This window comes from Chlorocebus sabaeus, chromosome 20 (assembly GCF_047675955.1).
Source record: "Chlorocebus sabaeus isolate Y175 chromosome 20, mChlSab1.0.hap1, whole genome shotgun sequence".
In the NCBI taxonomy this organism is placed as follows: Eukaryota; Metazoa; Chordata; class Mammalia; order Primates; family Cercopithecidae; genus Chlorocebus; species Chlorocebus sabaeus.
The window spans coordinates 117,056,462-117,117,409 of NC_132923.1; the positions used below are offsets into that span (position 1 = coordinate 117,056,462).

At 44.3% G+C, this 60,948-nt stretch overlaps 2 protein-coding genes across 4 annotated transcripts; one reads left to right on the forward strand and one right to left on the reverse strand.

The window, feature by feature from the left end:
• The first annotated feature begins 19,036 nt into the window (after positions 1 to 19,036).
• On the forward strand, positions 19,037 to 23,087 carry PLA2G2E (phospholipase A2 group IIE). The gene is made up of 4 exons (XM_038004279.2): positions 19,037 to 19,133; positions 19,888 to 20,026; positions 20,229 to 20,335; positions 22,185 to 23,087. Exons 1-4 carry the CDS (start codon positions 19,094 to 19,096, stop codon positions 22,325 to 22,327), a joined length of 429 nt encoding a protein of 142 aa, XP_037860207.1. The 5' UTR covers positions 19,037 to 19,093; the 3' UTR covers positions 22,328 to 23,087.
• A 6,219-nt stretch (positions 23,088 to 29,306) lies between these two features.
• On the reverse strand, positions 29,307 to 59,256 carry OTUD3 (OTU deubiquitinase 3). Of its 3 annotated transcripts, none has more exons than XM_007980235.3 (8): positions 58,902 to 59,256; positions 51,134 to 51,282; positions 47,208 to 47,320; positions 44,026 to 44,148; positions 37,793 to 37,924; positions 37,205 to 37,301; positions 35,599 to 35,783; positions 29,307 to 34,661 (listed from the first exon to the last, which is right to left on the reverse strand). In XM_007980235.3, the coding sequence occupies exons 1-8, from the start codon at positions 59,120 to 59,122 to the stop codon at positions 34,485 to 34,487; spliced, it is 1,197 nt and encodes a 398-aa protein (XP_007978426.3). In that variant the 5' UTR covers positions 59,123 to 59,256; the 3' UTR covers positions 29,307 to 34,484. The 3 variants fall into 3 exon arrangements, with proteins under 3 accessions (XP_007978426.3, XP_007978427.3, XP_007978428.3); XM_007980236.3 differs by having other exon boundaries at positions 31,660 to 34,661; positions 37,817 to 37,924; XM_007980237.3 differs by lacking the exon at positions 44,026 to 44,148 and having other exon boundaries at positions 31,660 to 34,661.
• Positions 59,257 to 60,948: the final 1,692 nt, after the last annotated feature.

The following is a 60,948-nucleotide window of genomic DNA, read 5'->3' on the forward strand; positions in this document are numbered from 1 at the left end:
CTGGCTGGTGCTTATATCGCTACTGTTGGCAAAATAAAACTCAGAATAAAGGGGACAAATCCAATATGTGGAGGAAAGCAGAAGTAAGTGGAAAATCACAGAGAAACCGAACCTGAGTCCCGATCAAATCTAACCTGAAGGCTGATCTACCTATGGACTCTTCAGTTACTTGTGCCAAAATTCCCTGTAATGGTCAAGCCATTTTTTTCTGTTCCTTACAACCAGTGGAATGCAAGATCTGAGAAAGCAAGTGAACTGCCTATCTTCCTTGCCCTGTGCCTAGAATAGCACCTCACATAGTAAGTGCCCAATAATACTTACTGAAAGAATGAATAAGCTGAAACATCATGGGCTCTAGGAACTTATTATATCTAAAAGCAGGGACATGAATCTCTATAAAATCTCTATGAAATATTGTTCCTGCCCTCAAGATGCTCCCAGGGTAATCATCAATGTGTGTGTGTAAGTCAGGGATTGGCAAACTATGGCCCATGAGCCAAATCTAGCCTGTTTTTATTGTAAATAAAGTTTTATTGGTACATGGTCCTGCCCTTTTGATTGCCTATTGCCTATGGCTGCTCTTGAGCTACAAGGACAGAGTTGAGTAGTGCAACAGACCGTATGGCCCACAAAGGCTTAGAATATATATTCTCTGGCCATTTACAGAAGAAGTTTGCCAATGCCTGGTATAAGTCATTTTGAAGCTATCCCAGAGAATGGTGCTTTTCCCATCAGTCTGTGATAAATTGTTTAACGGCCACAAATGCCTCCCATCCCAGCAGGTAAGCTTCTTTGTAATGTGACTTTGTTACTCCCCATCTTCAGAGGTGGCATCTATTTCTCAGGCCCCTTGCATCTGGACTGGCATTGTAACTTGCTTTGATCAAATGGATATGGCAAAAGCACTACTGCAGGTGGGTCCCCAGGCCTGGGCTTCCAGAGATTAAGCAGCTTCTGCCTTTGCCCTCTTAGAAGCCCATCAAGCCACATGAAGGAGTGGCACACCCCTCATCCTAGTGGAGGAAGGGCATTGAGGTGCCCCAGCTGACAGCCAGCACCAGCTACCAGACATGGGAGTGGGGTCATCTTGGACCTTCCAGCCAAGCTGGCCATCCAGCGGATGACAGCCGTCTGAGCAAGCCCAGGGGACGCCAACAAAGGAACCATACAACTGACCCCAAGAATTGTGAGAAATACAACTGACCCCAAGAATTGCTGTTGTTGGCTGGGTGTGGTGGCTCACGCCTGTAATCCCAGCACTTAGGGAGGCTGAGGCAGGCAGATCATTTGAGGTCAGGAGTTTGAGACCAGCCTGGCCAACATGATGAAACCCCGTCTCTACTAAAAATACAAAAAAAAAAAAAAAAAAAAATTAGCCCGGACATGGTGGCTCACACCTGTAATCACAGCTACTTGGGAGGGTGAGGCAGGAGAATCCCTTGAACCCGGGAGGCAGAGGTTGCAGTGAGCTGAGACCATGCCACTGCACTCCAGTCTGGGTGACAGAGTGAGACTCTGTCTCAAAAAAAAAAAAAAAAAAAATGCTCTTGCTTTAAAAAGCCACTGTGTTTGGGGGTGGCTTGTCACTAGCAACAGATTACTGGAACCCAGCCTCTTTCCCATCTGTCATCCCCCACTAAAGATCCCACCAGAGCCAAGGCTATGGCACGATTTAGAACTGCATGGGCGCCTGCAGTTTCTCTCCGATGAGGAAACAGAGGCCCTGGGGGTGCCTCCCAAGGCTAGGGACAGAGTCAGAAGCCTCATCTCTTGCTACCTCGTATGAGATTCTTTCCTGTGTCTCAGACTCCTTAGATTCTGAAGGAGTGGTCCCCTCACTGGCGCTCCATTGTTCCCTGGACAAAGACCAACCAGGCCCAGCTGTGCCACTTAACAAAGATGTTGGTGACCTTCTAAAAGATGACAACAACCCCACACCATGGACTCCCATTCTTTACTTTCCATCACAGACAGGGGAGCCCAGCTGTGTGATGACAGCTGTGCGAAGTTTCTTCCTACTAGAGGGACAAGGCTCCCAGGCCTTTGGGTGCCCACAGAGGCTCCCTGCTGCGGTGAGCAATACCAGGATGAAAATAGCAAAGGGTCTGTCAGAAAAGTGTCCCATTCTCCTGGGGGACTCCCTGGTCCTTGCCACTACCTGCAGGCTCTAGGCCACTTGAAACAGCTCAAGCAAAAGCCTTTCTGTCGCGGGAATGGGAGGTCAAGGTCCCAGGGTCAGCTTCCCAGCAAATCATGCCCTTCCAGGCCCACCCACCACCAGCCCCAGGTCCTTAGCTTCCTTTCAGCCTTTCCTGGGTGCCATCTCCCTCAGACCACAGGGCCTTTGCACAGGCTGTTCCTCCATTTAAACTCTCTCTACTTCTTTCTCTAACCAGGGAACTTTTTGAGATCCCTGGTCAATCATTTCTTCCACAGAGAAGCCTTCACTGACTCCCTGCCCAGAAGAGACAGCCCCATAAAACACTCTCATAGCCCCATGGAACTTTTTTTTTTTTTTGAGATGGAGTCTCACTCTGTCACCCAGGCTGGAATCCAGTGGTGCAATCTCGGCTAACTGCAACCTCTGCCTCCTAGGTTTAAGCGATTCTTCTGCCTCAGCCTCCCAAGTAGCTGGGACTACAGGCCCGCACCACCACACCCAGCTAATTTTTGTATTTTCAGTAGAGATGCGGTTTCACCATATTGGCCAGGCTGGTCTCAAACTCCTGACCTCGTTATCTACCCACCTCAGCCTCCCAAAGTGCTGGAATTACAGGCGCGAGGCACTACACCCAGCCCACCCCATGGAACTTTCTATCAAGCTACTTATCTCTATTTGTAAGTGTCCATTCAGTATGTAATGAGTAATATCTATCTCCCCAGTGGACTGTAAGCTCCATGAGGGCAGGAACCACACCTAGTTTTGCTCTCTGATGGATGCCAACCACATAGTAGGTCCTCAATATAGTTTATTGACTGAAGAAGCAATTAATTCTTCCAGGAATAAGGTTATCCCATTTTGCTTAGAAATCCTTAAAGGTATGAGGAAAGCAACACAAGTCTGTGACAAGTGATGAGATGTAGCAGATAAGGGCCCTCAGCACAGTGCTACCATGTAGGGCATTAACAAATGAGACTCATTTGTTCTGCCATTTTTATTGTTAGGATAATGATGATGATGGTGGTGGTGATGATGATGATGATGGTGGTGATGTTAGTGGTAATGATTGTGATGGTGATGACAGTGATAATAATGGTGAGTATGATAATGGTAATTTGATGATGATTATGATGATGATAATGGTGATGGTGATAATGATGATAATGGTGATGGTGATGATCATGGTGATGATGATGATGATGATGATGGTGATGGTGATAATGATGATGTTGATGGTGATGATGGTGATGTTGATGGTGATAATTATGGTGATGGTGACTATAATGATGGTGATGATAATGATGATGGTCATGAGGATAGTGATATCGATGGTGATGATGATGATGATGATGGTGATTGTATTAGTCTATTCTCGCATTGTTATAAAGGAATACCTAAAACTGAGTAATTTATAAAGAAAAGAGGTTCTGTAGGCTGTACAAGAAGTATAATGGCTTCTGCTTCTCAGGAGGCCTCAGGAAACTTACAATTGTTGGTAAAAGGGCTTGTGGGGTGCCTGTATAAACTGGCCATAAAAATATAGGACAATAAGTTGTGGAAAGCCACAAGAGGCCTCCGAGGAGGAAAGCCTCCTAATTGCCGTCATGTTCCCATGCTCAGAGCGAGATTTGCAACTGGTCCCCTGGCTCCCACTCTTAACCTGTCTTTTTTCATTCCTTTGTCACCACCACACTTTGCATACCCTATGGGTGGTGTTGAGGCTGGTCCCCAACATTCTGGCGCCCAACGTGGGGCCTGAAAGAATCTGGTGAAGGAACACTCGAGTGTGTGAAATGGAGGAGTGAAGGACAAACGATTCCCAAGGACGAAAAATTTTTAAGCTCTGCAAGTAAGCGGGGCACTCGGAGAAAGCTAGGGACACAAATGGGACAAACTGAAAGTAAGTATGCCATGTATTTGAGCTTGCTACAGCAGCTCTTGAAGTGTGGTAGAGTAAAAGTTGATACAGAAAATCTTATGGATTTGTTTCATGCTGTGGAACAATTTTGCCCTTGGTTCCTGGAACAGGGAACTTTGGAATTAAAAGACTGGGAAAGTTGGAAAGGACCTTAAAAGAGAACATAGAAAGGAAAAGGAAATCCTTTGCCTGTTTAGTCAGTTTGGTCACTGGTGCAGGCAGCACTGGAGCCTTTTCAGACAGATGATGAGGCCGAGTCAGAGGAGATGAGAGAGGAGTTTAATGATCAGGACTCTGAACCACCTCTACGAAGTACTAACAAAAAAGAGAGTCTGGAGGTGATTTCTGCCAATCCCCCCAGTCTCCCTAAACCTACTCAGAAAATTGTTCAGCCCAAGCTCCTTCAGAGGAATGTCTGGAACGGCCACCTCCTCCTCAGCTGAGTGAGTGCAGGGAGAGGGAGCCCAAGACTCGGCTCACTGCGCCCATTATTGCCCTACCTGCATTCATTACGGAGAGGGGGCAATTTGGCTCATCCTGCAGTTCACTATGGAGAAAGGGTCATACAGGCTTCCATTTGTCAGGCACGAGAAAGTGGGGACTTGGAGACTTGGCAGTTTCCGGTGACTATGATACCACCTCAGCAGGCTGGGGGGCATGCTCAGGCTCACTGGAAACCTTTTCCTTTTAAAATATTAAAAGATCTAAAACAAGCAATAGGGCAGTATGGACCTAACTCACCTTATGTTCAGACTTTATTACAGACTGTGGCTTATGACAGATGTCTGTGCCCCTATGATTGGGAGACATTAGCTCAGCCCACTTTATCCCCTTCTCAATGTTTACAATTTAAGGTTCGGTGGACAGATGAGGCCACTAATCGGGTGCATAGAAATGCTAGATCTCAGCTTCCTGTTAACATTACCTCTGATCCATTGCTTAGAACAGTACAAGCCTGGGATATAATAGAACAACAGATAATGATGAATGATGAAGCCATTGCATAAATCAGATCAGTGTGTATGAGGGCCTGGGAGAAGATTCAGGATCCCGGTGTTACATATCCCTCCTTTAATTCAGTCAGACAGGGCCCTGAGGAACCTTATCTGGACTTCATTGCCCACCTGCATGATGCAGCTCAAAAGGTTATCTTGGATGCACACGCCCAAGAGACAATTGTCCAACTATTGGCCTTTGAGAATGCTAATTCTGAGTGCCAGCCAGCCATTAGACCTGTTAAAGGAAAAGCATCAAAAGACAAGGTATTAAGTGACTATATTAAAGCCTGTGATGGCATTGGAGGACATGTATATAAAGCTAATCTCCTAGCCCAGGCAATGGCAGGTTTAAAAGTTTAGAAATAACACAAAAGTTCTCAGGGTCCTGTTAAAATTGTAGACAAATGGGACATACTAAAAAACAATGTAAGAAGGGTCAAAACAATGTAAGAAGGGTCAAAAACACGTCATAACTTTTCCTCTGCCCAAAGAGCTGAATTACAGGCAGTGATTACAGTATTAAAAGATTTTAATCAGCCAGTTAATATTCTTTCAGATTCAGCTTATGTTGTGCAAGCTACTCAGCATATTGAAACTGCCTTCCTTAAATATATTATTGATGAACAGCTTTATCAATTGTTCAACTCTTTACAAACAACTGTGCATACTCAGGATTTTCCTTTCTATTTAACTCATACCTGAGCACATACCAATCTTCCAGGACGCTTGACTGAGGCTAAATGAGCAAGCTGACTTGTTGCTTTCCCCCATACTTACTGATACCCAAAGTTTCCACTCATTAACACACCTTAGCGCAGCAGGACTTAAAAACAAATATCAAATTACATGGAAACAGGTCAAGGACATTGCACAACATTGTCCTCAGTGCCAGGTACTGCAACTACTGCATCAAGAAACTGGTGTAAACCCTTGAGGGTTGACACCTAACATGATCTGACAAATGGATGTCACCCATGTTCCTGCATTTGGCAAACTTTCTATGTCCATGTGACCATAGATACATATTCTCATTTTATATGGGCTACTTGCCAAACCAGTGAGACTGCAGCACATATAAAAAGACACTTGCTTTCCCGTTTTGCTGTCGTAGAAATTCCACAAATATTAAAAACAAACAATGGACCAAGCTACTGTAGTAAATCTTTCCAAACATTTTTAAAACAGTAGAGCACTGAACACAGTACAGGTATCCCCTGTAATTCTCAAGGGCAAGCGATTGCTTAGCAAGCCAATCAAACTTAAAAATTCAATTACATAAACAGAAAATAGAGGGAGATGAGGAATATTCCACCCCTTATATGCAATTACAATTGGCTCTTGTTACCTTACATTTTTTGAACATCTCCTGGAATCAGGTTACTGCAGCAACTGAATAACATTTAACAGGACAGAAGGTAAATGTTCATGAGGGAAAACCTGTGTGGTGGAAGGACTTTAAAACAAAGACCTAGGAAAAAGGGAGAGTTATAACATGGGGAAGAGGGTTTGCTTTTATTTCCCCAAGAGAAAAACAGCTTGCAGTTTAGGTACCTACAAGACATCTTAAACTTTACCATGAGCAAAATTCCAACGAAGAGAAAAGGACTTTGGAACCAAGATCTCCACCTCCCGGCACACCTGATGGCTTGAATGAACATTTCAGCTGGCCAGATGAAGACCAACAAGGAGGGAGGTTCCAAGATGGCTGAACAGGAACAGCTCTAGTCTGCAGCTCCCAGTGTGAGCAACGCAGAAGATGGGTGATTTCTGCATTTCCAACTGAGGTACCAGGACTCGCTGGGACTTGTCAGACAGGGGGTGCAGCTCACGGAGCAGGACAGGGCATTGCCTCACCCAGAAAGTGCAAGGGGTCTGGGAATTCCCTTTCCTAGCAAAGAGAAGCCGTGACAGACTGTACCTGGAAAATCAGGATGCTCCCACCGTAATACTGCGCTTTTCCAATGGCCTTAGAAAATGGCACACCAGGATATTATATCCCGCACCTGGCTCAGAGGGTCCCACGTCCACGGAGCCTTGCTCACTGCTAGCACAGCAGTCTGAGGTTGAACTGCAAGGTGGCAGAGAGGCTGGGGGAGGGGTGTCCACCATTGCTGAGGCCTTGAGTAGGTAAACAAAGCGGCTGGCAACCTTGAACCTTGAGTGGAGCCCACCACAGTGCAAGGAAGACTGCCTGCCTCTGTAGACTCCACTTCTGGGGGCAGGATATAGTTGAATAAAAGGCAGCAGAAACTTCTGCAGACTTAAACGTCCCTGTCTGACAGCTTTGAAGAGAATAGTGGTTCTCCCAGCATGGAGTTTAAGATCTAAGAATGGACACACTGCATCCTCAAGTGGGTCCCTGACCCCTGAGTAGCCTAACTTGGAGACACCTCCCAGTAGGGGCCAACTGACACCTCATACAGCCGGGTGCCCCTCTGAGATGAAGCTTCCAGAGGAATGATCAGGCAGTAACATCTGCCATTCTACAATATTTCCTGTTCTGCAGCCTTTGCTGGTGATACCCAGACAAACAGGGTCTGGAGTAGACCTCTAGCAAACTCCAACAGACCTGCAGGTGAGGGTCCTGACTGTTAGAAGGAAAACTAGCAAACAGAAAGGACATCCACACCAAAACCCCATCTGTATATAACCATCATCAAAGACAAAATGTAGATAAGACCACAAAGATGGGGAGAAACCAGAGCAGAAAAGTTGAAAATTCTAAAAATCAGAGCGCCTCTTCTCCTCCAAAGGAACACAGCTCCTCGCCAGCAATGGAACAAAGCTGGACAGAGAATAACTTTGACAAGTTGAGAGAAGAAGGCTTCAGATGATCAGCAATAACAAACTTCTCTGAGCTAAAGGAGGATGTTTGAACCCACTGCAAAGAAGCTAAAAACCTTGAAAAAAGATTAGATGAATGGCTAACTAGAATAAACAGTCTAGAGAAGTCCTTAAATGACCTGATGGAGCTGAAAACCACGGCACAAGAACTACATTATGCATGCACAAGCTTCAGTAGCCAATTTGATCAAGTGGAAGAAAGGGTATCAGTGATTGAAGATAAAATGAATGAAATGAAGTGAGAAGAGAAGTTTAGAGAAAAAAAGAGTAAAAAGAAATGAACAAAGCCTCCAAGAAATATGGGACTATGTAAAAGATGAAATCTACGTCTGTTTGGTGTACCTGAAAGTGACGGGGAGAATGGAACCAAGTTGGAAAACACTCCTTAGCATATTATCCAGGAGAACATCCCCAACCTAGCAAGGCAGGCCAACATTCAAATTCAGGAAATAAAGAGAACATCACTAAGACACTCCTCAAGAAAAGCAACTTCAAGACACATAATTGTCAGATTCACCAAAGTTGAAACGAAGGAAAAAATGTTAAGGGCAGCCAGAGAGAAAGGTCAGGTTACCCACAAACAGAAGCCCATCAGACTGACAGCGGATATCTCGGCAGAAACTCTACAAGCCAGAAGAGAGTGGTGGCCAATATTCAACGTCCTTAAAGAAAAGAATTTTCAACCCAGAATTTCATATCCAGCCAAACTAAGCTTCATAAGTGAATGAGAAATAAAATCCTTTACAGACAAACAAATGCGGAGAGACTTTGTCACCACCAGGCCTGCCTTACAAGAGCTCCTGAAGGAAGCAATAAACATGGAAAGGAACAACCGGTACCAGTCACTGCAAAAACATGCCAGATTGTAAAGACCACCAATGCTAGGAAGAAACTGCATCAACTAAGAAGCAAAATAACCAGCTAACATCATAATGACAGGATCAAATTCACACATAACAATGTTAACCTTAAATGTAAATGGGCTAAATGCTCCAGTTAAAAGACACATACTAGCAAATTGGATAGAGTCAAGACCCATCTGTGTGCTGTATTCAGGAGACCCATCTCATGTGCAGAGACACACATAGGCTCAAAATAAAGGGATGGAGCAAGATCTACCAAGCAAATGGAAAGCAAAAAAAGCAAGGATTGCAATCCTAGTCTCTGATAAAACAGACTTTAAACCAACAAAGATCAAAAGAGACAAAGAAGGCCATTACATAATGGTAAATGGATCAATTCAACAAGAAGAGTTAACTATCCTAAATATATATGCACCCAATACAGGAGCACCCAGATTCATAAAGCAAGTCCTTAGAGACCTACAAAGAGACTTAGACTCCCACACAATAATAATGGGAGAATTTAACACCCCACTATCAACATTAGACAGATCAATGAGACAGAAAGTTAACAAGGATATCCAGGAATTGAACTCTGCTCTGTACCAGGTGGACCTAATAGACATCTACAGAACTCTCCACCACAAGTCAACAGAATATACATTCTTCTCAGCACCACATCACACTTATTCCAAAACTGACCACATAGTTGGAAGTAAAGCACTCTGCAGCAAATGTAAAAGAACAGAAATTATAGCAAACTGTCTCTCAGATCACAGTGCAATCAAACCAGAACTCAGGATTAAGAAACTCACTCAAAACCGCTCAACTACATGGAAACTGAACAACCTGCTCCTGAATGACTACTGGGTACATAAAGAAATGAAGGCAGAAATAAAGATGTTCTCTGAAACCAATGAGAACAAAGACACAACATACCAGAATCTCTGGGACACATTTAAAGCAGTGTGTAGAAGGAAATTTATAGCACTAAATGCCCATAAGAGAAAGCAGGAAAGATCTAAAATTGACATCCTAACATCACAATTAAAAGAACTAGAGAAGCAAGAGCAAACACATTGAAAAACTAGCAGAAGGCAAGAAATAACTAAGATTAAAGCAGACCTGAAGGAGATAGAGACACAAAAACCCTTCAAAAAATCAATGAATCCAGGAGCTGGTTTTTTGAAAAGATCAACAAAACTGATAGACCACTAGCAGTACTAATAAAGAAGAAAAGAGAGAAGAATCAGATAGATGCAATAAAAAATGGTAAAGGGGATATCACCACCAATCCCACAGAAATACAAACTACCATCAGAGAATACTATAAACACCTCTATGCAAATAAACTAGAAAATCTAGAAGAAACGGATAAATTCCTGGACACATACACCCCCCAGGACTAAACCAGGAGGAAGTTGAATCCCTGAATAGACCAATAACAGGTTCTGAAATTGAGGCAATAATTAACAGCCTACCAACCAAAAAAACTCCAGGACCAGACGGATTCACAGCCGAATTCTACCAGAGGTACAAAGAGGAGCTGGTACCATTCCTTCTGAAACTATTCCAATCAATAGAAAAAAAGGGAATCCTCCCTCATTCATTTTATGAGACCAACATCATCCTGATACCAAAGCCTGGCAGAGACACAACAAAAAAAAGATAATTTTAGACCAATATCCCTGATGAACATCGATGCAAAAATCCTCAATAAAATATTGGCAAACCAAATCCAGCAGCACATCAAAAAGCTTATCCACCATGATCAAGTTGGCTTCATCCCTGGGATGCAAGGCTGGTTCAACATATGCAAATCAATAAATGTAATCCAGCATATAAACAGAACCAAAGGCAAAAACCACATGATTATCTCAATAGATGCAGAAAAGACCTTCAACAAAATTCAGCAGCCCTTCATGCTAAAAACTCTCAATAAACTAGGTATTGATGGAACGTATCTCAAAATAATAAGAGATATTTATGACAAACCCACACCCAATAGCATACTGAATGGGCAAAAACTGTAAGCATTCCTTTTGAAAACTGGCACAAGACAGGGATGCCCTCTCTCACCACTCCTATTCAACACAGTGTTGGAAGTTCTGGCCAGGGCAATCAGGCAAGAGAAAGAAATAAAGCATATTCAATTAGGAAAAGAGGAAGTCAAATTGTCCTAGTTTGCAGATGACATGATTGTATATTTAGAAAACCCCATTGTCTCAGCCCAAAATCTCCTTAAGCTGATAAGCAACTTCAGCAAAGTCTCAGGATACAAAATCAATGCGTGAAAATCACAAGCATTCCTATACACCAATAACAGACAAACAGAGAGCCAAATAATGAGTGAACTCCCAATCACAATTACTACAAAGAGAATAAAATACCTAGGAATCCAACTTACAAGAGATGTGAAGAATCTCTTCAAGGAGAACTACAAACCACTGCTCAACAAAATAAAAGAGGACACAAACAAATGGAAGAACATTCCCTGCTCAAGGATAGGAAGAATCAATATTGTGAAAATGACCATACTGCCCAAGGTAATTTATAGATTCAATGCCATCCCCATCAAACTACTAATGACTTTCTTCACAGAATTGGAAAAAACTACTTTAAAATTCATATGGAACCAAAAAAGAGCCCGCATTGCCAAGACAATCCTAAGCAAAAAGAACAAAGCTGGAAGCATCACGCTACCTGACTTCAAACTATACTACAAGTCTACAGTAATCAAAACAGCATGGTACTGGTACCAAAACAGAGATATAGACCAATGGAACAGAATAGAGCCCTTGGAAATAATACCACACATCTACAACCATCTGCTCTTTGACAAACCTGATAAAAACAAGAAACGGGGAAAGGATTCCTTATTTAATAAATGGTGCTGGGAAAACTGGCTAGCCATATGTAGAAAGCTGAAACTGGATCCCTTCCTTACACCTTATACAAAAATTAATTCAAGATGGATTAAAGACTTAAATGTTAGACCTAAAACCATAAAAACCCTAGAAGAAAACCTAGGCAATACCATTCAGGCCACAGGCATGGGCAAGGACTTCATGACTAACACACCAAAAGCAAAGGCAACAAAAGCCAAAATTGACAAATAGGATCTAATTAAACTAAAGAGCTTCTGCACAGCAAAAGAAACTACCATCAGAATAAACAGGCAACCTACAGAATGGGAGAAAATTTTTACAATCTACCCATCTGTCAAAGGGCTAATATTCAGAATCTAGAAAGAATTTAAACAAATTTACAAGAAAAAATGAAACAACCCCATCAAAAAGTGGACAAAGGATATGAACAGACACTTCTCAAAAGAAGACATTTATGCAGCCAACACATGAAAAAATGCTCAACATCACTGGCCATCAGAGAAATGCAAATCAAAACCACAATGAGATACCATCTCCCACCAGTTAGAATGGTGATCATTAAAAAGTCAGGAAACAACAGGTGCTGCACAGGATGTGGAGAAATAGGAAAGCTTTTACACTGTTGGTGGGACTGTAAACTAGTTCAACCATTGTGGAAGACAGTGTGGTGATTCCTCAAGGATCTAGAACTAGAAATACCATTTGACCCAGCAATTCCATTACTGGGCATATACCCAAAGGATTATAAATCATGCTGCTATAAACACGCATGCACACGTATGTTTATAGAGGCACAATGAACAAAGACTTGGCAAAGACTTGGAACCAACCCAATTGTCCATCAATGACAGACTGGATTAAGAAAATGTGGCACATATACACCATGGAATACTATACAGCCATAAAAAGGATGAGTTCATGTCCTTTGTAGGGACATGGATGAAGCTAGAAACCATCATTCTGAGCAAACTATCACAAGGACAGAACCAACACTGCATGTTCTCACTCATAGGTGAGAATTGAACAATGAGAACACTTGGACACAGGGTGGGGAACATCACACACCAGGGCCTGTCATGGGGTGGGGGGAGTGGGGAGGGATAGCATTAGGAGATATACCTAATGTAAATGACGAGTTGATGGGTGCAGCACACCAACATGGCACATGTATACATATGTAACAAACCTGCACGTTGTGCACATGTACCCTAGAACTTAAAGTATAATAATAATTTTTTTAAAAAAAGGAAAAAAAAAGACCAACAAAACCCATCAAGCAAGCCCACCGATTTGAGGACAGATCAAGAGGCTGACCCAGCTTGCAGAAAAAAACCTAAAGGCACAAAAAAACCAAACCTCAAGTAACCTGATAGTGGTTATAACTGTGGTAATTACTATGGCAGTAAGTCTCCCTGTGGGTACAGCAGACCAAAATTATACCTATTAGGCATATGTCCCATTTCCATCTTTAATTAGGCCTGTCACATAGTTGGAACCCCCAGTTAAGGTTTATGTTAATGATAGTGTTTAGATGCCTGAGTCTACAGATATTCGTGGGCCCTGTCACCCAGACGAGGAAGGAATGTTAATAAATGTGTCCACAGGTTATCACTTCCCCCCTCTTTGCATAGGGACGGCTATCGGTTGCTTAAAAGGCTACTGACAACATTGGCTAGTTAAAATTCCAGGTCATAATCAAAGATCAGTATCCTATCATTTATTTTGTGGATGGAGCCTGGATCATTCACAAAGTTGGGTTCAATTAAAACAGTTCAAGCCCAGAAAAGAGAAGTGTCAACAACCACAACAATGTTCAAAGAATTTAGAAATATTGATTTGGAAAAATTACATCTCTGATCACGCTGTGGTACTACAAAATATTTCCTATGGAATCGTCATTGATGGGTCCCCTAAGGGGACCTTTGCAGTTAATTGTACCAATCAGAATAATAGATGCCAGACAGGACTGAAACAGAAACTATACTGTCAAAAACATGACACTATTTACACTAAAAAACGTGCCCCGTTTCCCATAATTTGGACTGATTTTGGTACGGCTGGCCCACATCCGAAAATGATTAATGCAATAATAGACCCTGAACATCCCAAAGTATGGACATTAATGATGGCCCAATCTCATATTCAGGTTTAGGAAGAAAACTAATATATCCAAAAAAGTGAGAGACTTGTATCAGTTTTCTTCCAACCAAACGGTGCCCATTCAAAGTTGTGTCAAGCCTCCTTTTATGTTGATGGTCAGAAGTATTGATATTCGACCTAATTCTCAAACTATTACTTGTCAAAACTGTTGCCTTTTCACCTGTATTGATTCCATGTTTGGTGTAAAAACATCTGTGTTGCTAGAGAAGGAGTTTGGATACCAGTTTCCCTCAATAGACTTTAAGAAGCCTCTCCTTCCATTCATATCATCACAGAAATGTTAAAAGGAGTGTTTACCAGAACAAAAAAATTTATTTTTACCCTTACAGCAGTCATTATAGGCCTTACTGCAGTCACAGCTACTGCTGCGGCTGCTAGAAATGCTTTACACTCCTCTGTTCAAACTGCAAAATATGTAAATAATTGACAAAAGAATTCCTCAAAATTGTAGAATTCTCAGACCTGGATAGACCAACAATTGACAAATCAAACAAATGATCTTAGACTGTTATTTAGATAGGAGATCGTATAACGAGCTTAGAGCATCATTTGCAAATGCAATGTAATTGGAATACTTCTGATTTCTGCATAACTCCCCCTTTATATAATGCTACTAAACATCATTAGAAAAAAAGTTAGACATCATCTGGAAGGAAAGAATAAAAATTTAACATTAAATATAGCCAAATTTAAGGAACAGGTTTTTAAAGCATCTCAGGCTCATTTAACTCTCCTGCCTATGACTAACACTCTCGCTGGAGCTGCTGATGGACTTTCAAAGGTAAATCCTCTTAAATGAATTAAGACCATTGGAGGATCAACAATTGCAAATTGTGCTTTAATGTGTATCTGTTTACACTGTTTGCTTTTAGTCTACAGATGTGAAAGATGCCTCTGGAAAAAAAAAAAAAGACACTACGAACAAGCCATAATAGCAATGGCGGATTTAAAAAAGAAAAAAGGGGGGTATGTTGGGAAAAGGGCTTCTGGGGTACCTGTATAAACTGGCCATAAAAATATAGGACAATAAGTTGTGGAAAGCCACGAGAGGCCTCTGAGGAGGAAAGCCTCCTAATTGCCGTCATGTTCCCATGCTCAGAGCGAGACCCACTCTCTTATTTGTAAACACTGTGTTCAAGGAGAAAGACACTCCTTTGAAGCACTGGAAAGCAGACAGACATGCAGGCTCCTAGTTAAGCCCACTCCCACTAGCTACTCTCCGATGAGTTAAAGATATACTGTTTGAGCATAAAGGAGATTCATTTAAACTACTATTGCTATAAATTACGCCTACGACGCACTGTCATCCTTTCACTGTTCCGCCCTGAACATCTGCTTCTTAGATCTAAGTGATTGTACTCAATAAATACTGTGGATACCAGAGCTCTGAGCCTTTTGCAGCCTCCGTTTTGCAACTGGTCCCCTGGCTCCCACCTTTATGAACTCTTAACCTGTCTTTTCTCATTTCTTTTTGCCACCAGACTTCAGGTACCCTACAGGTGGTATTGAGGCTGGTCGCCAACACACAATCATGGTGGAAGGTGAAGGGAAGCAGTCACGTCTTACCTGGCTGAAGCAGGAGGAATAGAGGGAGGGGGAAGATGCTACACACTTTTAAACAACCAGATCTCATGAGAACTCTGTCAGGAAAACAGCACTAGGGGAATGGTACTAAACCATTAGAAACCGACCCCATGATCCAATCACCTCCCATCAGGCACCACCTCTAGCACTGGAGATTACATTTCAATGTGATATTTGGGTAGGGACACAGATAAAAACCATATTAATGATATTCATGGTGATGGTGATGATGGTGATGGCGATGGCGATGGTGATGATGATGGTAAAATATTGATGGTGATGATGGTGATGGTGACGATGATGGTAATATTGATGGTGATGATGGTGATGGTGACGATGATGGTAATATTGATGGTGATGATGGTGATGGTGACGATGATGGTAATATTGATGGTGATGATGGTGATGGTGATGGCGATGGTGATGATGGTAATATTGATGGTGATGATGGTGATGGTGACGATGATGGTAATGGCGATGGTGATGATGGTAATATTGATGGTGATGATGGTGATGGTGACGATGATGGTAATATTGATGGTGATGATGGTGATGGTGACGATGATGGTAATATTGATGGTGATGATGGTGATGGTGATGGCGATGGTGATGATGATGGTAATTTTGATGGTGATGATGGTGATGGTGATGGTGATGATGATGGTAATATTGATGGTGGTGATGGTGATGGCGATGGTGATGATGATGGTAATATTGATGGTGATGATGGTGATGGTGATGGCGATGGTGATGATGATGGTAATATTGATGGTGATGATGGTGATGGTGACGATGATGGTAATATTGATGGTGATGATGATGATACTGATAGTGATTATGATGATGATGATGATGGTGACTTCTAAGCTAAAAGGGACAAGTTTATATCAAGAGAAAAAAGATATCACTGAGAGGCTGGGCCCTGTTCCCTCCACTCACCTCTACCCTAACAACCCTCCATCGTGAAAGTTAAAACCTGTCAAGTAGGGACAGTAATCCCATCAAAGTGCTTGGAGCCCTGGCCAGGTCACATGCTATACCCCAGTGGGAGTAAGTGCCTTGAGCTCCTGGGACAGCATCTGCTTCCTCCATGGCCAGGGAACGGAGAAAAGGAGGGACCCAATATTTATGGCTCCTGGGCAACGCCTCCTGCAAAGGCTTTACATATTTCATTTCATTTCCTTTTCTTCTGGTCTACAACCTTGAGAGGACAGTCTATTTTATGGAAGATGAAGCTGGGCTCAGAGAAGTGATGGGACTGGCCAAGATCACATAGCCCCTAAGTGCAGGGGTCATCACTCAAGCCCTGGTCTTGCTGATGCTTTCTACCGCATTGTGCCAATGACCATAAAATCAATTACCTTTCCCCAAATGTCTGAACTGCCCTCCAAGTCCAAGTCCTACCAACACTCCAGCTTCAAACCTCAACTGAGAGCACCTCCACCTGGAAGCCTGCCTGGCTTTTTCTGCTTGGCTCTGGCCCTATAGTCTTTACTTTTCTGCTACAAGTATAGACCTGCAGGAACTTGGAGGAGCCCTGTCCTAGCTGGGCCAGATTCAAAATGGGTCACAAAAGGGATCGTCTCCGAAACCTGGCCCTTCCTGGGAAACACGCCTTATGCCACCACAGGAATGGCTGTGGGCCAAACCTCCCAGGGAATCGACGCTAATTTTCAGTTGTTTAGAAGGTAACTCCTCAGTGATTCACTGTTTGGGCTCTTGTAACCCAGGCCAGGAGAGCCAGGGGCTGCTAGGAGATCAAAAGGAAACGGTGAACAAAGGTCTCCCTTTTCAGGAGACCATGACTCACAGCTGGTAGGTGATCCTGGGCAGGTGGACTCACCTCTCTGACCCTCTCCCCCGAAGTCTTCTCTGAAGCAGGGTGAGAAGAGCCCAGCAGGAAAAGAGTCCCAGGAGGAGGTATTAGCAGGAAACGAATGGGAGGGGCAGGAGACAAGAGTTTCCTGGGCTTTACTCTTATTGATTGATTGACTGATTTTTCTGAGACTGAGTCTCGCCCTATCGCCCAGGCTAGAGTGCAGTGGCGTGATCTCAGCTCACTGCAACCTCCTCCTCCCAGCTTCAAGCAATTCTCCTGCTTCAGCCTCCTAAGTAGCTGGGATTACAGGTGACTGCCACCACACCTGGCTAATTTTTGTATTTTCAGTAGAGATGGGTTTTCACCATGTTAGCCAGGCTGGTCTCGAACTCCTGACCTCAAGTGGTCCACCTGCCCTGGCCTCCTAAAGTGCTATGATAACAGGCGTGAACCACCGTGCCCGGCCGACAAAAGGTTTTTAACACAAGAGTATTAACACTCAGCCCTCCTCTCCTTACTCCAAGGTGAAACTTCCCCGGGCCTCTACCCTCCGGCTGGTTGGGGTCAGGGAATTTGTGTCGGGATTCCTCCCAGCCTGTAGGGCGAGACCCAGACTCACTGGGTTTAGTCTCGTCTCCTGGAAGGGAGGCTGGCACCAGGCCCTAGACCAGCTCCTGGCTTCAGGTTAGGCCCAGGGCTGCAGCACGCCGGTTGTCATGGGCCCTGGGCACACTGGCTTTTGTGGGCTCTTCCTCCATATAAAAAAAATAAAATTAAATTAAATGTTATGACTGTTGGTTTGAAGACAAATATAATCCAGGTGTGATGGTACTTGTTTTTCTCCTACTTTGATAAGAAATTAACACATTCTGTTGGGGCCACTAAAAGGAGCATGGGTGCTAGGAACCGCCTCCACTTTGTGCTGGATGAATTGGCCCAGGTGAAGCCCTTTGGGTTGCCTGGGTTTAAATTCTAGCTCATCACTTACACATGTGCATCAGTTTCCTCCTCTGTAAGATGAGGATGACTGCAGCGCCCACATGATGGGGCTGTGGTCCTGCTTGAAAGGGGCTCGGCACAGTGCCAGGTGCATAGCAAGTACTCGGTGAGGGCTGGCTGCCTGGTTGCGTGTGAGTTTTCCATCCTCCTGTGCGGGAGGCAAGAGGGACACCTTCTATCCCCATAATACAGGCAGGAAAACCGAGGTTCCAAGCAAGGGAAAGGATCTGCCCAAGGCCGCCTAGTATGCAATGGAAGCAGGACTCCAAGGCCACAGACCCAGCGACTGCCAGGCCCTGAATGGTGACGGAGGTGCACAGTCAGTGATCCCAGTCACAGACCAGGCAGGAGGGTCGGGGAGGGGAAGCGCCAGGCCAGGCCGGGGGTCTCCTGCCTCCGGTTCTGCCTGGGTGGAAACTTGGAAAGAGGACAGACTTGGCCCTGGGCACCTCCGGGCTGTGAGAACTGAAGATTTTCAGTCTCTCTGCGTCTCGGTCAAATGGGGATGAGGAAAAGATATCAAGAATGACAAGCACCTGGCACAGCCGGCACCTTGCAGCTTGGTCAATGGATGATTTCTTGGAAAGGGTGGGCTATGGGAAGGGTGTGAGTATAAAGAGCCACGAGATTGCCCACCATACCCTACACTGCCTGGAAGCAGAGCCCACAGGCCCCAACTGGCCCCTCCCCGGGGACTTGGCCAAAGTGTCAGACCTGGAAGAATCGTTGCATCACTGGGCACTCACGGGTTAATGACAGGGAGTGGATAGGACCTGGGTATTTAACTAATTAGGAGGCGCCCTGAGATCAGAGGTGCCCCCGTTGCTTTCTTCTGCTGCCTTTTGTGCTCCTTGTGCACCTCCCTTCTCCATAACCTGGGATGAAACCTCCCCACGTGCTGGTGTTCCTTTGCCTCCTGGGTAAGTGATCTTTGTGACCTTCAGCCTTCTTCTGCCCCATCTGGCAACCCCAAGCTCCCTAGATGCCCCTGAGCCTGGCCCTACTGAGGGCATGGTAGATGCCAAACAGTGGAGGCTGCCCCCTTCCTGCCACCAGGGTGACCCCGAGGCCAGTTTTGCCTGAGCCAGCAGTGGCTGGAGCAGAGGGGAGGAGAATGCGGGCTGGGAGGGGTGAGGGGCATGGGCCAGGGGCTGGAGCATCCTGGACACCACACCCTGGGCCCCTTCTCCTACCCTAGCTTCCATGTTTGGCTCCGACCTGCCGAGGTGGGCAGGATTCAGCCCCATGGCTGAGTCAGGAGCACCGGGAGGAATTCAGGGAGGTCAGCTGAGGTGATCAGGAGACAGGTCCAGTGCCATCTGATGAGACTTGGGGGGACAGAGTGTTCCTGGGTGAGATAAGGGCCGACACCTGGGAAGGACTGGTGGCTGGTGAGGAGCCCCTGGAAGGGGTGAATGAGTGATAGTGTTGTAGATAGAAGATAATAGTGGGAGGGGACATTGGAGGGGCCGACACACTGGAGGTGAAGACCAGGGGGATAAAGGTGCAAAGGCTGTCATTGGCAATATTGTTACTTATTACCATGCTTGTTGTTGAGGGTGGGTTGCTTTGGGGAGGTGAGCTTAACTGGACAACAGGAGAGATGCCTGTGATCAGGTTTGAGGGGACATCAGGGAAGTTGGCTGCAGAGGGTGGGGCCCTCCCTCTCCACAGTGGCCCTGGTCACAGGGAACCTGGTCCAGTTCGGGGTGATGATCGAGAAGATGACGGGCAAGTCTGCCCTGCAGTACAACGACTATGGCTGTTACTGCGGCGTCGGCGGCTCCCACTGGCCAGTGGACGAGACTGACTGGTGAGGAGGCAGCCTGCAGGGGGACCTCCATGGGGATGGAAGAGCTGGGGGATCCTGGGAGGATCCTGGGAGAAGGGGGTGCGCCTGGAAAATTCAGGCTGATCTCTCCTCTGGGCCGCTTTGGGCTCTGGGCCCCCGAGCAGCCCCTGGTCCACCCCAGCCTGGCTCACAGGTCCCCCCAGGTTGACCATGACCCTTACAGGTGCTGCCACGCCCACGACTGCTGCTATGGACGTCTGGAGGAGCTGGGCTGTGAGCCCAAACTGGAAAAGTATCTTTTCTCTGTCAGCAAACGTGGCATTTTCTGCGGTAGGTGGACAGCCCTGAAGTGACACAGACACCCTGTGGTGAGGTGGGTGGAGGCAGCTTAAGACAGGAAGCCCCTCCTGATGGTGACCTTGGGCCTTATCAGAGCCAGACCCCGGGCTGGAGGCATGGGGTTTCCCATCACCATGTAACAGTGAGACCCAGATGTTCACCAGGTACCCAGGCTAGAGAAGCCCATACCCCATCAGTGCAGCCCTCAGCCCCAGGTATCTCCCCACCCACAGACACCTCCCAGCTCCACCCTCTGGAAAGAGGAGCGGAGGGGGCTGAGCTAAGCCAGGGCCCAGAGGAGCTGGACTCAGGCACCCTCCCAGGGCCTCAGCAGGAGCTAAAGGTGAAGTCCCTAAGACAGAACGAGCTGGGGCTTTGGGGACAGCAGACGTGGTTTCCAAAGGCTGACTCCTCACTGGGACTGTCAGGCTGGACCCATTTGCTCGGCTTTGCCATGTCCAATGCCCACTTGGACCAATTAGCTTTCCTTTAGTCCCAGGCCCAGGCAAGCAGCCGAAACCAAGTGACAGTGTGCAGAGACCCCACATGGGAGAGCCAAGCTTTCTCCCGGCCACAAAGCCAGGAGCAGCCTGAAAGAAGGGCAGGGCCTGGTGGGCGGATGGTTCAGCGCGGAAGGATTCGGGAGGTCGTAGAAGACTCAGCTCAGGTCTCTAAGTTCTGTCCTGGGGGCGGGGCAGAGCTGGCTCCATTTCCTCTGCAGTCATCAACTTGGCAGGGCAATGTGCCAGGTACTGAGTCCCTGTCGCTGGAAGTCCATGAAAGGCAGGAGCAGCCACCTGCCAGGATCAGGGCTGAGAGGAAGAGTTAGAGGAGGAGGCAGGCAGGTGGAGACACAAGCTCTGGATTCTACTCAGGGCGTCACCTTCCACCGGCCTGTGACTTTGGACAAGTGATATAATCCCTGGAAAGCCTCTGTTTCCTAATCTATAAAACGGAGAGGCTTATACCTGCTTCCCCAGCTCAGTCCAGCTCCTGCAAAGAGCCCCCATAAAGAGGCTGACCGGCTCGGTGTTAAGTCCCTTCCAACCCTGAGTATTGCTGACATAGCAGGCGTGGGCAGAGCCCTGACGGCAGAGAAAGGCTCACCTTCAAGGGGCGAAATGAGGCACCTGGTCTGAGCTGTGAGATACAGTCATGGAGAAAAAAGGGAGCTGGAGCCACTGCAGGCAGAGGTGACAGAGGCAGCTGCAGTGGAGAGAGGAGGAGCCTTCTGGGCCCCTACAGAGCTAATGCCAGCTGGCTCTTGGGAGGGCAGGTCAGGGTAGAAATCTGACTCCCAGGCTGGGCATGGGCAGAAAACTGGGCTCTATCCACTCTGATGAGGACAGGCAGAGGGCCCTAAGCAGACCCCAGCTTTGGTCCCGGTGGCTTCCAGCCTGGGCCCACGCCACTCTGGGGCACACATAGCCATCAGAGTGAGTTGCTGTCATTTTCGTAGCTGTCCTCTCTGATGGCCGCAATCCGCCATCAGCAACGCATCACACAGGGGTGCAGGGGTTGCCTAGAAATCCCCCTGGCTGGGGGCAGTGAGAGCGAGCCAAGTGGTGTCTCTAAGGCAGGAGAGAGCTAAGGGCAGTCAGCGTGGGCTTGAGAGCAGGGAGGGACAGCGAGGGCAAGCTTCCAGCTTCCCTAGTGTCCCGAGCCACAGTGCACCCCGCCCTTGTCTCTTGTCTCACCCATCCCTGAAACAACACGAGAGCTTGGGCTTCCATCAGAATGGAGTTGGTCCAGCTCAAGAATGTGGACCCAGGAGCAGCCAAGAGCTGTCCCACACGTATCCTGAGCTGCTGTGGTCCCTGACTCACTTTGTCCCATCCAGCCGGCAGGACCACCTGCCAGCGGCTGACCTGCGAGTGTGACAAGAGGGCCGCCCTCTGCTTTCGTCGCAACCTGGGCACCTACAACCGCAAATATGCCCATTACCCCAACAGGCTGTGTACCGGACCCACCCCGCCCTGCTGAGGCTGTGCTCAGCCTCCTCCCTGTCCCTCGAGGTCCTGCCTCAGGCTGCTGTAGTCCCAGTCCTGGGGAACATTGGCACCAAAGGCCCTCCCTCTGGAAAATTCCTTTCCTGCAAACCCATCCCTGCTTCAGAGCTCAGAGATATGTCCTGGACCATCACTAGCCTCCCAGGCTACCCCTTCTCTGTAGAAAACCCTGCCCCAGGAGCCATGGATCCTTCAGCACCCGCAAGACTGTCACCAACTTCTGGGATCTCAGCTCCCTCTTCTGCATAAGTGAATAATGTTTTCCCATAATTCTAATATTCTCTGAGTCTCAAATTCTATCAGTCATTCTAGGGTTTAATTCACTAAAGTTTCATTCATTCATTATTTTTCTGATCACCTACCTTGTGCTGACAACGTGCTAAGCATTGGAATAATTTGGGAACAAGTCTGACATGGGTGGCCCTGCCGGCAATTCCAGCATTAAATTCTTTCAATTTTCCATGACAGTAAGTTTCTGTGACTCTTTTTTGTTTCTGAGACGGAGTTCGCTCTGTGGCCCAGGCTGGAGTGCAGTGGCGCAATCTCAGCTCACTGCAAGCTCCGCCTCCCAGGTTCACACTGTTCTCCTGCCTCAGCCTCCCAAGTAGCTACGACTACAGGCGCCCGCCACCATGCCCAGCTAATTTTTTTGTGTTTTTAGTAGAGATGGGGTTTCGCCGTGTCAGCCAGGATGGTCTCGATCTCCTAACCTCATGATCCGCCTGCCTCGGCCTCCCAAAGTGCTGGGATTACAGGCATGAGCCACCGCACCCCGCCCTATGACTCTAACATTCTACAATCTTATCCAAAATAATGCAATCTCTGGAAGGAATATTTCTGGCCATATGGCTTAATGTGAGAAGCATGAAAAATACCAACCTAAAAATATTGTCCCCACTGTGTCATCAGGCCTCAAATCCCGCCCCCCCCCCCCCCCACTGGCAAAGATTGGTTAAGAGTGAGAAGCAGCTCTAGATGGTCTTATCCACACCCCTTCTTTGACAGGCCCCTGGGGTCCAGAGAGGGGATGTTCTACCCGAGGGGGTGTCCCCACTCCCTGGCCCTTCATTCCTTCATGAAGTTGTCATCAGCCACCCACGCTCCGGTATGGCCATGTTAACCAGGCCTGCTGGTTGTCATCTTGGAAAGACCAGAGTGCCCAGGGCAGTTCAGCTGTGAGGACACAGGAAGAGGAGGAGGAAAGGGTTCAGCATCGAGGGCTGACTCCAAGCTCCCAATTCTGAAGCCATGAGGAATGTAATGCACTCAAGGATTCCCACCAGGAGGAATGTAGCCTATTCTGGAAGCAATCTATTTCAGCAGATGTTACCTCTAAAGATAGAATTATCTATTATATGCTGATGAAATCTTACAGGACCAGGAATTCACCTGCTCAATGACAGAGCACCTGCCAATGCATTGCACAGGGCAAAGCTCACAGTGGACACTCAACAAACGTCCATTCCCTTCACCCTTCCCAGGGCCTGTGCACAGCATTGAAGACCTTGAGGGCAGGGAGGAGAGCAAAGAAAATCAAAGGGATGACCGGTCACAGTGGCTCACGCCTGTAATCCCAGCACTTTGGGAGGCCAAGGTGGGCGGATCACCTGAGGTCAGGAGTTTGAGACCAGCCTGACCAACATGGAGAAACCCAGTCTTTACTAAAAATAGAAAATTAGCCGGGCATGGTGGCATATGCCTGTAATCCCACCTACTCAGGAGGCTGAGGCAGGAGAATCGTTGAACCTGGGAGGCAGAGGTTGCAGTGAGCCAAGATCGTGCCATTGCACTCCAGGCTGGGCAACAAGAGTGAAACTCCGTCTCAAGAAAAAAAAGAAAATCAAAGGGATGTATCACTGTGACCTTTAAAAGGTGAACAAGCTCTGTGCTAGCAATAGGAAGGAGAAGAAAGACAGGACAGACATGTGTACTTTACTATTGTAACTGACTCAAATCCTCGCCAAGTATCACCCGAAGACCATGTCTTAAAGCAAAAACGGCCTGTGTGGGGGAAGAGTGCAAACCTCCTTTGTAGGAAAAGTGGTTCTGAGGCGCCCTCTGGTGTCCATTTCATTCAGGCCACTGGGGAGAAACCTGCGCCTGGCTTAAACTTCGACTTCTCTTCCTCAGGTGGGCAAAGTGTGCTTCTGAGCTAGTGAAATCGGTCCCCTCGCATTTTCATAAATAAATATACTGAGAAAATGCCAAAGGCGGCCACACAACCATCTGAGGATGACGGCCACTGTAGAAACGGGAAACACAGGGAGGAGCTGATACAGGCAGATTAGAGAGGTGACACCCTGGGCATGATGGATTTAAGGCACCAATGAGACACCTACCTGATGATCTTACAGTTGTACGACTGTCCGACGAAACAAACATTGAAACTTAGGAGCAAGACTCCAGCGTAGCCTGCAGTGACTCCTGCCCCCACCCACTCAAACCAGGCTTTACCCTTTGGCCACAGACCAGCCTTTACCCTTTGCTTTCCCAGGGCTCAATAAATGTTTGATGATAGCATCAAGGGGCCTGCCTAAATCCTGTTTGCCTATGTGTGCGTATCTAGAGAACAATCAGTTGATACCCAGCAGCAGACTTGCAAAAGGGACTGAAAAAAGGAAAGAACCCTGAACTTGAACTCAGAGGTTCCAGGTAAAGCGCTTTGTTCTGCCACTTAGCAGCAGTGGCTCTGTTTAGACCTTTGCTACTCAGCGTGGTCCATGGGCAGTGGCAGCTGCAAAAGCAGCAGGGATCCTGTTTAAAATGCAAAATCTTGAACCTGACCCCAGACCTGCTGAAATCAGAATCTGTAAGTTAACAAGCCCCCTGATGATTCGTGTGCACATTAAAATCTAAGTGCCGATAAATGGTCACGGCCTCGGTCTCTGCATTTGTCAAATGGAAGTATGACATCTCCCCAGCAGGCTGGTTGTGGCACAGTTTGAGTTAGCATGCATGAAAATGCACAAATAATAGCTAGCACTGAAAAATCACTCGTGTTCTATGAATGAATGAATGAATGGATAGTCCTAACAATGGCTAACATTTGCTGAGCACTTGGCATTTGCCAGGCACTGTTTTAAGTGCTTTATGTGTGCTAATTCATTGGATGAGTAAACTAGGCCAACGGGACTGTCAAAGCTGGGGAGGGGACATTCTCACCTAAATGTCTCGTAGTTTGCCTCTCCAATTTTGATGACGGGATTTGGATTGGTTTTGCTTTTATTCCTATTTAGCACCTAACAAAAGCTACGCATGAAGTGCAAAGGTAAATACCTTGCTCAATAAGTGACCAGAAATCACAGTGGAATTCCCAAGTTCAATGAAGAGTCTCATTAGGATTTCATGGACATGCGTCTGCTTCACTGGGGTTCTTTGCAATGTCGCCACCAGAGAACTGAATACTAAAGTTAATTCTTTCCTTCAATAAGTTTTGTACAAATTGTGCTTCTGGTCTTTTGCTGGATGCTGGAGATAGACACGAATCAGAGTCAACCAGCAGACAGAAAACAGCAACTATTCTACACTAGCAAGTAATGTGACACCCCTAAGAAGAGAGTATCAGGACTAATGGTTCTTAAACCCTCCATCCTTCATCACGTCTCCATCCCGTCCACCGGTGCCAGCGTCATTTTCCCAGAGCCTGATTTTCATCATGTCACTCCTCTGCTCCTGATCCATCGGTGGCTTCCCATTGTCCACCAGCCCCTGGTATTCAAGGCTTGGTATCATCTGCTTTTCTAGCCTCTTTTATGCAGCCCTATCTATTTACTAAGCTCCTCTGCTGTCCTGCCTTCATACCCTTGTGCAATAGCTTCTCTCAACCTAAAATCCTCCCTTGCTCACAGGCTCATCACCATGCTAAAATCCATGGGCTTAAAGTGAATCCCAAATGTCACCTTTTCCTTTATTTTTAGAGACAGGGTCTCACTCTTGCCCAGGTTGGACTGCAGTGGCACAATCATAGTTCACTGCAGCCTTAACCTCCTGGGCTCAAGCAAGCCTCTCACCTTAGCCTCCCACGTAGCTGGGACAACAGGTGTGTGCCATCAATTCTGGCCAACTTATTTTTGGTAGAGACTGGGTCTCGCTATGCTGCCCAGGCTGGTCTCAAACTCCTGGCCTCAAGCGATCCTCCTGCCTCAGCCTCCCAAACTGTTGGGATTACAAGTATAAGCCACCCTGCCCAGTCCCAAATGTCACCTTTTCCATGATGCAGTTTCAACTGGAGCAGATTTCACCCTCCTTGAACTGCCAAGCTGTGTTTATACCTTTCCTAGAACTGCTTACCCCGTTATTTGGGTCCTTGCATGGTGGCGGCAGACTGCTCTGGGTTCAAATCCTGTCTCTGCTACTAAGCTGTGATCTTGGGCCCATTATTTATTCCTGAATAGAACCATCAGCCTCACAGGGTGGTTTTCAAGTTCAAATGAGATGATGTATCCAGAGGGCCCGGGGCACACTAGCTGCTCCATCTGTGCTTGGCCACCTTCTGTATTTTTGCTCTCCAATTGCAATTGTCACACAGTAGATGCCAAACAGGTACCTGTTCAATTGAATTCTACGCTAATGTCCCCTAGAGGCAGAGGTAGATGGTGCAGCATTTTTCCAGGCAGGAGCTACCTGTAACATTCCCAGGTCAGAATGCACACGCAGGCCGGCTCCAGACACTAAAAAGCAGTCAGGCAGATCTTTATTTTGGGGTACTGAGACAGGGTCTCACCCTGTCACCCAGGCTGCAGTGTGGTGGTGTGATATAGCTCACTGCAGCCTGAGACTCCTGAGCTTAAGTGATCCTCCTGCCTCAGCCTCCTGAGTAGGTGGGACTAGAGAAAGGAACCCGGCACTAGACCCCAGTAATTTTGTGTGTGCATGCATAGACATAGGATCTTGCTAGGTTGACCAGGCTGGTCTTGAACTCCTGGGTGTGAGCAAGCCTCCTGCCCCAGCCTCCCAAAGTGCAGGGATTACAGACGTGAGCCACCACACCCAGGCCTGATCTTGAGAATCCTTTCAGCAAGCACAGCATTACTCTTCCAGTAGAGAAAGGCACATGAGAGGTGTTTGAAGAAGTTCCCAGTCTTTCTCCAAACTCATTGTGCATCCCTAATAAGCTCTGTCCTAAACACTGGAGCATCCCATCCTAGGTTTCGCTTGCACTGGCCATTCAGTCCAAAATGCCTTCATTCCCATTTCTGCGTCCTGTCTCCCCTTTCGTGCCTCGTCCAAATATCACTTCCTCCACCAAGCCTTCCCGAATTATTTGAACTCACAGCCCTCTCATCAGTACCTCCTTTACGGCATATGCTGTCTCCTGGGTCAGTGACATGTCCACTTTCACTCCTGGACTGGAGGCTTTTTGAAGGCAGGATCCATGACTGTTTCAACGCCCAGAAATAAGGACCCATACAGAGTAGAGGCTCACTCGATGGATTCTTGGATGTTTGGATGGATGAATAAATTGAATAGAAACAATCCTCTGGGGATACCCAAGTCCTCCTACCATAGGGCAGTTCAAACGAGTTTCTCCCAGAAGGTAGGAAATGTTTCCTTCTGCCAAGCCAGAATCTGTGAAGTGACAGGACTGGCCTCAAGCCTTTGCAACCAAGTTCTAAATCTCTGCATCTAAATGGTCTGAGAGTGCCCATTCCGTCAGCAAAAACCATTCTGTCCAGCCAAAACCATATTGGAAGAGGGCTTTTTATGAACTGTATCTCAAGACACACACTCTGTTTCTGTGCACTGGAGGAAGGGAAAGGCCAGAAGCCTGGGGTGGTGTCTGGCTGATGCAACTCTAAACACCCAGGTTTTCAGCCAGGCTTTCTCCAAGGTGACCATGAGCAGTTACGAAGAAGGGACAAAGGTACAGCCACTTGTCCCTACCTGGCTCAAGAACACTTCTCTGTCCTTAAAGACTCATCCTATCTCCCACACAGGATCTTACAGGTCACCTGGTCCAACGATGCCCAAACAGGAAGCCCCCTCTAATCCCTAGAAGTGGCCACCTGGCCCCAGCTGAATCCCTGGAATGGGATTAAGGAGGCCATGGAAGTTTTTCCGTGTGCGGGCAGCACCTAGATTGGGACATCACTTTGGACCACAGCAGGTTTTCTGGAAGAATCTCAGGTTAACGGGGTCTGGAATCTGGGCCTCATGGGCTCAGGAACTAGACAGTGTTTGTCTATCCAGAGATGATGGGTCTCTCAGTTGTGGAGTGAAGAAGAACCACACAGGGAAGATCGCTTGAGAGACTGTAGGAGAATCTGCTTGCAGGAGCTGGAATATTCTTGCCTTTCGTCCAGGAAACCATACAGTCCTTTTTGACATCAAGGCATCAGGGAGCCAATTCAGAAGGCTGCTTGTTGAATACAAAATGAAGAACGGGAGAATGGGAGTCTCAAGTCAAAACCATGATACGGTGAGGTCTTTAGAGCCAGTCCTTGACTGGCCAGAGCGCTTGTGTGGATGGGGCCCCTGCTGGACGCACCGAAGGACTCCCCTTGCTCTGGTTTCCTGTGGACCCTTCTAGGTGAGTCGTGCCCCAGATGGTGCTGTCTGTGCCTTGGCAGGGAGCCTCCTCCTGGAATGGGGTCAAACAACACTGAGAGTTCTAGAGGAGCCCAAAGTGGCCGCTGACAGACAACTGCTACACATTTAAACAGTTTCAAACTATCAAGAGGTGCTCTCAGATATCAGGCAGAAATCTTAAGTGTGTAGTCCTTAAGAATGGCGCTGCCATTGTGTGTGGTGGCTGCACTTAGCTGCATTAAAGCAAAAATCAGCTGTTCTAAGCTTAGTCAGATCCCAAAGGACTACACACCGAGAACACTCAATCCAGCACATGCACACACGCAAACCTTCCACACAACGTCTCTAAATAGGACATTTCCAGCACACTCAGTCTCCCTGCCCACTCAAACGGTGGTCAGATACCGATAAAAACAACTTAAAACTTTGTTTTTAAACTAGAATTTATTGGTATACAAAACTCCATTTCATAGATAAAGTGGCACATCTTTGCAGCTTCTATTGCACCAAGTATCGAAGATTAAAAACACACAAAAAAGAAACATTTGGTTTTGAAAACACTGCAAATAGCCAAGTACAGTACTTTGGTAAATAAAAAATAAAATGGTTCAGATGAACACAATCCGTGGAAAGAAACGATCTAGGGGGAAGGAACTATGGACATCAGACAATGGTCACAATTCTCACCATCGAGCTCCATAGATAAGGCAAGACTTGCTAAGTCTATGGATCATGACCCCATGGAGGTCTTAAGTTTCTCCAGACTGAAGCTAGAACACGTATAGTGCAATTAGAAAAAGAGAAGGCCCCTTCTCCACGGACACATCCACCCCTCTGTAAAGGGGACTGACGCACGCCAACACTTGTGCATGGGAAAGGGGAGCCCCCGGGTGTGACGTCTGACTCCTGGCCCTTTTCTTCTTTCCTCTGAGCTTAGTGCTGGTGGAGACTCTGGAAGAGTCACTGGGAAGGCCAAGGGCCCTTCCTACTATGAAAAAAAAATGAACCGTTAAGAGTGGGAAAATGTGGGGAGCTTCTCACCAGTACTGCTCGAGGGAACTGCCAGGGATCAAACCGCCAGCTGAGGTCTGTGGCTGAGCTCACATGATTGTCATGGACGGCTGGCAGCCTGCTGCGGGCTGACACACCAAGGATGAGAGCCAGGCTACAGAGGCTCTGTCCAGCAATCACCACCGGCCGCAAGGACTGGCAGTGAGCAGCAGCAGCTCTGGATCATGGCTATGCCCTGCTTAGAATAAATTCCCTATGCAAAAGTTCGTAGTTTTACAGAAATAGACTCCTTACACTGGTACCAGCCCCTTCTCAAGTAATTCTGCAAGGATGCTAAACATTTTCACGGAACCACAAAACAGTCCTAACGAGGACAGTAAAGAGAGGGATGCTACAAAGCAACTACTTCAAAGACATAGGTCAGAGTCTGAGGTTTTAAAGGAATTTCACCTCGGGACGGAAGACGGCCAGGCCAACCACAAGGCACAGCTCCTTCCGGAGGCCCCCATCAGTGGAGAACGGTAAGCTCTGTATCCTCCATACACTTGGTGACTGGTGTTCCGTGTTCTCTCCACATTCCAAAAATGACTGTCCCCTTACTAATATGCGATGGCAGACGTCATAATTTATGCCATCTAGATCTTCAATGGTGTCATTAAAAAAAATACAATTTACTGGCCGGGCAGGGTGGCTCACGCCTGTAATCCCAGCACTTTGGGAGGCTGAGGTGGGCAGATCACGAGGTCAGGAGTTCGAGACCAGCCTGGCTAACATGGTGAAACCCCATCTCTACTAAAAATATAAAAATTAGCCAAGCATGGTGGCACGCACCTGTAATCCCAGCTACTCAGGAGGCTGAGGCAGGAGAATTGCTTGAACCCGGGAGGTGGAGGTTGCGGTGAGCCGAGATTGCACCACCACACTCCAGTTTGGGCAACAAAGCAAGATTCTGTCTCAAAAAAAAAAAAAAAATTTACTTTAGAGCCAGGAAAACACATCTTATAATAAGTGCCATTATTACATCACCTCAGAACAACTGTCAAAGGCCCCAGAGTTTTAGCAACACTTGTTCTGAAAGCTGTGATGAATGAAGCTGTGAATAACGAGAATGGCAAAACAGAAAAACTGCATCAGAGTCTGAGTCTAAAGATTTAACATGGCTAGACAGAGACTTGAGGTAAGAAAGTGAAGAGCTACGCATCTACCCAAAACGGGAGTCGGACAGGGCCACTGACATGTCACACTAAAATGAGGAAGCTCCGATCTCTTCCCCTGGCAAAGATCCTTTTGGTCAGGGTAATTTTTAGTCACTTCTGACCAGGAATCCAAGTTTTCTTCAACTGACTGACTATTTCACAGAGGTAAACTGATAGCATTCTATGCTGACCCAGTAAAACCCAGGCAGAGTCTACAGAGTTTCTCAGAGTTAGAGAAATTGCACATTGACTACGGGGACTCACTACAAGTACAGTTCAGCGCCGAAGTCCATCTGATGCTACCTGTGTAATATGTGAGCAACTCCCTCCCCGATGGAAGGTGGCCCTCCTCCCACCCCACCCCCCACCCCCACCCCCGAAAATCACATCATTTCACACTGAAGCTCCCTGGGGCAAGGAGGGCAGGCATAATAAATTACCCACAGAAACGCTCCCTCCCAGTCAGCTCCAGCTGCTCCACAAGGGAGACCCCACTTCCCAAGCCCTCAGAATCAAACTGGCATTGGAAGTGTTTTCAGAGCTTAATAAAGAAACTACAGACAACGTCAACTAACATTTAAAATTCTTTCTTCCACAATTTCTCAAGCATACTTTGCTCCTGAAAGTGTATGTTCATTATTATTGAAAAACTAAATATACATATACATTCTAACTTTCTAATATCTCCTAGTGGCAACTATATTATCTAGAAGTTATGGTTCTATGTTGCTTTAATACATCTACCTCTCTAGTTCAAAGTTGTTGCCACTAAAATTGTATTTTGACCTCTAAAAAAAATCTTTTTAAAATCCATAAAACCTTTATATACAGTTTTAAGAGCAGTAAGCAGCTATGTACCACTGCTCCATCCCCTTTCTCCTGACCAAACTACAAGCTACCAAGACAATCTCATGTAACATAAATGTCTACAAGATATAACACAGAGATTAAGACACATTCAGTTCCTAATAAAGAGTTCACAGAGTACCTGTACTAGAGTAATAGCTGCTGACAACAGTCATCCCAGGACTAAACATACTGGACCTCCACTCGGGCTGCCAGTGAAGTAATTTTCCAGTGCCCACTGAGGCAACTAAGCATATGGATTCCAACTACCTTATGTACCCAGTGAGACTGAGGCAGTGAAGTCTAAATTGAAACCATTAGCTAGAAGGTATCACTGAAGTTGGATGTATGTACCCCAGACCAACTGTAACAAAAGCTGTGAAACAGTAATAAAAGAAAATTACTAAAGCCATTTGATTAGTTTTTTAAATCACCGTTGTTATACTCCAGAAATGCTGAAGCCTATTATCAGAATTAGGTAATTTATAAATAAATGTTACCAATATTCTTTAATAACTTTTTAGCAGCTTCTAAAACTTCTAAAACCCAACAGGGCCCAAGGCCACCTTCATTAACCATGTAAATGAAGCAATTCTACTACTTCTGACAATGAGTCTCTCTTAAGCTGACTGCTAATCTGAATTTCTGGCATACAATCTTGTCTTTCTGAGAGGATCTGGCCTCTGACCTCAAGCAGCACAAAACAGACAGGAAAGCATCTTCTTCAGAAACACTCAGCCAGTCAGGAGTCTGCCCAGTGTTGAAAACCAAGACAACCACAGATCCTAACGCACTCTCGATCCCACTCCTGTAGAGTAAGGCAATAGAGATCTTTCATTCATTTGGAATGAGTACAGCAACACAGCCTCAAGCTCAGGGCTCTGCGATGTGCACAGAAAAAATGCTGTGCACTTTTAATCTGCTAAATTTTACAATGTACTGTACCCAAGAAGAATCCAAATCACAATGTCCTAGGAGCAATTCCAAGAGACTTCTGATGCTCCAACTACAAAAAGCCACCAAAGTCAAAAACAAAATCAAAAGACAGCAGTGAAACTGACGAAAGCAAATGGCCTGCTGATAAAGACAATCTGACGACTCCAGGAACTACCAAACTTTTTAGTTATCACTTTGCCTCCGAATTTTTCTAATTGTGAAATGTGAGGGGTGGGGAAGATAACTAATAATTTAACTTTCAACTCAGCATCAATTATTTGCCCAAGTATTAGGTCCCAATCCACAATGGGCCACCTCGGATGTTATGGTTAAGTTCACATCCACCAACTCAGTTTTAGGAATGACATCTCTCCATTGCTCAAGTCTGTCTATTTCAGAACTGAAGAGTCATTCGAAGGCCTTAACCAAAGTATATTCTCTTCCCTGCTGGTCCAACCTAAGTCAACCAACTCTGCTGGTCCAACAACTCCCAGCAGATGCTGGAGTTTCCCAACTTCGAAATGCCAAACAGGGCTTAAATAAAAAGAAATACATGTGGCATTTTATAAGATTTAATTTCCACAATACTAAGTTTAGCGACCTATAAGGTCAAGTTACCATGTATCTCTCTGAAGGCATCTAAGTCTACAACAGAAGGGAAGAAAATGGTCATTTAAAATGTGAACATGAAAAACCTTATTCTTCCAGGCTTCTTCTATAAAAACATAATTATTTAGACTCCTCTTAGGCAAAACCCCAGGAGTTCTTCTCCTATTACAACTACAGACCCTGCTCTACATACTATCAGAATTCCAGAACTGTATCACAAGTAGTAACATGCCATCTCCCCACTGTCAGGAAACAAATACCAAAAACCCAACACCACCGTCAACTTCCCAACAAGGCCTAGGCCTAATTAACAGTCAGCTGCATTTATCATATGGCTTGAGTGCAAATGAACTAACAGCACCTACATCCCATCTGAAATAACATCAGAATCAGGAAGGAGAGAAATGCGGTTAATTTCCATCCTGACTGCAGGCCACAACCCTCATGTAACTTTGGGAAAACAATTCCTGAATTATTTTCTGAGTAACTTGGATTAGAAGAAAGTAAATCAAAGCATATTCCTGAGTTGGAGATCATTTATAAGCTACCCTATATGTTAGTATCTGTTTGAAAATGAAAGAGAAACTAAGGAAACTTGTCATTCTCAATTTCTAACAATTATTCTAAACTACTCATGAACAATTACAGCAAAACTCACCCCAAATGTTAAGGAAAGATCCTAGGGTCACTGAAGTCTGATTTTCGGGCAAATAAAGCCACCACTTAACAGGTTTTTTCTGACCTATCTGCCCCTAAAACTCAGTATTTTAATTTTGTATTACAGAATATGAATGGCCTCACTGCATTTTCATAAAACAAAACATATCACTAATAAAACTTTGAACAAAAAAAGAGGCAGCTCGAAGCACACTAACTCAGTGTGGGAGCTCATGTGTGGGCTTTGTTGTTTGTGTTTCGTTTCATAAAAGGACGGCCTCGTTGGAAAGTCTGGCACACAGCAATCCTTTTCCAGCCGCTTCCTACAACTCCCAAAAGGCCAGAGAGTCAGATGTTGAGAGCAGCAAAGGTCTTCACCAAGGTGACCTGTGTGTTCGCCTCTGCTTCGCTTCTGTTGTTGTCCCTGTGGCTACCTCTGCTCTCCAGGGCTTTGTGGCGGTGCCTCTCCTCCTGCCGCTTCTTCTTCTCCAGCCATTGCTGTTCTCGCCTCTGTTTGTTTGTGACCTGAGAAAGAAGGCCACGGTGGTGAGTAGGCAGCACGGAGGCTCAAGCTGCCACCTGCTAGAAGGGAGATGGTGGCAAAGGGCACAGACTGCTTTTCAGCAGCAACAGGGAAAAACAATCTAAGACGCCAAAGATGATTTACTGTCCACTGCCACTCAAATTTACATTTAAATTCATACTTCCTTGCTGAACTAGCAAATAAAATCAATTTCATTCTTCCCTTAAAGAAACTAGCCCTCATCCAGCAAGAGGTAACACACACACATGTCAGAGGACACTTTTCCCCACATAATTTAATGCCCCAGGTAATTCTGACAAAATCCTCAGAAGCTTATTGCATCTTTGCCTCTGCTGTGGCTTTGTACACTGTGGCATTTTGAGCTCAGAACTTCTTGGTGAAAATCTTTAAAATGATTCCAAATTCAGTAAAATGGAAGATGTCACATACTACCTGTGGGAGTGAAGGGCAGGGAGGGAGATGTACCTTTCTGGAAAGCACTTAACAATTTACCAAAAGCCTTTAAAAGATTCATGTATCCATGACCTTTAACCTGTTCATTCCTCTTCTAGGATTTTATCCAAGATAATTATGCAAAAACCCAAAGATTTATACACAAAGGTGTTCATTGTAGATCATGGCATTTATAAAAAACATGGATAAACATGGGAAGAGCCCACACATACAGGTGGGAAAAGGAGGCTTTTCATTTGTACACTGAGGACAATTTCAGAGTATATTTCCTCCCAATTGTCACTGCATACACCAAACAGGGTAAGTGAGGTCATTCTGCTTCCTGATGTATCTTTATGCATTCCCCAGATTTTCCATACGCTTACAAATCAGAAGGAAAATACAAATAAAATTATCTAAAGCTCCCACCACTGCCACAGAATTACACCTGCCCACCACCTGCCCTTTCAACCCCATCTTACATACCTTTGCGAGCTGGTTTTTATTTGCTTTGTTTTCTTCACTAGGGCTGGCCCGTGCCTTATTGTTTTCGGTCCTGCCTTCATTTAAGCCCTGATTTCCAAAGATTCTGGCACCACTGCCACCCTCCTCCCATAAAGGGCCACACTGCTTCAGCACTCGACCACTGGGCTCAAGATTCTCTTCTGTATCTTCCAAAGAAAGATATTTCATTAAAACCGAGAACCTGAGAGAGTTACACAGGGTGATTACTGTATTAATGATTCCAAAACTACCTGGGTCCCTACTTTGGCCACAGGGGAAGTTTCCTTGAGACAAATTCTAATGTCAAGACAGTGGGAAACATAGGAAGAAAAAGTTGGTAAAAGTGGGAAGATAAATTTTAAAATAACCCACTGACCAGCCTTTTGCTCAGCTTCCCACCAGCAGAGTGCTTTTTAGATAAATTATGTTTTAACATGAATTTTTATGGGAAAGTCTTCCATTTGCACCCAAAACTGAGAAAAGAAACAGGTTCTAAAGCTGTGCTGTCCAATGTATTAGCCACTAGCTATATGCGGCCATTTACATTTAAATTAAAATTAAACATTTAAAATGTAGCTCCCCAGTTTCACTGCACAAGTGGCAGGTACACACTATACTGAACAGCACAGATAACTGGAGGGTGCTGTTTAAAGTCTCAAAGACCAAGTTACTTACAGATTTCTAAAAGTACAGCCAATACATAGTGGATAATAAAATACCTCATCACATGGAGAACTATGATGCCAGAAACAGTATCTGACATGTAACATCTGGCAATCAGTATTTATTGATATCATTTTAAATAAATGACTTGAGAAGTTAATAAGATGTTACATCTCTTTTCTTTTTTTTTTTTTGAGACGGAGTCTCGCTCTGTTGCCCAGGCTGGAGTGCAGTAGTGCGACCTCAGCTCACTGCAACCGCCACCTCCAAGGTTCAAGCGTTTCTGCTGCCTCAGTCTCCTGAGTAGCTGGGATTACAGGCACCCGCCACCACACCCAGCTAATTTTTGTATTTTCAGTAGAGACGGGGTTTCCATGTTCATCAGACTGGTCTTGAACTCCTGACCTCGTGATCTGCCCGCCTCGGCCTCCCGAAGTGCTGGGATTACAGGTGTGAACCACCACACCCGGCCTTTACATCTCTTTTCTTTCCTCTGAGTCACAAAATTAAACTCAGTTCATGTTTAAAAAATAAAAAAATAAAAATTATCACAAGTTAATAGAAATCTAAATATTTCCACCAGGAAAACAATTCTGGTTATCATTTTGGTCTTCTAAGGGCATCTTATTTCTAAACAGGGTAATTCTTCCCTCATGTGTCCCCCAGCACCCTGTACTCCCACCCCATTATGTACTATCACACCAGTTTACCTGTCTCCACCATCCACCCTCCACGCCTGAACTACACTCCCCCTGAAGCAGGGCCAGGACCTAGTAAAAAATGTCTGCATCCAGAATGTGCTCAATAAACAACTCCTAAACGAATGACAGAACAGTTACCACCTGTGACTTGGTTAAAAATAAATATTTGGAAAATTACCAACACCACCATTTTGAAGGCCTATAAATATTAGTCATGGACTTACTATTTCTCTTCCCTTGGTTCATCTGAAGCATGGCAATTATTGCAGATTCAATATTATAATTTTCAGCTTCCAGGTTCTGGACTATTAAATTAAAATCCTATCCAAGAAACAAACAAACAAAAAAATCACTTCAAAACTCTGGGTATATTTTTCTGCCTAGCTCTCCTTCAATAATCATAAACATAAAGATGTAATAGTGAGAATTAAGACAAGGTTTCAGGACCTTTTCCATTTAGAAAATGTCAGTTTTCAATAAAGTTAGTCCCTTGAAATAACTATCTAATGTACATTTATAAATGAACTCCCTCTATAAAACTGCATTTGTACTACTGTAAACACTAGTCAGGAAAAATTAAATCCACATACTTCCTGTGAATTTTAAGCAGTACTGGGTGAAGTCTAGCAAACAACAGGGAAATGAATAAACAGCTCTCATTAAGCCACATACGCTAATCAAACTATAAATCTCATGGGCCTATTTTGCCCCACAAGGTGCTGATATGCTGGAGAGGTCCTACGAAACTAAGACGTAAGCTAGGCACAGCAACGCTTGCTTCTAAATCATTCCTGCATGACAGAAATACTAACTGAACATCCAGTTGCATTACAAACTTTCTGGACAGCATCCTCTACTTCGTCTCTCAGGTCATCTTCAGAGTCCATTCCCTTTGTCTTGATCTTTTCTCTTTTATTTGATTCATCTTGATGAAGCATCTGAAACTAAAGGAAACAAATAATAATCAGGGAACTATGTTGAGAATCAAACTATGTTCAGAATCTTCAATACAAGACACTCTAATCTCGAAAAGCACCCAGGGAAACTTGTCAATCCAAATCCTAAAGCCACAAAGAACAGTTCACTTGGGATCCATGAGACCTTTACAACCTGGGCCTTACATCAGAAAAGCTAAAATCATCCCTCTGTAGATGCTCAACCACCTTCTTCTGCTTCCCACTAATGCACGGAGATAGGTAAATGGGCAAAGACAGCTCTATTTTTTGAATGTAAAAGTATAGTGGACTCCAGCAATGTGCAGTATATTCCTCAGAATGTTAATACAAAGCATTCTATTATAAAATTAAACCCTAAGAATTTGACAAAGAGTTACAGGAGTCTTTGACCCAGTAGTTTCAGTTTTGAAATTTAGCCAAAGGAAATAATATCAAATAGAGAAAAGATTTATGGGCCTGGTGCAGTGGCTCACACCTGTAATCCCAGCACTTTGGGAGGCTGATGGGGGTGGGTCACTTCACCTCAGGAGTTCAAAACCAGCCTGGGCAACAAAGTGACATCCCATCTCTACAAAAAAACACAAAGAATTATTTGGGCATGGTGGCATGCACCTGTAGTCCCAGCTACTCAGGAGGCTGAGGTGGGAGGATGGCTTGAGCCCAGGAGGTGGAGGCTGCAGTGAGCCGAGATCACGCCACTGTATTCCAGCCTGGGCAACAGAGCTAGACCTTGTCTCAAAAAAGAAAAAAGAAAAGAAAAGATTTAGGTAAAAGGGCTAACAGTGTTACTTATACTAGTGAATAACAAAACCACCAAAAGCCTTTATAGTATGGGTATGGTTAAATAACCACTGTAAATCCACAGAATGACGTCTTCATTCCCACTAAGGAAAAAACACAATCATCACTCCCACCATTATTACTTAACAATATTTTGGAGGTAAAAGCCAAAGCCATTAGCTAAAATAAATTATAAGTATAAAATTAAAAAGAAAAAAGTAATCTGTCTCTGTACATGATATAATTCTGTAACTGAAACAAGAGAATCAACAACAAAAAAAAACTACTGCAAACCAAAAACATTACAGCAAATCATATACCTGATAAGACTCTAGCATCTAGCATATATTAAAAACTCTTACAACTCAAAAACAAAAAGGCAGAACCAATTAAAAAATAGGCAAAAGACTCAAATAGACATTTCTCCAAAGATATACAGATGGCTGAAAAGCACATGAGAAGATGTTCAATGTCATTAGCTATTAAGAAAATGTAATTCAAAACTTTAAGATACTGGCCAGGCGCGGTGGCTCACGCCTGTAATCCCGGCACTTTGGGAGGCCCAGGTGGGCAGATCACGAGGTAAGGAGATCGAGACCATCCTGGCTAACACGAGGAAATCTCGGCTAACACAACGAAACCCTGTCTCCACTAAAAATACAAAAAATTAGCTGGGCGTGGTGGCGGGTGCCTGTAGTACCAGCTACTCGGGAGGCGGAGGCAGGAGAATGGCGTAAACCCAGGAGGCAGAGCTTGCAGTGAGCCGAGATCACGCCACTGCACTCCAGCCTGGGTGACAGAGCAAGACTCCGTATCAAAAAACAAAAACTTTTTAAGATACTAAGTAGGATGACCATATAAGAAAAAAACTACAAATGTTAGGATGAAGAGAAAACAAAGCCTGGCAAGAAAAACAGTGCAGCTGCTGTGGAAAATAGTTTGGCAGTTCCTCAAAAAGTTCAATTTAGGTTTACTCTATGACCCAGCAATTCCACTCCGAGGTATATACAAAAAGACTGAAAATAGGTATTTGTAAAAATACTGTACACAAATACTCACAGCAGCACTATTCTCAATAGCCAAAAGGTGGGAACAACCTAAACGCTCATTAACAGATGAATAGATGCACAAAAAATCATCTCTCCATATAATGGAATATTATTCAGCCATAAAAAAAGAATGAAGTACTGATACATGCTACACCATGAATGACTCTCAAAAACATTATACCGAGGAAAGAAGCCACAAAGAAAAAGTCACATATAATTCCATTTACATCAAATGTCCAGAATAGGCAAATTCACAGAGAAGAAAGGCAAACTGGCGGTTGCTCGGGGACAGGGGGACTAGGAGTCACTGCTTAATGGGCATGAGGTTTTCTTTTTGGGGTGATGAAAATATTTTGGGACTAGGCCGAGGACATGGTGGTACCACAAACACTGGGGATGTACTGAGTACCACTGGACTGTATATTTTTAAATGGTTAATTTTATGTTATGGGAATTTTGCCTTAATTTTTAAAAAGAGAGGGGTTCTGTGGGATACCTAAGTATGTAATTAACATTTTGTTAATTAACAGCTCTCATAGACAAATGATAACCCACTAGAAAATATAAAAGATCTCTTTACAATACACAAAAAGCACAAAACACCTCCTTAGAATAAACTCCACAAAAAATGGGCAAGATCTATATGAAGAAAATGTTCCGATGGATCACAAAGTCAATTAAATAATAAAAGACTCAACATCAGAAAGATGTCAGCTTTTCCTTAAATTACTCTATTAACTTAATGAGATTCCAATTTTTAAAAACTCAATAGGGCTGGGCAGACCAAGGCGAGCAGATCACTTGAGGTCAGGAGTTCAAGACCAGCCTGGCCAACGTGGTGAAACCCTATCTCTACTAAAAATACGAAAATTAGCCAAGGGTGGTGGCGAGCTACCAACTACTTGGGAGGCTGAGGCAGGAGAATTGCTTGAAACTGGGAGGCGGAGGTTGCAGTGAGGTGAGATTGCACCACAGCACTCCAGCCTGGGCAACAGAACAAGACTGTCTCAAAAAAAAAAAAAAAACAACTTAACAGCATTTCTTTTGAACTAGACACATTGATTCTAACATTTATTATTTATTTATTTGTTTGTTTGTTTATTTTTGATACGGAGTCTTGTTCTGTCACCTAGGCTGGAGTGCAGTGGCACCAACTCTGCTCACTGCAAGCTCCGCCTCCCAGGTTCACGCCATTCTCCTGCCTCAGCCTCCCAAGTAGCTGGGACTATGGGCGCCTGCCACCTCGCCCGGCTTATTTTTTGTATAAAGTAGAGACCGGGTTTCACCATGTTAGCCAGGATGGTCTTGATCTCCTGACCTCATGATCTGCCCGCCTCGGCCTCCCAAAGTGCTGGGATTACAGGCGTGAACCACAGCGCCTGGCCTCATTTTTTTTTTTAAAAAAAGGCAAGAACATATACGGAAACGCTAAAAAAGAAAATTAATTATGAGTGAAAAATTCTACCAGATTTTAAAATATACTAACTAAAACCATGAAGCATCAACATGTGAACAGGGAGATCAGTGGACCAGAACCAAATGTCTAGGAATAGACCCAAATACATATGGGAATTGAGTATATGGAAAGACAGTGGCATTTTAAATCAGTGCAGAAAAGATGTATAATTAATCAATGGTTTCGGTACAACTAGGTAATCACAAGGGAAATATAAAATTGGATCCATAGCCTCACACCCTTATATGAATATAAATTCCAAAAGAAGCCAAGATTTAATTTTTTTTTTTAAGTCAGACTATAAGCTGAGTGCAGTGGCTCACACCTGCAATCTCAACACTTTGGGTGGTCGAGGCAGGAGGGCTGCTTGAGTCCATGAGTTAGAGACCAGCCTGGGCAACAAAGTGAGACCCTATCTCTACAAAAAATAAAGAATTAGCCAGACATAGTGATGCACAGCTGTGGCCCCAGCTACTCAGGAGGATCGCTTGAGCCTGGGAGGTTGAGGGCGCAGTGAAACATGATCATGGCACTGCACTCCAGCCTCAGCGACAGAGTGAGACCCAGTCTCAAAAAATAAATAAATAAATAAAGTGAAACTATGAAAGTACTAGAATAAACTATGGGAGAATTATTTGTAACCTCAGTGGGAAAGACTTTCCTAGTTATGACCCAAAATCCAAAGGGCATATAATAAAATCATTAACAAATTTAACCATGAAAATATCTAAAATTCTTTCATAGCAAAGACCACAGGAGAAAGAAAAAGACAAATGACAGAGTGCGAAAACCTATTTGCAACTCATATCACAGACAGAGGCTAATTTCCCTAATACATAAAAAGCTCCCCAAAATCATTAAGACAACATAATAGGGAAAAAATGGGGAAAGAAAATGAACACCATTTACAAAAAAGAAAATAGAAATATGTCTTAAACACAGGAAAAGATGCATAAATAAGAGAAACGCAAATTAAAACTAGGTTAAGTAAACAATTTTTCCCTTAACAATGAAAAGGATTTAAAAATTTGTTAACACTATGTTGACAAAGTGCACCGTGCAGGAAAAGAGCCACATACGGCAAGTGGGAGCTTAAACTGGTGAAATCTTGTTAGAAAGTAATTTGACAATATCTATCAACATCCTCTGATGTGGCAAGGACCTTCTAGGAATGTGTCCCACAGATACATGTGTGAAATGAGGTACATAAAAGGTACTGCACACTGCTTGTAATAGCAAAGGATTAGAAGCCACCTAAAAGCCCATCGGTAAGTGAGTGGTCAAAAATATTATAATGCATCTATAGAACAGGACACTACGCGGCCTTTAAAAAGGATACAGGAAGTTCCTTATGTACTACCATGAATTAAATCCCAAGACACATTAAATTTAAAAAGTACAGTGCAGGATGTATGTGTGGGATGTGTAGGATGCTACAACTAGAGGTGGGGAGAGTGTAAAAACGGCAAAAGTGGAATATGTGCACATACACATATATTTGCTTGATATGTAAACCATAGGAGAGTTTATGATATACTAATACCACTGACTGCATCCAGGGAGAACAATGTGGCTGAAGTACAAGGGTAGGAAAGTGACTTTCACTGTATATCCCATTATATATTTTGAATTCTAATCCATGGACAAATATGACCTATTCAAGAATTGAAATTGCCAGGCACCATGGCTCACACCTGTAATCCCAACACATTGGAAGGCCAAGGTACAAGGATCACTTGAGTCCAGGAGTTGGAGGGCAGCCTGGGCAACATAGTGAAACTTCATCTCTACAAAAAATTAAAAAATGAACGAAGCATGGTGGTGCACACCTGTAGTCCTAGCTACTCAGGATGCTGAGGTGGGAGGATCGCTGGAGTCCAGGTGGACAAGGCGGCTGCTGTGAGCTGTGATGGTGCCACTGCACTTCAGCCTGGGCAACAGAGCGAGACCTTATCTCAAAAAATAAACAAAACTGTTTAAAAAACAATGGTCTTGGATCATGTGTAAAAACAGGAGAAAAGGTTTCTGCAATAATGTTAATTTTTAAAAACAGGAAACAAAGCTATATAAATACAAAGTCAACCATATTTTAATGCATTAAATGACTGAAAATAAATCTACCAAAACAGTAACAAAATGTACATTCAGGTAGCTGAGTTGACTTTATGTGTTTTTTATTTTCTTCTTTACCTTTACTATAGTTTTCAGATTTCAGATAAGAAGCATGGATTAGGCCAGGCACGGTGGCTCACCCCTGTAATCCCAGCGGTTTGGGAGGCCAAGGTGGGCAGATCACCTGAGGTCAGGAGTTTGAGACCAGCCTGACCAACATGGAGAAACCTCGTCTCTACTAAATATACAAAATTAGCCAGGTGTGGTGGCGCATGCCTGTAATCACAGCTACTCGGGAGGCTGAGGCAGGAGAATCGCTTGAACCGGGGAGGTGGACGTTGTGGTGAGCCGAGATCGCACCACTGCACTCCAGCCTGGGCAACAAGAGCGAAACTCTGTCTCCAAAAAAAAAAGTGTAGATTAATTTTAAAACATAAAAATAATTTTAAAATTCCATGCATCTTATACACACACAATCATAACTATCAACTATCAGAAAAAGCAAAATAATAAGCAATTTTATCTCACTCTCACCTAAACTAAGAAATAAAAACTACATTTAAAATCAGGCCCACAGATTCTTAATGCCAACTTTCCACAAAAACATCACGGGCTTTTAGCGCCAGATATCCAGCTCTCAACCCGTTTCCTGCAGGGCTGAGAATACGAGAGAAAACTGAGGCCTCACTCACATCTGTCTGGAGATGTGCAGGTGCCTCCGAGTTGTCATTGATCCTCCGAACACTGTCGTAGTGCTCTCCATACCGATACGCAATGTGTAACTCCCTTACGCTGCTTTTATCTGTACCACGAATCTGTAGACAAAAGAAGGGGCCATGCTAGTGAGGATCTGAACACTGTCAACTTCTGGAGAGAAACGCCCACCCGGACTGCTAAGGAAGCCCAGTCAGCAGGTCTATGCAGACACTAATTGGGAACATGCCTAGGATACGTCACAAGCAATTTCCAAACTACCTCCTTCCTACGCGTGTATGCTTCTATATGCTTATTTAATATGTAACTCTATGGAAATAAATCCATGTAAGAAATTCAAAAACCAGGGACAGACTTGCAATGAAGTTAAATAAGCTTAAGCTTCAGAGGCTTGATTACCTCTTAGCCCCTCTAATGCACAAGCCCCTTCCAAGGGGAAAGCCCAGGGGCAGATCCAGATTTGTTGAGCTTAAAGCCCTATTTGAAGGCTCTCTCTGAGAAAAAAAAAAAAATGCAAAATTATAAATATAAAATTGGTAGGACCTCTCCCAAGACCTAGAAAGGGAGTACTACAAATGAGTGGCCTGACACTTCATTAGCTTCAAGGTAAATCCACTCCTTTCATTAAAATGAAAATAGCATTTTCTGTTAACCACCTAAGTGAGAAACATCATCAACAAACCCAAACCTCCCACCTACATCAACTTCAAAGCACAATTACATGATGTAGTATGGCCTGCACTGCTCAACCCTGGAGGCGCCACCACAACGTATTCTATGTGAACTAACCCCCTGACGCACAGCACAAGAATGGGGCTCCCTAGAGTCCTGCAGAACAGAAGCCCTAAGGTCTGGGCATACCCCAAATAAAACTCGCCACCTCCACAGAATCTCTCGTTCTGATTTTGTCCCTTAGAAAGCCCAGTAACGGTTCCTTTGTTTAAACTCCAAAACATCAGCACATTCTTTTTACTGAAAATCACAGGTAGTAAGATACTACCCTTAATTTAAACAGTATCCATGGTCTAAAAACAAAGCAAAAGCCATGGAACAAACAGGAAGCACACAAGTCTAGATGTCAGTACTGTGGAAGGTTTTTCCAGTAGAATACGCAGATCTCAAATGCAGAGAGTCTGGTTTAGACACACACAAAACAGAGAGCACCATTTGTCTCCCAGGAAGAGCAATGTGAAAGGAAACAGTTTATGAGAATCTCTGAATGACATAATTCCTAAAGCACTTACATACTTAATAATAATAATAATATATATACGTGAATAGCATAGATGAATAGAAAACATACCTGGAAGAATATTCACCAAATTGTTAACTGTGACTTTCATGGGCAGATCACAGAGGACTTTCACATTCTATGTTACATGCATATAGACTGTTCACAGGAACATATATTCCAATTGTAACCAGAAAAAAAATGTAGGTTTCAGCAACTCCATGGTACGAGTGTAAGCCTACTCTTTATTAATGTAAGAGCTCATAACCATGACAGTAGCAACCAATGCAGTTTCAGTTCTTAAATTTTGCAAGATGCTTCACTGGGGTAGGAAGACATAGGGGGATCCAATGGAAATATTAGTAAATTTATTTCAAAAAGATGTACTTTTCAATGTTCAGGAATTTATGAAACAGAACACTACAGAAATATATTTGAAAAATATTTTACCTATGCAGAATTGTCTTCTACAACTACCTAGGTAACTAAGAAACTTTGGGAAAAAAGTAATCAGTGGAGGAAAAGGCAAGCTGATTACGGAGTTGGTACTGAGTATACTCCTTCAAGGTGAGGGTCATTATGCTGGGTATTCAAATGGTTTTGATAACTTCTGCAAAACAGTGTAAGTTTAATGACAAAAAATAGAACAAAGGAGTAACCAGTATTCTTGCTCAAACATCACCCTTAGAAAAGAGAGCCCCATGGAAAATATGATAGCTCTATCTGGTATCCTGATGTCAGGACATCCGCAACACTGCCCCAAAGAACACAAGCAGATACTGTTTCACTCCTGCTCATTCTATCCCCGTAAGGTAAAATTTCTCACCTTCCCTGGAGTATCTTATTTTGTTGTAGCATAATTTTGTTAAAAGGACACTGTACCAGGGACAAAAGGCTGCATTCTTTAATACGACATTCTGGAAAAGCAAAACTATAAGGACAAATCAGAGAATGGGCTACAAGAGGCTGGGTATTGGGGGAGGGGGCCAGTGACTACAAAGTACAAAGAGCGTGGAAGTAACTTTTCCCACAGTAGTCTGTGTGTTGATAGTAGTGGTGGTTACATGACTATTTGTCAAAACACATAGAACTGTACACTTGGAAGAGGATGAAGTTTGCTATGTGTAAATTATATCCCTATAAACCTATTTTTAATCAGCAAAGACTGACGGAGCAATTTACAAAGGAATATATGCAGGTGTCATATTAAAAAAAGGGCACTGTTACCTTTATGCTAATAACACAGAAGTGTCCATATGTATGTGGATATGGATACGTGTGTGTGTGTTTTAAAAGTGTGTAAAAACATTGTGGTATGTTCCTTTCCAGTTATGTATCAATGTTTTTATAGCTAAGTGTGTGTGAATGACAGGAATACTCACTAAAACATTAACAGCAATCTCTCTCTGGGTGATTCAATAAAATTTTAAATGTAATTTTAATAAAATTTTTTCCCTTTATGAGCTTTTTCAATTTTCTAACTTTTCTACAAGTACTATATTTTAACTTTTTAATTAGTAAAAGTGAGAAATCGGGGAGTGGTGGAGCAGGGCAGGGTGGGTGGGGAATTAACAGAAACCACATGCTCAGTCTTTAGGAGCTGAGGTACAAAGCAATAAGCAGCACTGACTTTAGGGGGTGGTAGTCTGTGTTTCCACACTAGGTTCTCTGTCCCCAACCTGCCCAATTAGCTGACTGTTGAATATGTATAGCATTTTAAAAGATTTCTAAATTATACTCTGGACTCCATTTGTACATAGCACAGGGATTACTTCTGAGCCACCACAAGAATATTGTCTTTGGTTAGGCTCCCAGTCCAGTTACTCTGCATAATTCCATGTTCACAGGTCAAGCCCCATCATCTTCCAATATTCCCAAAACTGATTTAGAAACAAGAGCTTAAGATAAATGTTTAAACAGGTGACCTACCTGCCACAAAGGGGCATTAAGTTGATGAATCACTACATTCAACTGATGATTTCTTGCAAAGGCTACAATTGCATCATTGCCAGCAAAAGTACCAGGCTTTGCCAAACTGGCCACTGCATGGAAATAGGAAAGAAAAACGAAGTCTTTATAGTGGAAAAATCCAAATGCAAACATGCTTTGGTATTTACTGAGTTCCAAATAATGAGAAACAAGGATATAGATCTGGAAAAGTCCATTAACTTTGTCAGAATCTAGGAATTCAGCTAGTTGAACAATACAAAGACTGCTACTGAGAAGAACACTAGTCATTCATAAAGCAAAGATCCATTTATTTCTCCTTCGATAAATGTTTACTGATTACTTCCAATATGCTAACTCAATAAAAGGCACTGGGAACATAACAATCAACACAGTAATCTTAGCAGCTTGCATTACTGAATGGTTACTATGTGTCAAGCACTGGTCTAATCACGTCTCATAGACAAGTACTATTATACACATCATTTTATACATGAGGAAACTCAGATGCAAAATAGCTGAAAACTGTGCCAAAGTCAAAGAGCTGGTACACAGTGGAGCTGAGGTTTCACCTAGGCAGCCCAATGCCAAGGTCCTGGCTCTCAGCTGCTCCATCAATTTCCCCTCGCAGAGTTCACAACCAGTGAGGGGCAAACAAGATAGGCACTAATGATGCACAAGTGCTTCGGAAGGGCATGTACAGTAAGAATCTGGCCTTGACCAAAGAGAGGTCTGGCCTTTATGCTGGGCTCCTGGGAGGTCACTTCTAAACCTCTGGAATTCCCGAAGTGATGAGTATCTGTTATTCATGATGGGCCCACCATATCCGGCATCAGACCTTTGTGGTGGTGACAGGGTGAGAGGGGAGACTGAGTTCAACCACTTAGACAATAAATCAATAAGCAAAAGCCTCTGAACACCAAAGTTGGGGTAAGCTTCCCCAGGTGCCAATATTCTGTGTGTACTGTCACACACAGACGCCATGAGAATATGCCCTGAGGACAACAGAAGCTTCGTGTCTGGAACCCTTCCAGACTGCCCTATGCATCTCTTCCTTTGGCTAGCAGTATTGATCTGTATCCTTTCCCTGTAACAAACCGTAACTGTCAGCATGATAGCTTTCAGTGAGTTCTGTGAGTCCTACTACCATATTACGGAATCTAAGGGAGGTTCTGGGAGACTCCAACTTGTAGATGGTACCAAAAGTTGAGGGAAGTCATGCAAGGACTGTGCTCTCAAACCCTACAGTTTGGCTAACTCCAAGTGATGAACACAAGCCAATGTGGAATTGAGGAGGGGGAGGTAAGGTGTATCAGAGGAGCTTCTCAACTGAGACAACTAAGCTAATACCCAAAGCACAAGGAGGAGTTAACACAGGAGAAATGGATGATGTTCTAAGTAGCGGAGAGACAGATGTGTGAGACAGAGAGAGAGAGAAAACTCTAGTATGGCAGGAACTGAGAACGCTGAGATGGAGAGGTGGAGGAAGTGAGAAAACGCTGGGGGGAATGGCAAGCGATGAGGACAGAGAAATAAGAAAATCCCAGATCATGAAGAACTAAAAAGTCTGGGCTCTATCCTGAGGTCAATAGGGGAGTCACCAACAGGTTTTAGACAGAGGAAAAACACATTTAGATCTCACTCTGGCTGTTATGCAGAAAACAGAGTGAGGGAATCAAGAGACAACGATACCAAATAGTATTCAGGAAATGTAAGCAAATGGCCACAGAGGTCTGATTTTATGGGGTAGTAGCAGTGAAAGAAAAACTACTGAAGTAGAGTGATAAGATGTAATGAAGGGGTATGAGGAGGGAGGAAGATAAACATTAAGATACTCAGGTTCTGATCTGGATATTTGTACAATTGGGGGAAACATGTTGCTGATTCTCTGAAGCCACAGTCTAAAAGAAAAGAATAATCCTAAAGATACAGCCAGATGCAAGGGTGATCAGGTCCTCAATAGTCTAGTGAACCATTCATTTATTCACTCAACAAATACTTTATGAATGCCTACCAGATGCCGGGCACTGCCACATCGCAAAACAAAGACACACAGTCCCTGCTCAAGAATCTCACAGTACAACAAGGTAGGCATACTGACATTAAAAACAGGTAACGCTGACTCAAGACTGATCAATGTAATAAGCCAAGCCTTCAACTGACACACAAAGACAATGTGCAGACTTCCACGTTTCTTTTCATTTCTGCTCTGGCCGTCAAAGTGACGTCTTACTTCTGTGATGCTCAAATTCTTAAGCAGCTCCAAGCAACAGGTATGCATAGTGACATTTCAAGAAAACACCTTTCCACTGTTCATCTACAGTGACTATCACATTGGCAACTGAAGATGGGAGTTCCCTATCCTGTAACACTCCCAAATCCACCATGTGATCTTCACTGACAGTGTTCAAAGTGGAGTTTCACATCACAAACTAAAAACTCATTTCATCCAAAATGATGTTTTCACTGGATTAATGACACAATTCATTTCATATAGCACTAAACTACAAAATTTGTCCCATATACATACATTTAATTTGTAAACTGCTGACTATCCAGTAAACTATGTCTATCTGATAGTCAAAAAGTAATTCCAGGAAAAGAGACCATCTGAACTCAGTGATTGGTACAAACCAACCACTGGAAGTTTGGTTGCTCCGTGTCTGGTGCCTACCGAGTAAGTTCTTTCCTAGTGAGGAATGGGAAAGGTTTTGGGATCACTGATAGCTTTCCTCCCAAATGTTCCCCTCCTGCTGCCCTCTCTCTTGCTAACGGTACAGTCATCTACCCATTCCCTAAGCAGAGACTTCAGAATCACTCGTCTCCTCCCTCTATCCTCCTCACCTCCAATGTGTCCTGTCAATTACACTGCCAAAGTGTGGCTTGGTTTGGGCCTTACTCATTATCCTCAGGAGCTGCTGTGATGAAGACCTCCTCTACTCTCATCTGGCCGGTGTGGAGACCTTCTAACTAGTTTCCCTGCTCAGTCTCCCTCCCCATCCATTCTCAGCATGGCCTCCAGAGTTAGCTCGCTAAAACAAAGGATCAATCCCCTTTCCTGATAACAGACAGAAAAGACTATAAGCCCTGTGATGAAAATGCCATTTGTAAAACGTATCAGCAGCGAGCACAGTAGATTCTCAGTAAATATTTGTTGAAATTAAAGTTTACAAGTTCATATGCATTTTCTGTAAGATCTATGCCTATTAAATAGGAACCAACTAAAATCACTAACTGATTTGCCTCAAAGAAAACAGATTGTGTTTGGGGTTTTGGTGAGAAATTAACATGATTTTATTGGTTTTTCTAATTTTAAAAGTAATACATGATCATCTAAAAGTCAGAAAAAGTCTAGAGAAGACAATTTAAAATACCATAGTCCCACGATCCCCAGATGGCTAACGCTTACTAAGGGCTTATTTTAATTTTGTTATCTAATTTAATCTTCACCAAAAACCCTATGAGATAGACGCTATTATTATCTCCCTTCTATAGAAGTTTAAAGAGAATGAGTAATTTCTGAAAAATAAGTGAAGCTAAGAATTAACAAACAAACAGTATCTTTCCAGACTTACCCTGCTGTGTCTGTATACCTTTTAAAAATAGGGTCAATCTATACAAGCTATGTCATAGCCTGCTGTTCCCACCCCACTGAGGAAGAAGCCATGAATCGCTTTTCAGGTCAATTGACATCATCATGTTTATTAAGGGCATATACTGCTAAACCTACTGATCTCCAACTACCTGGCATGCCGCTGACGACCAAGTAGGCAAACACTTATTTGCTGAAGAAATGAAGGTCGTGATTTACACAACCAAACCCTTGGCTGGGAGGGTGGAGGACGCCAGCGGACTTAATCACCCAATGCATTACTCCCGAAGGACCCAATGTCCCACAGTGAACCTACCGTGCTTCTCAAAAGGAATGTCATCTTCTACAAAGGGCTCAAAATCTTCCCGCTGCTTTATCATGTAGTCCACTGTCTCCTGTCTGTGCTTGAGATGATTTCGTGAGTGTCCCTCCAATTGATCACCAAGAGCTCTGAACAAGCAATTGCTGTCAAAACAACAACATGAGTCAAGACCTTTCAAAAATGAACTTAGTTCATCTAAAACAGTGACACTTCATGCCAGATCATCCATGGAAATATTTTGGGCACACAGAAGTGAAGACTCAACTCTAACAGTCCAGGATTCTTCCAAGACCACGGGGGACAGCACCAGGGCATATTCAACCACGTTACCTTATTGAGAGGCAGCAAACAAGGATTCTATTCCCCATGTACCAGCTAGCTGACTCAGGAGAGTCATTAAGCTTCCCCGGGCCTCAGCTGCTTCAACAAGTGGAGCCGGTGATACACTAACCACCTGACTACGAAGTCCAGACCTTACAGGTCATTCCGTGCCTAAGGGCTATGATTTGCAGATCCTCTTCCAAAATGATGTCCTATCTACAGCCTCTTTTCTAAAACAAGTTCCACTACAGCTGCCCAGCTAAGTAATCATTCATTTAACAAACAGTACCCAAAAAATAGCAATTTGTCAAGCTCCTGATACTAACAACTGAACAATACCCTGTTTGAGTCCTAAGAACACAGTGGAGAAAGTCATGAGAAGGAAAGCACTTGGACAACAAACAGTTGTACTGTGGAAAGACACTTCCTCCTCGCCTCCTCACTGATCACCCAGGGAGCAACAATGCCATTGTTATTCCTGCCAAATGAAAACTTTAAACACCATATTTTGTTTCCCTAAAATTAAAATACTGGTAATAAACTGTAAGAGTTATCTTTACTTTCAAACCCCTCAAAGGCTTCTAAATTCCAAATTATCACAAACACAGAGGCTTAGATACACAGAGACTCAAACAAGACAAACACAATCTGGTATCCTTAAAACTACGGAAACAAACAATTCTGAAGTCAAACAGTTGCCCAGTTTTACACCCAACTGTTTACTCTTCCAAATGAAAAACTATGACACTGTAATTCCAAAATATAAACTCATCACTTTCAGAAAGATTTCATGTCTAAATGTGTAGGAAAAAAGGGTTTTTTTTTTTCAACTCAGAAAAGTGAATTTTCAACAGAAAGCTATAGAAAGGCTGGAATCTCTTCTAATGTATAAGAATATATACTTTTTTTTTTTTTTTTTTTTTTTTTTTTTTTTTGCAGGGGAAGGGAGAATTAAGACAGATTCTACAAATTAAAAACCAAGAAGCTTTCCAACAATCTAAGACGAGATTCCAGAAGGAATGGAATATAGAGTTCTATAGGCTAGACTGAGATGTCTTGCTAAAATCTAACAATGGTAGTCTTTTTTTAACCACGGGGAAAAGTAAGCTAATCGATAAAACAATTTAAATGTCAAGCTTTTCTCTCAAATTTTTCTTAATCAGCATCTGCCACCACTAGTCTATTGTCAAATTTAGTTTAAGAGATGTGATTTGTCATAAATTTATGTAGTTATTTTACATTTAATGTACCAAAATTCATGGCATTCTACAGTTGTATGTATGGTAAGAACTTTTAATAACATGAGCAAATGTTCTCCAAAAAAGTAGGTATAAAACCGTATATGCCACATGAGCTCGACCATACTCATGTGTACGCTATATACATACACAGACAGAAACACACACAAACGTATGCCAAGAAAACACACAGAAACAATCACTTAAATAGTTTTTACAGTGTGCCAGGGACTGTTCTAAACACAATGTATGTATTAAACATGTTCAGTCCTCACAACTCTGAGAAAGGTCCTATTACCATTCCTCACGGGAAACTTGCCCAAGGTCACAAAACTAGTAAGTGGTAGGCCCAGGATCCAAGTCCAAATAACGTGGCTCTCATTCGAATGTCAACACCAAAATAATAGCCATAGTTACCCCTAGGTAGTAGAATTAAAAGTAATATTTAAGAGTAATTGTTACATTTTTTAATATGCTTTTCTATACTTACCAAACTTTCTTTGAGCTCACCAAAAACAAGTCAAAATAGACAAATCACTTTCTCTTCTGACAAGATTACAAGGTAATGAACACTCCAGTGACCTGGGTTTCCCTAGGGGAGCCCAACAAGAGCTCTCAAGAAACTCACGAGAACCAAGCACCGCTGCCCAAAGGGCCTGTATGAGATCTGGGCCACTTCCTGAGTTCACAATCTCACCATTACCTACAGCAGGGCTTCTCCATCTCCACACTATTGACATTCCAGGATCATTTTTTTGTTGTGGGAGGCTTCCTGTGCACTGTAGGAAGTTTAGGAGAATACTTGGTTGCTGCCATTAGCTGCCAGTAGCACATCACTACCTCCCTCCCCATCAGCTGTGACAACCAAAAATGTCTCTAGACACTGTCAAATGTCCCCTGGAGGGCAAAACCACTCCTGCTTGAGAACCACTGTGTTATAGGGATATAAGGCAGGTCTTGCATTTGAGTTTACAAAAACAGCTAATTACATAAAGAGCATGCAAATGTTTTGAGTGCGCAATAATTTAGTATTAGACGATACTACAACACACGCACCAAAAAACCTAATGTGCTCTCTAGGCTGCAGTCATAATAGTAAATATGTGGAAGAAGGAGGTTTTATTATTTGAGGTCAGACCACAGTTAGGGTCCTGGGTACCATTCTAGCTACTGTATTTTGAGAGAGACGTGTTCAGATAAGATGATGTGGCTTTAAATACAATATGAAGAACTACTAGTGATGTCTGGCCTAAAGGCGGCTCAGGCGGACATGATCAATACCTCTGTCATGTGAAATTAAAATTATACCTGTATAATAAAACTAAAACCTGGAAGCTCCCACAGAGACATAGATTTTGGCAAATAAAAGGTAATTTCACCTTAGCTCTAGAGGTAGACTATATAGACTCAGGATTTTGCCAATTTCTATAACTAGCAATACACAGCAATTGTCTAGATGTGTGTTGTTTTAATAGGGGTTGCTAACCGCATGTGACTACTGAGTACCTGCCGTATACTGAGCACCTGCCGTGGCCAATCCACAGTGAGGTGTGCTATCTGTGTGAAATACTAGATTCTGAAGAGGTCATATAAGAAAATATGAGAGATCATCGGCTGGGCACAGTGGCTTACGCCTATAATCCCAGCACTTTGGGAGGCCAAGGCGGGCAGATCACCTGAGGTCAGGAGTTTGAAACCAGCCTGACCAACATGGAAAAACCCATCTCTACTAAAAATACAAAATTAGCTGGGTGTGGTGGTGCATGCCTGTAATCCCAGCTACTCGGGAGGCTGACGCAGGAGAGTAGCTTGAACCTGGGAGGCAGAGGTTGCGGTGAGCCGAGATCATACATTCCAGCCTGGGCAACAAGAGTGAACTCTGTCTCCAAAAAAAAAGAAACTATGAGAGATCATTAATAATTTTTTATAGAATTGTATGTCAAAATAGTAATATTTTACATATAATAGCTTAAATAAAATATACTAAAATTCGTTTCACTTGTTTCTTTTTAATGTGGTTACTGGAAAAATTTTTAAATCACATAGGTGGTTCACATTCTGTTTTCACCAGACAGCACTGATCTAGCTCACTGATTCTCAAAGTGTGTTCCCTGACTAGGAGCATCAGCATCCCCAGGGCGCTTGTTAGAAATGAAAATTCTGGGGCCCACCCAGGCCTCCTCAATCAGGCATTGTGGGGCTGGAGCCCAGCACTGTAGCCCTCCCAGGTGTCTTCCCTAGCACTCCAGGTGGTTAGGTTGCATGCTGAAGTTTGAGAAACACTAGTCAAGAATCTAGACTCTAAATCAGTCACTCTCAATTATGGATGCATATAAGAATCATCTGTAAAATTCTTTTTTTAAAAAAAAACATCAATAACCAGGCCCCACTCTAAAATTCTGATGTAGTTGATCTAGGGGAGAACCCAGGCCCTGAACTGTTTCAAAAGTTCCTCCCCAGATATTCTAGCATGGCACCCAATTGAAAACCAGAGCGAGGCACAAAAGATGGCACTGCCGTTCAGGTGACACAGGCACTAACTAGACGACATGACGTGTGAATGCCCTTCCGCTACTATGATCCTACAATATTAAAAACAAAACTAAAATTAAAAAATAAAACTACTTGTTAGTAACAGAGATAAATAGCTAAAATCAGTGTTTCCGTTTTAGAACACTGCTAATGAGTAACGTAACACAGAACTACATTTAGTAAGACACAACTAGATGTAGTTCAGAGGGATGTTAATACCGTACGGCCTAATAAATAGAGTTATACATTCTTTTCACACTACAGCCAATCATGTTTTTAAGGACAACATCAAGGTTAAACTGCTTCTTTCTTGCTTTGAAAAATGAATCCAATTTATGTGGGTCCACCTTCCAGACAACACGCCAAATATGAAGCTGGTCCAGGAAGCATTACAAAACCCTCTAAGTAGCTCCCTGATTAATCTATGCTAAGCTGACTCAACCCATGTAAAGGCTACATTATAGGATATTGGCTAATTCATCCCTAAATCCCCTTAGGTTCCAGAATGCTACAGGTACCATACTGTCAACAAGGAACACGCCCACAGATACTCTATCAGGCTACTTCAGATTGTAATCACATCTGAATGAAAAGAGGGAACGCTAGAGATGTCAACTATTTTTTAATAGTCTTTAACTTCATTGTATTTCACCCTGAGTCCTAAATAAATATTAATAAAACAATCTGTTGGCTGGGCGCGGTGGCTCATGCCTGTAATCCCAGCACTTTGGGAGGCCAAGGAGGGTGGATCATGAGGTCAGGAGTTCAAGACCAGCCTGGCCAACATGGTGAAACCCCATCTCTACTAAAAATACAAACAAATTAGCTGGGTGTGGTGGAGGGTGCCTGTAATCCCAGCTACTCAGGAGGCCGAGGCAGGAGAATTACTTGAACCCAGGAGATGGAGACTGCAATGAGCCGAGATAGTGCCACTGCACTCCAGCCTGGGTGACAGAGCAAGACTCTGTCTGGAGGGGGGAGAAGAACCTGTTGACTCCTGCCACCCCATCACATACACAGGAAACACCATCCCCTGCAGTGATGAAGTCTGTCATCACCACATTTGAAAGGACTACAATACTGATGGCTGAACCACAGTCCAGCTAATGGAACTCATGTGAAGAACTTGTGAACAGAAGGTGGTTAGCTCCATGAAGCCCACACAAGAGGAAATACGATCATTTTATCTAACACTGTCCGAAGAACAGGGACCTTGGAAGAGAGACATGAGCACTCCAGTCCAGCTGGTCTCTGGAGCCGAGCTTCACTGCCTGTTACTTCTACCCTTGTGCCGTACACTACTGTCGCCCTGAACAACCGGTAGATCTCCCAAAAACATCGCGTCCTTGTGCCTCTGTATACACTCCTCCTCAGATGGGAATGTTCTCTTGGTGTACTCCTATTGGTCCTTCATGACCCAGACTATGACACCCTCTGAGAGGCAGCTAGCAGTGAATTTAATGAGTATTTACCGAATGAATGAGAAGGCCTTCCTGGCCAATTCAGAGGCTACTGCCTTTTCCTTCTCAATAGTACCATTATAATCAGTCACTGTTAATAAAAATATATCAAACTATATTTTAATTATTTGTATCATCTGTTCTCAAAGTGTGGCCCAAGGGACAGGAGATGTGGGAAGGTCTCTGATATGCTTTCAGAGTATCCATGAGTTCAAAACTAAGATGTAATGTACCTTTTTCATTCTCATTCTCTCACAAGTGCACAGTGGAGTTTTCCAGAGGCTACCTGATGCATGAAGTTATCACTCCGATCGCTAATGGAATGTGTGTGTACTCTTGTGTTTTAAAACTTTGTTTTACTTTCTAATATAGTAAATACTCATAGCTATAACCCATATAAAGAGTTCTTTGGGTTTCTCAGCAATTTCTAAGAATGTCAAGAGATCCTAACACCAAAAAAACTGAGACCCACTGTTACATGTTTCTACCTTAGGCTATAAAGTCCTCAACTATCTTAGTCATCAACATAGTCCCAGTACCTTACTTAAGGTGTGCTGAATTAACTTGAGAAGTATGCTGTGTGTGTATGGGGTGTGGGGATAGGGAGAAGTAATACCCCCAAAGTTTCCCATAACCTTGTGAAAGCCCGCTCAAGAGTTTACAACTCCTTGTGCTGACTCCTCCTCCTAAGTAACCTTCTATTGAGTACTTCAGTTTCCTGGGCACCCTGACATTGAGAATACCATATCCAGTACAGCAGACACAAACAACCCAATCATTTGCAAGGAAAAGTCCCCATGTTCCACAGCAATTCCACTGTATTCAAATGGTATTTTTGTTTCTGTAACAGTGTCTTGTGCTTATGCTTAGGCTAGCTGGTCGCCCTCTATTATTTTTATATTTCATTCAGCAAAAATGTACTGACTGCCTTCCATATACCAAGCACTATGCCAGACGATGGCGAATAAATGTAATCAAGTTCCAACTGCATCTTAAGCAACAACAGCAACGCAGCAAAGTGTGGTGAACTCTTTTTGCCTGAAGCAGTGAGCATATACAGGAACGGTGGTAAAGGGAAATAGGACCAGTTCGGTCTTAATCAATAACCTGCAATGCAATGTGAAATTTTTTAAAACACCTTCTTCTGCAGTTAATATCTAAAGCAATTCCTGGCTGGGGGTGGTAGCTCATGCCTGTAATCTCCGCACTTTGGGAGGCCGAGGCAGGAGGATCGCTTGAAGCCAGGAGTTCGAGACCAGCCTGGGCAACATAGCAAAATCCCTGTCTCTACAAATTAACAATAATAATGAACTAAGACAATTCCGTATGGTCTTTAATTTCATTTTAGTCTTCCTTCTGCAGGACCTGAGCACTCAAATACTGGGAGGAAAAAAACAAAAGCCAGGCTGTTATTAACACTCTCTCTTCCAAAGTGACACAGCTGACAACCAGATCTCCTTTTACCCGCCCCTGCAATGGGGATCCTAACTGTTCTCCCCTCTTCCTGACCCTTTTCCTTCTTCCATCCATGTTCCTGGAGCATATCCTCTTTCTTGAAGCTAATTTTCTTCCTCCTCCCCACTCTCTCCCTCCGCATTCCCTAAAGAAAGCTGGACCTGGATTCTAAGTCCCAAGAAGGCTTGGGTAAGAACCTTTGCTTACAGAGAAACTGAGGCCCACGGAAGCAGGAATTAAAGAAGCTGCCTTCAGCTCAGTAAACAACAGGCGACCTAATTTCACAAATGTAAATGGGGGCATCACCCAATCACCAAGGACTCAAAGGAGGCAAAGCGTTCTACCAAGTGGGGCTTACTCAAACTCCTTCGATTGGTCTTATCGTCATGATGACTGCTTTTCCAATGCCTGGCTCCATCTCATTCCTTCAGAACATAGCTTAAATGTCACCTTTCAAAGAGCCCTTCCTGGCCACAATCCAGTGACTCTGCTCCCGTATACGGTCTCAGGACCCACTTTCTATTTCGCTCGCGGCGTCTGCTATGATTACGACCCTCTGGGATCCCCGCGAGCGTCTCGGGGCGAGAGGCTTGTCCGCCTCGCTCGCAGCTGGACGCCCTGCACTCGGAGCGTGGCTGGCTCGCGGGAGGCGCCCGGGCCGCCCGAATGAATGGATGGACGCGAGCGGGTGACAGTCGCCAGGCCGAGCCCGGCGCGTCCCCCGGCGCCGCCTCCCTAGCTCCCGGCCCGCCTCACCCGTCCCCCGGCACCTCCCGCAGCTTCAGCCCCAGGGCCTGCAGCTGGTTGGCGAAGCTGACGAACTCCTCCTCGCAGCCGCCGCCGCCGCCGGACTCCGGCCGGTTCCGCCGCTCCTTGGCCAGGGCCCGGCGAGCCGCCCGCTCGTCCCGCTTGCGCTCGGCCTCGGCTTTCCGGCTGCCGCTGCCCGGCCGGCTCTTCGCCGCCTGCTTTCGGGACATGGCCTTAGCCTGCAGTCCCCAGCGGCAGGAGGGAAAGCCACAGGACCCCCCAGCGGCCGCCTCAAGCCTCGAGAAAGCAAAACAGCGCGGGCAACGGAGCCCCGCGACGACGACGCAGCAACCGCGCCTGCGCCGGCGCCCGGCACTCCAGTCACATGATGGAATCCCCGCCTCCTTCGCGGGGCTCGGCGAGCAGACGCCATAGGGAGCTAGAGGGGCACCCATCTTGGTTTGTTCTATTCCGCCCTCTAGCGGTGGATGGTACTCAATGTGAGTGGCAGGAGGGACCCAAGGGGGACCAGAGAGAACAAAGCTGAAACCAGTCAAGGAGAGAAATTAAAGATGATAGAAGAGTGGAACACAGAGCAGCGGCAAAAGTTAGGACCGGGGATGAATAAAAACGATTTAAACTCTTGTTGCGAGCCTACTACAGTTGGATAGGCATTTTCACACGGCTCATTCTTGTTTAATTATCTGCAAGTTACAGGAAACTGAATCTGAGTGGTTAAATAATTTCAAGAAGATCACACAGCTAGGAGGCAGAGCTTTGCCCTGGCTCCAAAGCCCGCACACTTGTTGGTTTAATCCTGCTCTTCATCTCTCCGCCTTCCTTTGTAACTCAAGGGAGAGGTCGCCCTTCTGTCCAAGACCACTGGAAATCCTAACTCCATCCAAGAGTGACCCACCTAGGTTTGCCTGGACTAGAGGTTTTCTTGGGATGCAGGACTTTAGGTTTTAAAGCTGAGACAGGCCAAGCCGGGCGCGGTGGCTCACGCCTGTAATCCCAGCACTATGGGAGGCCGAGGCGGGCGGGCCCCCAGTAGTCCCAGCTACTCAGGAGGCTGAGGCAGGATAATGGCGTGAACCCAGGAGGCGGAGCTTGCAGTGAGCCGAGATGGCGCCACTGCACTCCAGCCTGGGCGACAGAGCGAGACTCCGTCTCAAAAAAACAAAACAAAACAAAAACAAAAACCGAGGCCAGGCGCAGTGGCTCATGCCTGTAATCCCAGTACTTTGGGAGGCCGAGGCCAGGGGACTGCCTGAGGTCAGGAGTTCGAGACCAGCTTGGCCAGTTGGCCAAGATGGTGAAACCCCGTCTATATTGCATGATGCTGAGGTTTGTGGTACAAATAAATCTGTCACCCGGGTAGTGAGCAAAGTACATAACAGGTAGTTTTTTTAACTCTTTCCCCCAACTGCCTCTCGACTCTTGCATTCCCCAGAGTCTGTTGTTCCCGTCTTTGTGTCCATGTGTATCCAATGTTTAGCTCCCACTTACAGGAACATACAGTATTTGGTTTTCTGTTTCTGCGTTAGTTCACTTAGGATAATGGGCTTCCAGCTGTATCCATGTTGCTGCAAAGGACAAGATTTTGTTCTTTTTTATGGCTGCATAGTGTTCCATGGTGTATAGATACCACATTTTCTTTTTCTTTTTTTTTCTTTTTTTTTTTTTTTTTGAGACAGTCTCGCTCTGTCGCCCAGGCTGGAGTGCAGCGGCACAATCTCGGCTCACTGCAAGCTCCGCCTCCTGGTTTCACGCCATTCTCCTGCCTCAGCCTCCGGAGTGTCCACTGTTGATGGGTACCTAGGTTGATTCCATGTCTTTACTATTGTGAATAGTGCTGCAATGAACATACGGGTGCATCTGCCTTGTTGATAGAACAATATTCCTTTGGGTATATACCCAGTAATGAGATTGCTGGGTCCAGTGGTAGTTCAACTTTTAGCTTCTTGAGAAATCTCCAAACTGCTCTCCACAGTGGCTGAACTAATTTATATTCCCACCAACAGTGTAAAAATGTTCCCCTTTTCCCCACAGCCTC

Coding starts and splice junctions, on each gene's coding strand:
- OTUD3 (XM_007980235.3), bottom strand. CDS start 59,122: ATGTCCCGAAAGCAGGCGGCGAAGAGCCGGCCGGGCAGCGGCAGCCGG. Junction 51,283..58,901: donor CGGGAGGTGCCGGGGGACGG/GTGAGGCGGGCC, acceptor TTGTTTTGACAG/CAATTGCTTGTTCAGAGCTC. Junction 37,302..37,792: donor GTAATGCAACTGGATGTTCA/GTTAGTATTTCT, acceptor TTTCTTGGATAG/GATTTTAATTTAATAGTCCA.
- PLA2G2E (XM_038004279.2), top strand. CDS start 19,094: ATGAAACCTCCCCACGTGCTGGTGTTCCTTTGCCTCCTGG. Junction 19,134..19,887: donor GGTGTTCCTTTGCCTCCTGG/GTAAGTGATCTT, acceptor CCCTCTCCACAG/TGGCCCTGGTCACAGGGAAC. Junction 20,336..22,184: donor CAAACGTGGCATTTTCTGCG/GTAGGTGGACAG, acceptor TGTCCCATCCAG/CCGGCAGGACCACCTGCCAG.